This window comes from Pipistrellus hanaki (genome assembly GCF_964339955.1).
Source record: "Pipistrellus hanaki genome assembly, chromosome: 18".
In the NCBI taxonomy this organism is placed as follows: domain Eukaryota; kingdom Metazoa; phylum Chordata; class Mammalia; order Chiroptera; family Vespertilionidae; genus Pipistrellus; species Pipistrellus hanaki.
This window is the reverse complement of record NC_140520.1, coordinates 32,717,910-32,788,889: the sequence shown is the minus strand read 5'-3', so window position 1 is coordinate 32,788,889 and position 70,980 is coordinate 32,717,910. Positions and strand designations below refer to the sequence as shown.

Here is a 70,980-nt window from a genome sequence, read left to right as displayed (position 1 = left end):
GTTCCTAGCAAGCAGTACATTTCATCCTTAAAATAACCCTGTGAGCCAAGGGCAGTATTTCCCCCCATTTTACAGATATACAAACTGAGGCATAGACAGGTTCACAAGTTTTCCATGCTCATACAGGTAGGAAGTAAGTGGCACCAGGACTCAAAGCCAGGCCTCCTGACAGGGAACCCACATTAGCACGTCCAAGTTCACATTCTGGGAGCCAGAGGAGCCTAAAGCTTATGGCCAGTTACGAACCCCCACAGGGAACAGGGATCCCTCATTTTTCTCCCTCCTGGTCTGAACAGAGCTGTCCAGACTGAAGGACCATAGACACGAGACACCTGCAAACCACCAGAACCATGGAGTGGGAACCAAAGGCACACAGGCTAGGGCACCCCTAGGTCATGGCAAAGACCATGGTCAGTCCAGGCCACGGCCTCCTCAAAGGAGCAACAGAGAAAAAAGTCTGAGCCTTCCTCACCCCAGCACACCCTGCAGGCCTCCCTCACCCGAAGTTCCCAGGAAGCGGGAAACGGACAAGCTCCCTCTGGCTGGAGCTGGAGCTCGATCAGAAGCCGGCACACACATACACACACACACACACACACACACACCCATGCACACTCAGCAGGAAACCCAGAGCCAGGGAAATAAAACCTGGGCTCACCCAGACCGAAGGAGCAGCAGCCACCACCTCAGCTGCTGGCTGCCAGGCGGAGCTATAAAATGTGCCTCGACTTAATTTTTCCATGGACACCATCCCAGAGGGGACTGCCAGGCTCTGGAGGAGCTGCAATCCTGAAGTCTCAGAACCACTCGGTTCTGGGACCCACAGCTGGAGTGGGGGAGGGAGGTGTATGTGGGGGGTCGGAGTTGCCACACACCCCTCCCCCCTCCCCCATGTCTCTCCGATATCTTTCCAAGGTCCGGAGTGTGGCCATAGAGCGAGTCTTCATTCAGGGACTGGGATGGGGTTGGAATTCAGTGCAAATTGCTTACATCTGCTTGGCCATGCCCCAGTCAGGTAGTTTAGAGAGAGAGGAGGCGCCCTGTGGGCCCACTTTGGGGAGCAGGGGGAGCTGTGTGCTCAAGAATCTGGTGCCATGCCGGGACCCGCCAGCCCGGGGGACAAAACCCTCCAAAGGAACAGAGAAAAAAAACATCAGGGCAGCCGGAGACAATGGATTCCACCCCAAGCTGGTTGGACAGGGACAGGGCCGGGGAAGCCACAAAGAGACCCCACATGGGTGTGGAGATGCCAGCAGGAGAGGAGGTTGGCGTGAAGGAGCCAGAGCGATGGCAGAGACACACCATCACACACACCACACAGCCCTCAGCCAAGGAGGAGGGTGTGTGCACGCACTCCGCTCTTCCACGCAGGACCCTGGACCCTGCCAAGCCCCAGAGCTCCCCGCCCCACCCCACCCCACCCCAGCCCAGCTGGGCAGCCTCCCCGGGGGCTTCCCGCCGCTGCACGGCTGGCTCCCCAGCATCAAAGCCCCGCTGCTGGGAGCTGAGAATGATTGACAGGTCCAGGCCAGGAGAGGGCCCGGAACTGGGGCCTGGGGGACCCTCTCCCTCTCCCAGGATTTCTCCTTTGGCTGCAGGATCCTTATAAGGGAGAAGCCAAGTCCACCCTGCGTCTGGCTTTTTTAAAAAAGGGACATATTCCCCAGGCTAGAGGATGACTTTTCACCCACTGCCCGCGAAAGCGCCACCCCTTACCCTCCCCACCCCCCACTCCAGGGCAGCTTTGCTTTTATTTCTCATCTTAAACAAACACACCGTTGGCCGGTTCAGATCGCCCCGCAGCTGGGCGCTGGGAGAGTGTTTCCCAGGGACCCGGTGGGGAAGGCCCGGGAGGGAGCTCCGGGCGCCCCGAACGGGCGGAGCGGGGTGGGTCGGCGACCTGCTCGGGCTGCCAGCTGGAGCGGTCGCCCTCCCGCACCCCGGCTCAGCCCACGCGGCACCCTCGGCTCCTGCCATTGTGGCGCCTCCCTCGGCTGCAGCCCTGGACCTCCGCTCCCTCCACGCCGGGCACCGGCAGCCCCTGGGCGGGCGTGCGTCCTACCTGTGCTCCCCGCGGGCGCTCCTCGCCCCGCAGCGCCGGCCCCGCAGCTCCGGCCCCGCTCCGGCCGCGCACAGGCTCCGCGCCCCGGCACTCGGAGGCGAGAGGGGCGCCCGGACCGGCTCCGGGGAAAGAGGGTCCTCGGCCCCGAGCGTGCGCAGCCCGCGGTCAGGCCGCCCCGCCGGGGACAATGGCGGGGGCGGCGGGCGCGAGCACAGAGGCCATCTCCCGGGGGCCCGGCGCACTGCACGGCGAGCGAGCGGCCAGCGGCCCGGCGGACAGGGCAGCACCGCGCCGGCCCCCGGCCCGGCCCCGGCTCGCCGAATCCCAGCGGCTGGCGGGGCGGGCCCGCAGCTCCGACTGCCCTCCTCCCCGCCTCTCCTCCCCTCCCCTTTTCTCCCTTCCCTCCCCTTCTCTCTCCACCCCTCCCCTCTCCTCCCCACCCTCCCCTCCCCTCCACCTTACCTTCTCCACCTCTACTCCCCTCCCAGCCCCCTCTACCTCTCCCCCTCGCCTCCCCCTCTCCCCTTCCCCTTCTTCCCTCCTCTCCTCTCCCCTCCCTCCAGCCAGTGCGCTTGCCGGAGGGAGGAACGCGCAGGGGGCGAGTTTTGCTTGGAAAACCCTAGAAGAGCCAAGAATTCCACTCCCCACCCGGGTGAGGGCTTCTGCAGATGGCCGTTCCTCTTCCCTTTGCACTGTCAGTGAATGCCGGGCATTCTGCTGGAAATGACAGAGTGTGGGGGTCCCTTGCCAGTTTGAGGGATTCCCCCAATCCTTAGCAGAGCGATGCCTGAGAGAACCCCTACTTGAGGGCTGAAGGCCAGACAGGGGCCTGGGGGAGCCGTGTCGGTCACACTCAGCCTCCTTGTTTTTTCTGGGAGCCCAAGGGGGTCCTGGGACCTGAGCCTCAGAGTATGGCCTTCAACAACCGGAGGAGCGAGGGGAGGGCAGATGGCGGGTCCTCCAGCCCAACTGTGGGGGCTGGGGGGGGGGGGACCCTCTTTCATGCAGTATGTTATATTCAACAGTTTGACTCTTAAGCACCTTTCTTTTGAGCGGTGGTCTCAAGAAATTTCCAAAGGCTGCGCCCACAAGACACCAGGAAATGACCAGCTCCTCATTTGCATTTGGTTTGCATAATAACTATGAACTGTGACCTCGACATACATGTTTTCTCAAACCCTGAATCTTTGCACACACACACACACACACACACACACACACACCCGCCCAGGACTCTCCTTTCTTGCCAGACTATGAAGATCAGCACCTGGTTCTCAGCTCCCCCCTCTGCAATCCCCTCCAGGCATCCGGGTCTAAAGACTCCTGACCTCCTTCAGATGCCCGCCACTCCCCAGCCAGGGTCCCCGGGAAACACCTGCCAACCTTCCTGTCCCTGGTCTCAAGGAAATATTTGCTAAAGTGCCCCCATTGGTCTGTTTGGAATTCACCAGCGTAGGAAAAAAAAAAAAAAAAAAAAAAAGGTAGATGTCAGAGAGGCCTTTTAAAAATGTCCTCGCCGAAACCGGTTTGGCTCAGTGGATAGAGTTTTGGCCTGTGGACTGAAAGGTCCGGTCAAGGGCATGTACCTTGGTTGCTGGCACATCCCCAGTAGGGGGCGTGCAAGAGGCAGCTGATCGATGTTTCTAACTATCCCTCTCTCTTCCTCTCTGTAAAAAAAATCAATAAAATACATTTAAATATATATATATAAACATAAAAATAAAAATGTCCTCATTATTATGAAACTGCAGCAAACTCAACCCAATCCTTAGGTTCATAGAGTACGAGAACTAAACGACTCCAGAGCTCAGTAAGAGAATAAGTGTTGGAAAGGGAGTTGAATGCCCAAAGGAAGTCCCACAGAGGGGAGAAAGCAATTAAAACGTGAGCTCACCATTCGGAGGATTTATTGGGAACCGCTTTGTTCTCGTGTAAGACGAAATCTGGGCAAATGTGCTTGAGTGAACCCAGGGGAGGGGCAGAAGTTCCCCTGGAGCCTGCTTCTAGCTCGAAACAACCTGCACACACAGAGGCACCGTGACTCCGGGTGACTGGCTCTGGGCCTCCACAGGAGTGCAGGCTGGGAGCTCAGCAAGGGGCCGTGACAATGTTCCAAGTGCAAGATCAAAGCTGTGCCGGGAGTGTGAGAGCCAGGCTGAAAAAGGAGAGGGCAGATACAACAGATAGTCAGGAAGTCAAATCAGTAAGAGTTGATAATGTAGTGGATGCAGGGAATCAGGGAGGGGAGGGAATTTAGTACCACTCCCCTCTTGACCCCTTAGGAATTGGTGGCAGGTGATGCCATTCACTAAGCGAGGGACTGTAGTAAATCAGAGGCCAGGTGTTGGGGGAGCCATCGTGAGTTTAGTTTTGGACATGTGGGGTTTGTGGCATCCACAGATTGTTTAGGTGAGGGTGTCTGGTAGACAGTGGGTTTATGAAACTAAACTCTAAGTAGAAGTGTGGACAGGGGATATCAGTTTTGGACTCTTCACATTATGGGTGGTCAGCAAAGTTATGGACATGGGTGAGGTCACCCAGGTGGGCATATAGAGGAAGGAAGAGGCCTGCAAAAGAAGTCAAGAAAGCTAAGAACTATATGACTTGGCTCATGTCTATAAATATAAAAAGCCTAAGGGATCATTCGACCGGTAGCTATGATGCACACTGACCATCAGGGGGCAGATGCTCCAACCCATAGGTTAGCTTGCTGCTGGGGTCCGGCTAATTGGGACTGGGTGAGATAGGCCAGACATGCCCTGGAGCCCTCCTGCGGTCCCTCCCAGGTTTCAGTCTGATCCCGCAGGTCAGGCCGAGGGACCCCACTGGTGCACAAATCCGTGCACTGGGCCTCTAGTATGGTATATAAAACTGAAACTTGTGAACACAAACAGCATCGTGGTGATTGCCAGAGGGAAGGGGGTGGAGAGTAAAAGGGGGTCCTAATATATGGTAACAGGAGATGAATTGACTCTGGGTGGTGGGCCCTCAGGGCAATAGACAGATCTTGCAACATAGAAACCCACAGCTGAGACCTATATGTTCATGTTGGCCAATGTTACCCAATCAATTTAATGAACACATATTTTTATTTTTATTTTTATTTTTTTGAAGGTTTCAAATGTACTTTATTTCTCCAATCATGCCATATTTTAATGGGCACACATTTCTTTCACTTGGCATCAATTATGAGTTGGTTTTGAAATAATTCATTATCACACCAACTGGGATGATTACTAATCTCTCCATTCCTTTGGGGTGACTCTGCCAACAGGGGACAGGTTCCGTTCTATTCCAATTTGTGTTGCTGTATAGGTCCATGTAGCAACACAAAAAGTGGCTCCACTAGCTAAAATAGCATTGCCATCTTTGTCATGGAAATCAGGTGTCCTCTTCTGGTGAATCTGCCCTGACATTGTTTGCTGAATGCTTCGAACTGGGAGACGGCTTAGCGCGTTTTTGGCCAACGGAAACACCGTGAAGCTGAAGACTACACTGCAGCAACTGCAGCTGCCGGTTGTTGGAACTTGGAGTCAAGAACCCTTGCCAATAAACACATATTTAAAAAATAATAATAATAAACCAAGGATAATCACCGAAGTTGACAGAAAAACAGAGACCACAGAATGTCAGAAAGGAGGGGGGGGAGAAGGTCTCAGGAAAGAGATTGGAACAGAAGTGCAGCAGGAACGGTCAGGAGGACAGGCTGAAAATGGCCCTTTGGATTGGCAAGAAAATCACCAGTACCAGCCAGTGGTGGTGGGAGAACAGTCATGGTCAAACCAGGCTCCAGGGGATTAAGGAGCAAGAGACACACGAATATAGGCCACTCTTCCCAGAAACTGGGCAATCCATGGGAAGGAGAAGGGTAAAGCAGTGGAGGGGGGAATGCAGAATCAAAGGGAAGATTTTTGTTGTTTGTTGTTGTTATTTTCCAGAGGGGGAAGGGCTTACACATGCTCCTAGGCAACAAAGGGGGAAACAAAGGAGATGGAGAGAGGATTAATGAAAATGCCCCGGAGGAGATGGGATCTCGGCACGGGAGGGCGCGTGGCCTGGGCTGTCTTTGGGAGGAAGAATGCACAAGTCAGGGCTTTTGTGGTGGGCCTAGAGGTTAGAAGTTGAGAGAAGTGGTTGCCACCTGACAGCAGCTAAGTCATCTCCTGGGAGAGAAGGGGTCAAGATGGGACTGAGGCTTAAGGAGAGTGGTTAAGGTTAAAGTAGCCACTGAAAGGAAGGAATGGTAGCTTGTCATAGCAGTGGTTCTCAACCTTCCTAAGGCCGTGACCCTTTAATACAGCTCCTCGTGTGGTGGTGACCCCCAACCATAACATTATTTTCATTGCTACTTTTGTCATAACTGTAATTTTGCTACTGTTAATGAATTATAATGTAAATATCTGTGTCTTTCGGTGGTCTGTGGGTCTCGACAGGTTGAGAACTGCTAGCAGGGTCACTTAAGACCATTAGGAAAACACAGATATTTATATTACGATTCATAACAGTAGCAAAATTACAGTTATGAAGTAGCAAAGAAAATAATTTCATGGGTGTGGGTCAACCCCACAACATGAGGAGCTGTATTAGAGGGTCTCGGCATTAGGAAGGTTGAGAACCACTGTGTTAGAGAAATGGAATTGTGGGCAGAGCTGAGGAGATGGCTGGGGTCAGATACTCTAGCATGTAGTGGTTTCAATATGGATGCTTTTATCATTTTCTTCTGCAGATCTGGGAAGCCAAAAAGTGTGGAATGTTAAATCAGGGCTGGGGGTTGCAGAGCAGGCACAGTGGTAGGATAAAGGCGGGAAAGAGAGCTCCTGACAGAAGAGAAGGTGCCCCAGGAGGGACACGACGCTGAGGAAAAGCTGTTCAGCTCGAAGGGGGAGTTAGAAGCCCCGGGGCCACCACAAGTGTTGCTCCCGCCAACCTTTTCTCCGACACCCCAGCCAGAGCTATGTTCATAAAGCAAACACCTGCTTCCTTGCTGAACACCTGTTGGCATATTAGCTCCATAATGAAAGGGAATTTTGCCCTAATTGGTTTGGCTCAATGGATAGACGGTCCCAGGTTTGATTCTGGTCAAGAGCATGTACCTTGGTTGCGGGCACATTCCCAGTGGGAGGTGTGCAGGAGGCAGCTGATCGATGTTTCTGACTCTCTATCCCTCTCCCTTCCTCTCTGTAAAAAATCAATAAAATATATCTAAAAAAAGGGGGGGGTTTACTTTGGTTTTTAAACTTCTGTATTCCTGGAGCCTTGCACCGGGCCTGGCACATAGCACGTGCTCAATAAACTGTGTCCGAGGGGAGGCTTCATAGAGCTCTTAGCTGAAATGCAAACCTCTTTTTTTTTTTTTTTTTTTTTTTTTTAATATATTTTATTGATTTTTTACAGAGAGGAAGGGAGAGGGATAGAGAGCTAGAAACGTCGATGAGAGAGAAACATCGACCAGCTGCCTCTTGCACACCCCCTACCGGGGATGTGCCCGCAATCAAGGTACATGCCCTTACCGGAATCGAACCCCGGGACCTTTCAGTCCGCAGACCCACGCTCTACCACTGAGCCAAACCGGTTTCAGCTGAAATGCAAACCTCTTAAGAAAGGCAACAAGGCCTCTCACAATCTGCCCCTTGCTTCTCACTCTGGACTCAGAGGACGGGGACTTCTTGTTTGTCCTTTTATCCTCAGAACAGCACCTGCCATGTAGTAGGCATTCAGCAAATGTGGGTGAGTAAATAGCTCTCTCCTGCATCCCAATGCAAACTTCATGCTTGGTCCTGCTGATCTCCCTGCAGGTCTCCTCTCACCAAGGGGCTTCCCACAGACTTTTCCCACAGCCTGGAAAGGGCCTCCCACCCCCAATCGCCACCTCCGTCACCCTGCCCTGCTGTGTTTCTACACAGGCAGAATAATGGCCTCCCAAAGGAGGAAATGTCTGAAATGCCTGCCTCCCACTCCCTGGAACCCTGAATGTTATCTCAGGGAGCGGAGAAAGGGTTGTGCAGATGTGATTAAGATAAGGACCTTCAGATGGGGAGATTGTCCAGGATTACCCGGGTGAGCCCCATCTAATCACATGGGCCCTGAAAAGCAGAATACTACGGTAGTACCTCTGCCAGTTGAGGTCAAAGGGAGCTCTGATGCCCTGGCTGGGTGGCTCAGCTGGTTGGAGCATCTTCAAAGGGTGCACCAAAGGGTTGTGGGTTTGGTTATCTCTCAGGGCACATACCTAGGTTGTGGGTTCGATCCCCAGTCAGAATGTGTGCAGGAAGCAACTGGTTGACGTTTCTCTCTTTTTCTCTCTCTCCTCTCCCTATTTTTAAAAAAATCAATCAATAAAAACATATCCTCCAGTGAGGATTAAAAAAAAAGAGGGGACGCCCTAGCCAGTTTGGCTGAGTGGATAGAGTGTTGGCCTGCAGATTGAAAGGTCCTGGTTTGGTTCCAGTCAAAGGCTTGTACTTGGGTTGCAGGCTCCTCCCTGACTTGGGCCTTGGTGGTGGGGGCATACAGGAGGCAACCAATCGATGTTTCTCTCTGTCTTTCCCTCTCCCACTCTTTCTAAAAATCAATGGTAAAATATCCTCAGGTGAGAATAAAAAAAAAAAGGTGTGGGGGGATGTGATGATGGAAGAATAGTAAGAGAGATGCAGCATTACTGGCTTTAAAGTTGGAGAATTGAGGTCCTGAGCCAAGGAAAGTAGCTGTTTCTATAAAGTGGAAAAAGACAAGGGGTTAGATTCTCCCCCACAGTCTTCAGAAAGGATCACAGTCTACTGGCTCTTGATTTTGGTCCTGTGGGGGCCATGTTGGGCTTCTGAAGCTGTAAGGTAAGTTGTGTTGTTTTAATTTTTCAGTAAAATTCACTAAATTTTCAGTCATTTGTTACAGCGGCAGCAGCGAACTAATACACCCTACAACTAGTTTTCCAGGAAGCTTCCCCGAGTGCCTTCTAAAGATGCCTACCCACACCCACTAGCTGCCTGGACTGTAACATTAATCACAGTGTCTTAATGGTTTGCATTTGTCCGAATTGAGGAGGGCGTGGAGGAGGAGGGTAACTAGACTATAAGCTCCTTCAGGACTAGGCTACCTCTGTTGGGTTTACCTTTTAATTGCCAGGTCTACTTCGTCGCCTGAGCCAAAGCTGGTGCTCAAGGACTCGGTGAACAAGTGAATGAATGAAGATTTAACATTCTACACCCGAGACTGACTGACCGGCTAGATAATGGGGCACTTGAGCATTTATGACTCCAGGGGTAATAACAAGCCGTAGGTTATTAGGGAGCAAGTGGTTAAAATGAGAGGGAGGGGAAGGTGATTGAATTCATTTACTGCTGCTATGTTCTCTCACAGCTCTGCTATGGGCTAGGGCTGTGGTCGGCAAGAGCCACACGTGGCACTTGGGCCCCTTGAGTGTGGCTCTTCCACTAAAAACCACGGCCTGGGTGATTCTATTTTGAAGAAGTGGCATTAGAAGAAGTTTAAGTTTAAAAAATTTGGCTCTCCAAAGAAATTTCAATCATTGTACCGTGGATATTTGGCTCTGTTGACTAATGAGTTTGCCGACCACTGTCCGAAGGCAAGGGAACAAAGGAAAAAGTAAACAATGGTACTACATCAAACTGTAAAGCTTCTGCACAGCAGAAGAAACCATTAACAAAATTAAAAGGGAACCCCCTACCGTGAGGTATCACCTGCCAGAATGGCTACCATCAATAAGTCAACAATGCTGGCTTCGGCAGCACACATGCTAAAAATTGGAACGATACAGAGAAGATTATCATGGCCCCTGTGCAAAGGATGACATGCAAATTCGTGAAGCGTTCCATAGTTTAAAAATAAATAATTTAAGTCAACAAATAACATGTGCTAATGCGGATGTGGAGAAAAGGTGGGAATGCAGACTGGTGCAGCCACTGTGGAAAAGAGTATGGAGTTTCCGCAGAACTTAAAAATGGAACAGCCATTTGACCTAGGGATCCCACTTCTGGGAATGTATCCCTAGAATCCCAAAATACCAATCAGAAAGGATGTATGTACCCCTATGTTCATAGCAGCACAATTTACAATAGCTAAGACCTGGAAACAGCCCAAGTGCCCGTCAGTAGGTGAGTGGATAAAGGAGGCTGTGGTACATTTGCACAATGGAATACTATGGGGCTGTAAAAAAGAAGGATCTCTTACCCTGTGCACCAGCATGGATGGACCTGGAGCTTAATATGCTAAGCGAAATAAACCAGTCAGAGAAAGACAAATATCACATGATCTCATTTATACTTGGAATATAATGAACAAAATAGGTCCAGAGGTATGGGTACATAGAAAGACTGACAGACAGATCTCAGAGGGGAGAAGGGAGGGAGGGCTGAAAGGGAGTAAACAAAGACATGTATGTGTGTATGTATAGGACATGAACACAGATAATGATGTGGTTTAGGCTTGGGGTGGGGCAGGGGCTGGGTGGAGGGTGGGGAGGGAGGTAAAAGGGGCACCTATAATGATGTTAACAATAGGAAGGAAGGAAGGGAGAGAAGGAAGGTGGGTGGGCCTCAAATATAGAATCTGTCAGCTTAGACTGACCTCTACTGGGAGAATTAAGTTCAACAGTCTATGTGAAGTGAGAAACTTGAGGGAAACACTTATGATTTCACTAGCGACCTGGTGCACGAAATTCATGCATGGGGCTGAGGGTGGGGGCTCCCTTAGCCCAGCCTGCACCCTCTCCAATCTGGACATCCCTCTTGCAATCCAGGACCGCTGACTCCTAACCCCCGCCTGCCTGCCTGATCACCTCTAACCTCTTCTGCCTAACGGCCTGATGCCCTTAACTGCTCCCCTGCTGACCTGATCGCCCCTAACTGCCTCTGCCTCACCCCCGCCACTGTGGCTTTGTCCAGAAGGACATCCGAAAGATGTCCAGTCTAATCAGCATATTACCATTTTATTAATATAGATGCTACATAAGGTACACAGGATAGCACTCCTGGTGTGGTTTGTAATAGCAGCATAGGAAAAGCTGATTCGGTTCATGTGACCCAGATAGGACTGCAACGTTAACAAACCAAACTTTCAAATTTAACTGTTGCCCATTCGATAAAATTATTCCCCAGCCAGCTGTCTCCAACCTCGCACCTTTTTCCTCCCTCCTTTCCAGGCAGATTGATTTATTCATCCGCCCCCCAAAACAGAACTTGCACGCCTCACTTTCCTTCCAGAATTACCATTTCCCCTCCCACTGTGCCTAGCTCACTGCTGTGGAAATGGTAGGTGCTCAATAAGTAACTTGATGGATTAATCTCATTCAGTCTATTTGATTTTAAGCAGCCATTTTATTATCTGTTCAGAATGGAATTAGGCAGGAAAAAAACATGAAGGCTCCTTTAACTATCTGCCTTTAAAAAGGTAATATACAGCTAAGACTAATATAATATTGTATGTTAACTGTGATTGAAAAACAAAAGACAATTTAAATTTTTACAAAGTTAGCCCTAACCGGTTTGACTCAGTGGATGGAGTGCCGGCCTGCAGACTCAAGGGTCCCAGGCATGTGCCTTGGTTGCAGGCACATCCCCAGTGGGAGGTGTGCAGGAGGTAGCTGATTGATGTTTCTCTCTCATCAATGTTTCTAACTCTCTATCCCTCTCCCATCCTCTCTAAAAAAAATCAATTTATTTTTTAGGTATAATGCATCTTACTCAGAAAAAGAGAGCAAAAAATTTTCCTTATCTAATACAGTGGGTGCTTACAAAATGTCTGAATGAGTCAAGGAATATCTGCCTGGCTCATTACAATGTCTTTTGTACACATCTCTGGTCATGTGTTTTCTTTGCTGAAAACTCAAGGACCTCCACCCTCCTTATATAACCCCTGCCTTTCCGTCCATTCTCATCTCCTGCCACTTTTGTACTTGAATTCTTATGACTGCATCTATTACTTTATAAAAATTGTTTGCTTAAATGTCTGCCTTCTTTCCTAGACTGTGACTAGGATCTGTGCTACTTACCTCTGACTCTAGAGCTAGCCTGGAGCCTAAGCAGTAATAGATGATCAAGAAGTGTTTGTTCAAGTAAATCATCCCTTTGCATTTTGAGTCTTTTGCTTCTACTCTTATCCACAGTGGGAAGAGTAACAGAGTGGTAAATTGTTAGATTTAGAAGGCTTCTTATAGATCACCTAATCAATTTCCCTTATTTTATAAATTCGGAAACCCAGGCCCATTCAGGATCACACAATCTGTAGGTCCTTATTCTAAAAGAATCAGACAATTGTAGGAAAGAAATTCCTCCCACTGAGGCTGAGCTATTTTGTTCATTGTGTTTGGAAGCCTCAAGTTCCCAGAAACAAAAATGAATTCCCTTATCAGTCTTTGGAATTTCACAATCTTGTGTTCCACACCCTATGCGTCAGAGCTGATAAGTCTGATTGTAGGAAAAACTGGGCTAATCTGGAAATTATTATTCTTAATACTGTATATTGCTTCTTCCACGGGTGCACACTTATACTGCTTTAGAAGGATTCAGGGTGTGAGTCTGACTTGAAAACTATAACTTGTCTGGAAAAGAGGGAAAGGCAAAAACTAATCAAACTCTGAATTAAAAGTCTAAAGCTCCCTTTCTCTCCATGTAAATCCAGAAGCACAATTCCTCTATTCCTGAATCAAATGTAACTTCGTTTGTGCTAAGGGATGCTTATCTAACAGCTACATCATCTAGCAAAGGGAAATGTATTTTTTTTAAAGGGAAAAATACTGTAATCTGGCTCAGCGGAATAAAATTAAGAGGTAAAAAAAAAAAAAAAAAAAAAAAAAGAGGTCCTATCGGGAAAGCGATGTTCAGCGTGGTTGCCCATTTTTCTATAATTTTTAGAGAATCCAGTGGATATTGACAATTTATCAAATATGAAAGAGCTTGAAGAACATATGCCTTAAAAGTAGAAAAATTTTTTAAAAATCTTCAAAAAGATCATTTAAAACGAATTAATACTTAAATTCAAAATTTTGGAAAAGCAATGCATTAGAACTATAGCAAGTAAAGAGATGAACAGTGTTTCCTCAGGAGCGCCCGGATAGCTCAGTCGGTAGAGCATCAGACTTTTAATCTGAGGGTCCAGGGTTCAAGTCCCTGTTCGGGCGTGTTGTTTTAATGCCAACGCTGAAGTGTATTTACATTTTAAGTTGAATTTACTTTGTTTTTCATTGATTTCAGACTACGATAAATGTTCTCAGGAGAAAAATGACTATGCGCAATTGCATAATTTCTTGGTGAGTGAGAAGGTTTTGCGCAGTAGTTTCGCAGCGAAAAGGAATTTGTTTTTTCAGATTACTAGTAATCGAGAAAGCTATAATAAAATCTAACAAAGACGTTCGTTAACGCAATGCGCCCGCTCAAAACAAGAGAAAAAGGGAGGAAAAAAAAAGCCAAAAACATAGCGCCCGAACAGGGACTTGAACCCTGGACCCTCAGATTAAAAGTCTGATGCTCTACCGACTGAGCTATCCGGGCTCTCACGTGAAACTGGAGCCGTAGCAAACCCTTACAAAAATTCAGCACTCTTGTGCAATCAAGTTCTTCCGCCTGCGTTTTGTGACACTTTGAAACCCGCGAAAGCTCGGGATTCGCGCGCCAAAGAAAAACACAAGACCTAAATAAATCATGTACCTTTCTCCAGCATTACCAGCTAATGCAGAATTGCGAGATAGTTATGTACACAATAACCGTGATCCGGTAAGGCAGGCTTCTTTGATTTGTGATCTCTCGAATAGGTCCAGGATTAAGAGAACGGCGAGGTATACTACTTTTGAAGTAAATTTGTTATAGTTAATTTGTATCGCAGATGGAATGAAGGAACAGCTAACAAAAACTCAGTGATGTCTGCTCTGTTATACGATTGATAGTAGGGTGGATATAAGTTCTGAAGCCTCCAAGATAAACAGAAAACAAACAAACAAACAAACAAACAAAAAAACAACACAATGAGCCGAGGAGAATACAAATACGCTGTTCTGAAGCTATTGGGTCGAACGGTGTAATATAAAGTGGGAGAAAGGACACTCATCGTGAGACTGTATTGTAAGTAATTTTACGCGAAGAAAACCTCGGGGTCAGAAGCCTTATTAAGCCTGGGAGACTGGAAAGGAGGCTGTTCTCGTCCTCAGCCACAATAACCTGAGCGCTGCCCTCTGCAAAACGGCTGACGTTGAGAATGACCCACCGAGGGGCTTAGAGTGGGTCAAGAAAGGGTTGTTGTATTTTGTGTGTGTGTGTGTGGCATTTTTAATTTTTTAAATTAATTTTTTTAATTATAAGAAAGGGTTTTTGTTAGCTGTTCCTTGATTCCATCTGTGATACAAATTAACTACAGCCACCATTCTGTATATAAGGCTTAACTTATTTGGGATGGAGGGAGATGTAGAGAATTTAGATTTTAGAAAGGGTTTAGAATTTAGATTTTAGATATCGGGTTAATTCTGGGCAAAAGGAATAACGTTACCCCTAGATCTATTCCATTCGTGTACATGAAAACAACAAGGACTACCATATTAAGTATTCTCTATAAGAATCACCTCACCAGAGCTAATCGTCTACCCGGAGGTAATGGTAGAATGGGATTCTGAGGCATCGAATTAATAATATTAGACCCCCCCCCTCAAAACCCTTTGATTCTTCCCTATTATTTATTGAATAACAAGTGGAACATTTTATAGCAGCATTCAAAATCCTCTCCAATCTGGTCCCAGCCTGCATTCCACACCAGTGTCATTTTAACAGAAACAGGACGCAAACTACAGGTGTCATTTAAAATTTCCTAGTAGCTACATAAAAAAAAAAACAAAAACACAGGTGAAATTAAATATATTTTATTCAACCCAACAAGCATATCCAAAATATCGTTTTGATGTGTAATCAACATAAAACATCATTAATAATGAGATATTTCGCATTATTTTTTTTTCCTACCAAGACTCTCAATCTGGTGTGTATTTTACACGTACTGCACGTCTCAATTTGGGCTACCACGTTTCAGGCCACACGTCGCTGGGTGGTTATTCTATGGGACAGTGTGATTCATCACTACGTCAATCTTCTGCACAATATCCAACACAATGTCTTTTTTTTCATTTTTTTATTAAATTATTATCTGTGTACATATTTTAACATTGCCCCCCCTCCCAACAAACACAATGTCTTTTAATTCCACCTCCCGAGGAACGGAGGGAGAGCATTTTTCTGATAAGCTGGAGGCTGCCTCGGAGGCTGCCCTTACGTTTTTCCGCTCCCAGGTTTCTGATCTCCAAGGACGCGTCTGCAAGTGTCACAAGATCTCGCGATTTTCCGAAACGTTCGCTCCGGAGACCTCAGGCCTCGCCACTCTGTCTCCGGAAGGAGGTCTACTCTATGGTTGGGAGCGAGAACTCGTCCTCTCTAGCTGTCCAGCCCTCCAGTGGACCATCTATGGTCTCGCCGGAAGCTCCTGCGGGAGGCGGCTGGGAAACCGGAAATTGCGCTCTCATTGGTCACCACCCGGGTTTCAAATTGCGCCTGAGGCCTGCGGGCTTCTGACTGAAGTCCTCTGGGCTTCACGCGGGAGTAACGCGTGAGTGGCCCCCAGGTATGGTTCTGGGGTTCCGGCGACGCGGCGCCGGGGAGGCCGGGGCGGGGGGAGGGCAGAAGAGGAAGGGGGAGCGGCAGCTGCGCGGCGGGCGGGCTCCGCGGGTCCGGAGCCGGGAGACGGGCGGGAGGAGCTGGCGGCGTGGGCGGCCGGGGACGGGGCGCCGGGCGGCCGGGCTGTGGGGAAAGGGTTGTGAGAGGAGGACGGGGGAGACGAAAGCCGCGGTGCGGCTCGGCCATCAGTTACCACCCAGCCCGTGGTCGGGTTATGATGTGGAGCTGGACGCGGGGCGGGAGGGATGCGGAGGCACTCGGAGCGCGGAGGTGGGGAGAGGGCGGGAGGTGGGGAGAGGGCGGCGGGAGAGTAACTGGACGGTGCGTCCGGAGTTGAGGTACCACCGGTTTGGCTCAGTGGATAGAGCGTCGGCCTGCGGACTTAAGGGTCCCGGGTTCGATTCCGGTCAAGGGCATGTACCCTGGTTCCGGGCGCATCCCCTGTGGGACGGGTGCAGGAGGCATTCTTCTCCCTTCCTCTCTGTAAAACAACAACAATGAAATATATTTTAAAAAAAGAGTTTAGGGTAGCGATTTTCGGGGCTGCGGATCCAGTGTCTCAGAGGCCTGGGTGCTTGTTTGAAGAATGCTCACTTTAGGGCCACATCCAGACCTCCCAAACTATGTCAGGAGATGAGGCTCAGGAATATGTATTTTAATCAGCGCAGCCCCCAACCCCTCCCCACAACCTCACTCCCCGTTGATTCCTGGACACCCTACAGTTTGAAAACCACTGTTTTAAAGCGACGCCGTGAGAAAATGCTGCTGCTTCTGTGTTTTTTGTTTGTTTGTTTGTTTGTGTGTGTGTTTGTGTGTGTGTGTGTGTGTGTGTGTGTGTTTGTTTGTTGGGGTGGGGGTGGGGGCGCTAGAGGGAAGGGGGCCCCCGGCTGTGAAAGGATTCATCACGGAGAGAAGAGATCAATGCTGAGAGGAAGCTTAATTTACTTTCCTGGAAGGGAAGGAAGGGAAGGGCCGGTGCTTGGCTAATCAATACGAGGACCTCAGTGATAAGGAAGGGAGGGAGGAGGATTTGGGGGCTGACATTGAGCAGACCTGAGGGCTGGTAGTTTGTTAGTGCTTCTGGAGACAATGTAGGCAGATGTCCTATCCTAGGGAGGTGCCTTATCAGTCTTTTTCCAAAGCCTGTAAAACATGCTTAGAGCAGAAGTTAGGAAGAGTTCAAAAGAGGCTTGTTTGAAGGGGGGGAGGTAGGGAACTGCCTACAAACTAGAGACTTCTGAGCGCAGATTATCCCTGAGTTGTAAAAATAGCTAGGAGGAGGGGAATGCAGGAATGTAACCTTGAAAGTAGTTTATCTTGTCTTGCTGTTTGAATTAAGAGGCTGTTTGAATCTGAGAAACTAACCATTTTGGGATTAATTACCAGATTATCCGAGTTTTAAAAAAAAATAACAGGGAGGAGGGGTATTCAAGAATGTAATCTTGAAAGTAGCTTATCTTGTCTTGCTGTATGAATTGAGAGGCTGTTTGAATCAGAAGAACTAACCTTTTGGGAATTAATTACCAGGTGCTTCTCTTAAATTGTGGAAGGCCACAGCACGGAAGAAAGAGGCCTTTTTATGTCTCACACTCATCCTTTCCCCCTCCACTGCACAGGGCAGGATCACAGCTTTTTATAGTCCTTAAGCGGCCAGTTTAAAAAAAAAAAATGCGCACAAAACAGAAGTGTGTGAAGTTAACCTCTCATCCCTAACCCGTTTCCTCCTCAGGCTGACTACTGTTAACTGCCTGATGTTACAGCCTTCCTGACTCTTCTGCACATATTTAAACAATTGTGCGATCATTTTGTTTCTATCGTCTGCACCTTAAGTTTTCCAAACACTATAAGGGACAGCTTTACATAAAATATACATAGAATACTTTCTTTTAAAGATTTCGTGGGATTGTATTGTATTACAGGGTTGTACAGTTTCTTTCAACAGTTTGCCATTGATGGATTTTTAGGTTATTTCCTGGCACGTTGGTTTTGTTAACTCTAGTACACTATCTTTGTACATGTGTATCAGACCTAGTAAGAACTAAAAAGTCAGAATAGTCGTGTGTTTTTTTTTTCCTTATAAGAAATAAAGTTTTATTAATTTGTTAAAAAGACGAAATTATCCAAGTAAATTTGAAGAGCCAATTGGCTTTAAATACGGGCAACATCCCATCTAGCAATTAGAAGGGCGCTCTTGGGGTTGTACAAAATGGAAGATTTTTATGGGAAGAAGGATGGAGCAAGGGAAAGGAAGGATCACTTTTTTTTAGTCCTTACAGGAGGATATTTAGAGAGGGGGAGAGGAGTGGAGAGAGAGAAACACTGATGTGAGAGAGACATGGATTGGTTGCTTCCTACATATGCCCTGACCCAGGCCCAGGCTGGGGATTGAGCCTGCAACAGGGGTTAAGTACCCTTGACTGGCAATCGAACATGCAACTCTTCGGTGCAGGAGGTCAGTGTGCTAACCATTTAGCATACTGACCAGGGCAAGACGTTTTTATTTTTACTAGTCTTAAAATCACAGTTGTCTTCAAGGGTAGATATTTAAAAGAAATTTTATTGAATTTATTGGTGTAACCTTTGCTTAACAAAGGTAGGGATTTGAAGGTGAGGTGTAAAGTTTTTTGAACTAAATATAGGATAAAAACCACTCCTTTTTCATCATCATGATGAATAGAACTGTTCTTGCTCTATGATTTCAGTGTAGGAGGGGATAGACATAAAAACATAAATATAAGGTGGTAAGTGTTAGTAGATTTGCTTTGGTGTCATCAGCCTCCCTTGGGGAGTCAGAAAAGCCTTGACCAAGGAAGTGACTTTTGACCTAGATAGAAGAATGAGTGGGAATTTTGAGAGCAGAAAATGGAACATAGAAGAGGAGAAAGGACAAATGCTAAGGCCTGCCCTCCCCCAGTTGAAAAATCTGATACTTTAAAATATATATATATTTTATTGATTTTTTACAGAGAGGAAGGGAGAGGGATAGAGAGCTAGAAACATCGATGAGAGAGAAACATCGACCAGCTGCCTTCTGCACACCCCCTACTGGGGATGTGCCGCTGGGACCCTTCAGTCTGCAGGCTGATGCTCTATCCACTGAGCCAAACTGGCCAGAGTGGAAGTTAAAACTTTTAATTTAACAGTTGCATCCTATTGATTAGCTTACGTCACAGAGCCAGTTGGGAGATGTGCTTCATTGGGGACCATTTTTGGAAATCATCCACACCATTATTAATATTTGTGTCCATTATGTTGCTGTGTCATGTATGTAACAGTTACCTTAGGCACTGGGAATGTGTTAATGAATAAGTAAATACAAATCCTTCCCTACTTGTAGCTTATATTTTATATGATAAATAATTAAGATGTGTAGTGTGTTGGTTGATAACATGTCCTGTGAAGAAAATTTAAGCAAGAAGAGATAGGGAACTCTGGGGGTTGGGAGTTGCAGTTTGAAAACTGAGAACTGATGTTTGAGCAGAGACAGAAGGAAGGAGGCTGGGAGCTAAGGAGAAAGGTGGAATAGAAGAGGGGCATGAGCCGAAACCGATTTGGCTCAATGGATAGAGCGTCAGCTTGGGGACTGAAGGGTCCCGGGTTCGATTCCGGTCAAGGGCATGTACCTTCGTTGCGGGCACATCCCCAGTAAAGGGTGTGCAAGAGGAAGCTGATCGATGACTCTCTCTCATCGATGTTTCTAACTCTATTTCTCTCCCTTCCTCTCTGTAAAAAATCAATAAATTATATTAAAAAAAAAGAAAAAGAAAAAAAGAAGAGGGGCATGAGAATTATATAAGTTAAGTCAAAGTAAGTTAACCCTAGCCAGTTTGGCTAAGTGGATGAGTGTCAGCCTGCAGGTCCCAGGTTTGATTCCAGCCAAAGCCACAGGCCCAGTTGTGGGCTCGGTCCCCAGTAGGGGGTGTGCAGGAGGCATCTGATTAATGATTCTCATCATTGCTGTTTCTGTCTCTCCCTCTCTGAAATCAATAAAAAAAATTAAAATTATTTTTTTAAAAAGCTTAAAGTTAATCCCAATGTTTTTGCCCGCTCTCTATTTCCCCATACCATATATACTAGTTTCCATAGAAACAATAAACAGCTACAAGCTCAACTTCTAGAGACAGTTGGGACGTTTTCCTCCTCTTGTGAGGAGATGGCATTACTCGGTGAAGCAGCTTTTCTTGCTTATCCTCTCTGCTCAGTAAATTTGCTCTGGTTTTAGCCTCTTATCTGGCTTGTGCCTTGAAATCTTTTCTTCATGAAGTCAGAAACCTTCTTGGTTTGGGCTTAAGTCTCCCCTAGGGACTTACCCCTCCAGCATCAGAAGCAAGAAGACTTTAAAAAGGCTAATGCAGTTTGGAGATGGGTAGTTGGATTAGTACAGGGAGAAGTGCTTAGATTTTGAATACATTTTGAAGACAGCATCAGAATTTATTTATGGACTGGGTGTGGAGTCAGAGAAAAAGGAAGTTAAGGATGATTTAAAGTCATTAACCTGAACTACTGAAGGATGGAATTGCCATTCACTGAAATGAGCAGGACTACAGAGCTAGCACGTGTGGGGAGATCTGGATTGGTTTTGAAGGGGACCAAAATCTTGCCTACCTAAAGCTGCCTCTTGGGCTATTGTTTTTAATGTGGTTACTAAGAAACGAGACTCAGGAAGAAGCGGGGACCCTCTTCCCCTTTCTTGCCTGAGAGTTTCAGGTGGGACTCCACTTTAGCCCAATCTGAATTGAGTGTGGTGGGTAGGAGGGTGTCAAGCTGGGGCTCATTAGCTAGCCGCCCCTCACAGCATCTCATTGTTTTTTACCAAAAATTTATCTGGCATGTATGTTCTACTCTTCCTCAGTTATCTGTAAATGGCCCATTCTCATGTTCGAAATCTAAGACCCCATTCTCTCCTCTTCTCCTTTGTCTAAAATATCATATATGCCCAATGTTGCCTCACTGTCTTTGGAATTTTCATGCTTATGTGAATTCCTTCTGCAAATACTATATATTAAAATTTTGATTTTTCTGTTAATCTCTCAGTTAACCTGATGATTAGCCCAACTAGGAGAACTTAGAAAGTGGGAGGGAAGGTATTTTGTAGCCCCTATTTTATTTGTTAGGTTTGAAACGCCAATTAAAAGCTAGCTGTTTTAAAATGTAAGCTATGCCTGTCTCCTATTAGACTGCCCTTTTTTGTAGCAAGGGAGGCTTATAGGAGGGAGGGATTTATGCCTCTAATAGTGGAGTCTTCTAAGAGTGATTTTATTAGTCTTAAAATCACAGTTGTCTTCAAGGGTAGATATTTAAAAGAAATTTTATTGAATTTATTGGGGTAACGTTGGTTAACAAAGGTAGAGATTTGCCAGGACCGGTTTGGCTAAGTGGATAGAGCGTCGGCCTGCGGACTGAAAGGTCCCGGGTTCGATTCCGGTCAAGGGCATGTACCTTGGTTGCGGGCACATCCCCAGTGGGGGGTGTGCAAGAGGCAGCTGGTCGATGTTTCTCTCTCATCGACGTTTCTAACTCTCTGTCCCTCTCAATTCCTCTCTGTGTAAAATCAATAAAATATATTTAAAAAAAATATCCACGAAAAAACAAAAAAAAACAAAAAACAAAGGTAGAGATTTGAAGGTGAGATGTAGGGTAAAAACCACTCCCTTTTCATCATAATGAATAGAACTGTTCTTGCTCTATTCATCATAGTTTTAGGTAGACTATTGTCTTTTCTAGGCTCTTTTCACCCTTTTCCTGATGTGTCTTGTTCATAGATCTCACTGAGTGTCACCTTTTTAATAGATAAAAGCTTGAAGTAAACTGAAGCAAGTTTATTTATAATTGTCATTTTCCTTCCCTACAGTTTTTCTTTAAGGAGAAAAGGTAGAGGTGAGAATATGAAATTAAATCTTACTCTCTATTTCAGTTCATGCTGTATCTTTCCTTGATGATACATGTCCACCTTGATTTAACCCAATTTGTAAGAATTTAGTTGCCTTTGACCAGAGAACATTTCAGATGGTCTAAATATAGCTGTTTGAGAGTGAGAAGAAACAGGAATAATTAACGGTGAATAGCTGTGGGCTAATTAACAGAAGAGTGCTTACATTCCGGAATATGTATTGGAGCTTTGAATCAACCCTCAGGCATCCGAATCCAGCATTTGCGTGAACTTTGTGGACTGTTGCTTAACCAATCAAAAGTAGTGAACCTTTCTTTCTTACACACTGTGCTCGGGTCAAAGAACTGCCCATACTTGACCTTATTTTCTCCCCACTTATCTGGCGAGAAGAGCAAATATGTGATAAACAAATTCTTACTGGGCCCACACAAACAGTGGGACTAAAGGACACCAGCTTTGCTAGTTTTCGTCCTGACACATTTCGTTTATATTATTATGATATTAATGTCCCTTTTAAAAAATATATATTTTGTTGATTTTTTTTTTTTTACAAAGAGGGATAGAGAGTCAGAAACATCAATGAGAGAGAATCATCTATCAGCTGCCTCTTGCACACCCCCCACCGGGAATGTGCCCTCAACCAAGGTCTGTACGCTGACGCTCTATCCACTGAGCCAAACCGGTTTCGGCTAATGTCCCTTCTTTTAAGCAGGTTTTTCTATCTGAATTCTTTTAGGCAAGTAAAAGGGGAGATGCCAAAGTTCTTTGAGTCTTTTGTTTCCTAATAACCAGCTTAACTTGGGGTGGCAAAACTTTGGTCTCCTTAGTCCTATCTTTGAACTTTAAAAAGTGTCATGCTCCAGAAGCAAAGTTGGTAGTGTGCATAGATGGTTCTTACTCTTGATTAAGCTCTTCAGTTTTTTTGTTTGTTTGTTTGTTTTTTTGCAGTATCTGAACTAGAAAGTGATCAGAAGGGTATCAAGCATCTCAGCAAGGGTATATTACATTTGTGTAGGGCGTTCTGACCTGTCATTTCTGCTGGCTGCTTTTTTTTTTTAAAATTTTCTACTTTAGAAGAGATTTTGTAATTTTTTTCTCCTTTTGGATTTATCAACAGACTAATTTCTTCACTGCCAAAATGGCATCACTTTCTACCTCTGCCCAGTGTTCAGCCTCTGACGGTGCTTGCAGGAGCTCTCCAAGACAGATCAAGCAGGTAAGTGTTTCAGGCATTCTTCTTTCTCTTTAAGTTAAAGAAAAGTGGATAAATTGAATTGGGGATGTAACTGGCTTCACTGACTGTAGGATTTTATGGAGAGCAGAAGTATTATTTTAAAATGTCATAGTAGTCAACAGGATTAATGCTCATAAATTTGAATGGATCATTGATTCCATAAATGTATGGAAGTTACTGATTGCTCAGTGGTACATTTTGAAAACGAGTGTTTTAGGGTACAGGTAGCTAATGGGGAATTTGGGACCAAGTTATATAAGTTAGTTTTTGTCTCTTACTTCATTCTAATTTGTTTTCTTTAAATAAAATTTTAAATTATAAATATAGCAAATGTAATCTTAGAAAAGATTCAAACTTCATAATGTACTTATCTTTAAAGTATTTATAGTGGCTTTTAAAAAATGTATTTTTATTGATTTCAGAGAGGAAGGGAGAGGGAGAGAGAGAGAGAGAGAGATAGAAACATCAGTGATGAGAGAGAAACCTTGATTGGCTGCCTCCTGCACATCCCCTATTGGGGATTGAGCCTGCAACCTAGGCATGTGCCCTGATTGGAATTGAACCATGGTCTGATGCTCAACTACTGAGCCACACTGGTTGGGCAGTATAGAGACTTTTTTGACCCATGCCTTTCTCCAAAGTCCCTTTCCCCTAACACAGTAGTCAGCACACTGCTGCTTGTGAGCCACATGCGGCTCTTTGGCCCCTTGAGTGTGGCTCTTCCACAAAATACCATGTGCAGGCGCGCATGTACAGTGCGATTGAAACTTTGTGGCCCATGCTCAGAAGTTGGTTTTCAGCTTTCAAAAGAAATTTCAATCGTTATACTGTTGATATTTGGCTCTGTTGACTTATGCGTTTGCTGACCACTGGTTGATACCTATGAATGGAACTGCTGGGTAATGTCCAGATTCTATGTTTAACTTTTTGAAGAACTGTCAAACTGTTTTCCACTGTAGCCGCACCATTTCATGTTCCCACCAGAGGTGCACAAGGGTTCTGATTACTCCACATTCTCACCAACACATCTTTTCTTTTTTCCTCTTATAGCCATTTAGTAGAGTGAATGTGCTATCTTTTGAAAGTATGATTTTTCAGTAATTAGTCTGTTCATCTGTAGTTACTCTATGCTTTGAAAGATTGTATATTAATAGAGGCCCTGTGTACGAAGTTTGTGCACTGGGCGGGTTCCTCAGCCAACCTGTGCCCTCTCCCAGTCCGGGAGCCCTCGGGGAATGTCTGACTGACAGCTTAGGCCTGATTCCAGTGGGGAGCGGGCCTGAGCTGGCAGTTGGACATCCTTAGCACTGCTGTGGAGATGAGAGAGACTCCACCACTGCCGCTGCACTAGCCAGCCTTGAGCCCAGCCAGGGGGCAGCTCCTGCATTGAGCGTCTACCCCCTGGTGGTCAGTGTGTATCATAGTGACCAGTCTTACCACAGTTCCTCTGATTTAAATATTAGCCTTTTGTTATATAGGATTAGATAAGTATCTATCAGTGTTTAAAGAGTTGAGGAAGTTCTCGTTCCCTAGGGTATCAGAAATCAATCTAATTGAAATGTAAATGTCAGGTATATTTTATGTTTTTATTAGGTACGACCAAAACTGCCACTTCTGAAGATTTTGCAGGCAGCAGGTGCCCAAGGTGAAATCTTCACTGTTACCCAGGTAAGCTAGCGAAGAAAATTGTTTTAAGAACAGCTCAGAAGTACAAGCTGATGAGCCTGTAGTTCTGAACTCAGCTGTAAGGAGGCAAGTCCTCCTGAGGTACTGGGAAGGCAACTTTTGCTCTGTTTCAAAGACCATGGAGCTAAGTTGAATTTCATATTTCCCTTTTGAAATTTGTTGTCAGCTAAACAAAACTAACCATGAATTTATTGATCTCAGAATTAAAATGCAAAGCATGTATAAGATTTAAAAAAATGAGGTTGTCTGTGATTTATAGAATATACTACCAGGCAGGAAATAAATGCTGTAGCTTTGCATTATAAATGTGTCAGATAATTTTTTGAACACTGTGAGTTATTTTAAACACTTACATAACTTATTTAGTTTCTAAAGTTTTTTTTTTTAAAGCAAAAACAAGCTGAATTCTCTATGTGGAAAGGGTATTAAAATGTTTATCTCTTTGTACTGTGCTTGCTTTTAGTAAGGTAAATGCTTCCTAAACAGAAGAAACAAAGTTATCAAGCTTTCTTTGAGTTTTTAGAAAGCTTAACACCTGTCTGTAATACCCCACTCCTGAGCCTTTAAAAACCCTTAAGGAAACAAATCTGGAGACATTTCAGATTTTTAGAATGCTCACATTTCCTTTATCATTTTAAATTATGTATAGACCATAATTTTGGATATCTCTAAAATTCTGCTAAATAATTACTTTTTTCAAACTTATTAAAGTGTGGATTGTTATTATTTTTTATTTTTATTTTTAAAATATATTTTATTGAGTTTTTACAGAGAGGAAGAGAGTTATAGAGAGTTAGAAACATCAATGAGAGAGAAACATCGACCCGCTGTCTCTTGCACATTCCCTATTGGGGTGCGCCCCACAACCAAGGTACATGGCCTTGACTGGAATTGAACCTGGGACTTTTCAGTCCGCAGGCCAACACTCATCCACTGAGCCAAACCAGTTTTGGCAATTTATTTTTAAAATACATTTTTATTGCTTTCAGAGAGGACGGAAGAGGGAGAGAGACACAGAAACATCCAGGATGAGAGAGAATCATTGAGTGAGCCCACAACTGGGGCATGCGCCCTGATCGGAAATCAAACTGTGACCTCCTGGTTCATAGGTTGACACTCAACAACTGAGCCATGCCAAAGTGTGGATTTTTATATCAAAATGATTAGTTATGCTAGCTTCAATAGCATGGCATAGTTTACTGGGGGGAAAGTTGGATAGAGACAGTTTATATGATAAGCTCTGTTATGAATTGACCCTACCAGGTGCATAAAGAGGAATTCCCTAAATATTTTTAAATATTAGTTGTTAGTATGGTATTAAGTCAGTATGGTATAATGAGAATAGAGCAAAATTCTTACTGTCATTAAGTGAACTTAATTATTAAGCAATTAAAAAAAAATCTGTTACCTAAAGAAAACATTAGGATAAAATTAGGTCATTTGTAAGTTTTGAATCATGGACTTGTCTGTTTCCTTCCATGTTGTGAACTTGTGAGAAAAGCCAGATAAATTAAAATTTTAATAAACACTTAAAGGGTGTTTTATGCACTTACAGTTTATTAACCATTGTATTTCATTTGTCAAAAATAATTATGTGAACATACACTAAGTCTGTCGTAGTTATGTACCCCTGGGCAAAATGTTATGACCCAGGCAAATTTAATGTTTATTCCTTTGAGTAATAGACCCCTTTATTTGGATTGGTGAGAAAATTTTAAAGGTGATACTAGGTAAATTCACTTTCTCTCATTTTCAGACCAATACATTTCTTTCTTTTTTTTTTTTTATTAAAATATATTTTATTGATATTTTACAGAGAGGAAGAGAGAGGAATAGAGAGTCAGAAACATCAGTGAGAGAGAATCATTGATCAGCTGCCTCTTGCACACCCCCTACTGGGGATGTGCCCGCAACTAAGGTACATGTCCTTGACTAGAATCGAACCCGGGATCTTTCAGTCTGCAGGCCGACGCTCTATCCATTGAACCAAACTGATTTCGGCCAGACCAATACATTTCTATTATAAAACATAAGGCTCTGGCCGAAACCAGTTTGGCTCAATGGATAGAGCGTCGGCTTGGGGACTGAAGGGACCCAGGTTCAATTCCGGTCAAGGGCATGTACCTTGGTTGCGGGCACATCCCCAGTAGGGGGTGTGCAAGAGGCAGCTGATGGATGACTCTCTCTCATCGATGTTTCTAACTCTCTATCTCTCCCTTCCTCTCTGTACAAAATCAATAAAATATATTAAAAAACAACAAAACAAACAGAAAACAAACATAAGGCTCTGTTAATGTCCAGAATGATAATAAGTGGATGAACCTAGTATGTGGGTTCAGTTATCCTGTTGTAGGACCCCAGACCGTTATATGTTACCTCTTCCTCTAATAAACCTAATTTATCTCCTTATGATTAACCAAAGGCCTGGTACTTGATTGGGCCTGGGAGGGTCGCAGGAGGTTGGTCAGCCTGGGCGAGACTGTGGGAGGGCTCCGGGGCATGTCTGGCTCATCTTGCTCAGTCTTGATCAGCCTGACCTCAGCAGCAAGCTAACCTACTGGTTGGAGGATCTGTCCCCTGGTGGTCAGTGCACGTCATAGTGAGTGGTGGAAGGGCCTTAGCATGTCATTAGCATATTATGCTCTGATTGGTTGAATGGCTAACTGGTCCACTGGACACTTGGCATATTAGGCTTTTATTATATAGGATTTGTGTGTTTTTAAAAGTATTTTATTGACTTCAGAGAAGGGATAGAGAGAGAAACGTAAGTGATGAGAGATAATCATTGATTGGCTGCCTCCTGCACACCCCACACTGGGGATTGAGCCCACAGCCTGGGCATGTGCCTGAATGGGAATCAAACTAGGACTTCCTGGCACATAGGTTGATGCTCAACCATGAACCATGCCAGCTGGGCAATTTGTATGTTTTTGACAGCAGCTGGACAGAACTCTTAATGATAATTTATTTCTGTGCAGGTCATGCACTTTCTAGGCCAATATATAACAATGAAGCAGCTTTATGATCCTCGGGAGCAGCATATGGTATATTGTAGTGGAGATCTTTTGGGAGAACTCCTAGGATGTCAGAGCTTCTCTGTGAAAGATCCCAGGTAAAAAGAGTGCTTATACCTAACTACTTAATCTCCATAAGTTATTAGTGGTTATCTATTCCTTTAGTCAACAAATATTTAAGGACCTACGTATGTCAGGTGGCCTATGATACACCGAGAACATAGTAAGGAGCCAGTCTCTGATTTTATGGGGCTTAATTAAAGTGTAGTGAGACTGGTGCTCTTCCCCTTTCTAGTGGCCCAGTGCACAAAATTCGTGCATGGTGGTGGTGAGGGGTGTCCCTCAGCCTGGCCTGTACCCTCTCCAATCTGGGACCCCTCCGGGGATGTCCAACTGCTGGTTTAGGCCCAATTCCACAGGGGGTATCCCTCTCACAATCCGGGACTGCTGGCTCCTAACTGCTCTCTTGTCTGCCTGCCTGATTGCCCCTAACTACTTCTGCCTGCCAGGCTGATTACACCCTAACCACTCTTCTGCCAGCCTGCTCTGATTGGTTGAACGGCCAACTGGTCCACCAGACACTTGGCATATTAGGCTTTTATTATATATGCCTACAAATGATGCCTAATTGTTCCCCTGCTGGGCTGATCACCCCCAACTGCTCCCCCCACCCCCAATCAGCCTGTTTGCCCCTATCTGCCCCCCCCCCCCCCCCCCAGTCTGCTCGCCCTCAACTGCCTCCCCTTTCTGGCCTGATCTCGCCCCAACTGGCCCCTCCCTTCCCCCCTCTTCCCTTCCCCTCACCGTCCTGATCACCCCCAACTGCCCTCTCCTGGCCTCATTGCTCCTAAACGCCTCTGCCTCTGCTCTGCCACCATGGCTTTGTCCAGAAGGATATCCGGGGTTCTCCTGGTCTAATTAGCATATTACCCTTTTATTAGTATAGATAAGGTAAAATTATACTATGGGTGGGGTTTACGGTCTTAAGGATCACGGAAAGGTTCCTAGAGAAATTGATATTTGAGCTGAGAGCCGAAGGATAATATAGGAGTCAGGATTCAAGTAGAAGAGGCCGGTTGAAAGAGGGCTTAGTGCCAGTTGAGAGCATCATGCATGAAGGATCGGATATTAGGGAGCTTGATGTGACTAGGTTAGAATTTTGTGAGGAAGAGTGAGATGATGAGCAATGTAGAATTGCGGGGCAGTTTGAGATTGATGAGGGGCTCCTGTGATTTTTATGACTTGTGGTTATTTATACAATCAAAGGCTAATTAGCAATCGAGAAGCAGCGTTGACTTATCTATAGCTTCATTTTGTCTTTCTTTGGTAAGACTCCCACCAGCACTCCCTAACGAACTCCTAGAAGAAAAGAGGAGTTGCAAAGGAATCTCCCCACTTCGGTTACTCTTAGCTAAATTAATAAAATGTAAATTAATTAGTTTTTTAAAATAATATAGTTTTTATTGATTTCAGAGAGGAAGGGAGAGGGAGAGAGATAGAAACCTCAATGATGAGAGAGAATCACTGATTGACTGCCTCTACTAGGTATCAAGCCTGCAGCCTGGGCATGTGCCCTGACTGGGAATTGAACTGTGATCCCCCGGTTCATAGGTCAATGCTCAGCCACTGAGAACATCTTGATATTTTAATAATTAAAATATCTGCCTGGCTAGTGTGGCTCAGTTGGTTGGAGCCCCCTCCCATCCCGTACACCCAGTCAGGACACATGCCCAGGGTGAGGGTTTGATCCTCAGTGGGGACATGTGCAGGAGGCAACCTATTGATGTTTCTCTTCCTTCCTCTCTCAAATCAGTTTTAGAAAACAAAAGATTTATTCTGGGGAAAATACTCTCTCCACATGTTAAGAAGTTCAGAGATAGTGTTTGAGAAACACACTTAACATTTTAATTGGAAACTTCATTATTAATTTTTTATTTTATCTTTTTTATTTTTTATTTTTTATTTTAAATTATTTTTGATTTGTTTTTTATTTTTATTTATTTTTTATTTTTTACTTTTTTTTTTTTTATCTTCTTGACAGCCCTCTCTATGCTATGCTAAGAAAGAATCTTGTCGCTTTAACCACTGCTACTGCAGGTATGTCTCATCATATTTTTTCAGTCTATATCATAGCTTTAAGTTCAAGGGGGCAAATGATGGGAGGAAAAACAAGATCAAGGTGGAGATGGAATGCTTTCTTGGAATGACTGGGAGGGATACCATCATACAGAATGATTACTATGCCGCTTAATTTTTACTTGTGAAAACTTTCCAATATACTAAAGATAGGTTGGTATAATGTGTGCGCCTCTTAGACTTAGCAGTTGTTAACATTTGACCATATTTGCTTTATGTGGGCATACTTTTAAAATTGCTAACAGATCACATCTTTTTTCCTTTAAACATAACTATAGTGCCATTATTACACCAAACAAAATGATAAACTAAATAACTTCATAATAGTATCCATTAGCCAGTTTATGTAGTTACCCTCAGTTATCACAGAAATATCTTTCATACTTGGCTTATTCAAAGTCCACATTTGGTTCAGAGCTCCCACACTACATTTGGTTGCTAACATTCCTTGTGTTTTTATTTCATTTAGTTGGTGAAGAAATGAGTCATTTGTCCAATAGCATGACATTCTAGAGTTTGTTGATTGTGATGCTGTCTAACGTGTTTTTCTGTTCGATCTTTGATAAATTATAATAGTAGTGCTTGAATAGATTCAAGTTTAAGTTTTTTTCTGGGAAGATTTCATAGGGGGTGCATTACATCAGAGTCATGTAAGGTCTTTGTGTCCTTCTTTCAGTGATAAGAGTCTGTGGGCTTACATGGGGTCAACTTGATCCATCTATTATAAAGGTCCCCCAAGAACCTTTCACCTAATAGTTTTAGCTTTCTGTTTTTTATTTATTAAAAAAAAAAACCCTTAATATGTCGTGAATATTCACCCATTTCATTCTTAGAAAATATTGTGTGTTTTTTTTTTTAACACTTTTGTCTTTTTTTATTTTTTTAAATATATTTTATTGAATTTTTACAGAGAGGAAGTGAGAGAGATAGAGAGCTAGAAATGTCGATGAGAGAGAAACATCGACCAGCTGCCTCTTGCACACCCCCTACCGGGGATGTGCCCACAACCAAGGTACATGCCCTTAACTGAAAGGTTCCGGGAATCGAACCGGGACCTTTCAGTCCACAGACCGACGCTCTACCACTGAGCCAAACCGGTTTCGGCCGCTTTTGTCTTTTTCTTTAAAATATATTTTTATTGATTTCAGAGAGGAAGGAAAGGGAGAGAACATCAATGATGAGAGAGAATCATTGATTGGCTGCCTCCTGCACACCCTCAATTGGGGATCAAGCCTGCAACCCAGGCATGTGCCCTTGACTGGAATCGAGCCCGGAACCCCTCAATCCCCAGGCTGACGTTCTGTTCACAGACCCAAACCAACTAGGGCACTTTCTGTTATTTGAAGGCCGGTTTGTCTAAACCCGTGGTTGGCAAACTGCTGCTCGAGAGCCACGTGTGGCTCTCCCACAAAATACCACAGCCTGGGCGAGTCTATTGTATTGTTGACAAACGATTTGCCGACCACTGGTCTAACCCTTTGCTTAATTGCATACCTCTTAATCCTGCACTTTGAGTTTAATTTATTAGGCGTGTGCAGGAAACTGGCCGCTTTGGATCTGAAGTGTGGTGTGCTAGAGATAAGTGAATTAATAAACTGGAGACAACGGAAATGCAACCCTGTCTCATTTCCAGATAATGAAACTTTTCCACTTAAGAGAGCACTTTTGATTGACTACCTTTCAGTAGGTTATTGAAACAAATAAGGTTGAGAAAAATGTATTCCTAATAAAGATTTACACTTTAAATGAGAAGTTGCTCTCATTGAAATGTGATTTTGAACTTACATTGAATTTTGAAGCCTTGTTGGTTTCATTGAGACTTTGCCCACTTCACCCAGCTGTAAATTTCTATTTGATAGGGAAGGCTTTGGGAATGGTATGGCGCTTTATTGAAATTCAGTCACTTGAAAAATAGTGTGGCTGTTCTGGGATACTCACTATAGTCTTGAAATAGAGGATTCTATATTTGCTCCTTTACAGTAAAATTTTTCTCATCTTTCTCTGAATATCTAGAGAAGGTATAATTCTCACCTTCTCATTTCCTTTCATTTCCTTTCTTGCACTTCCTTTGCAGAATTTAACATGCCATGTGTTAAAATGAACATTTCTATAGCAAACATTTCAGTTGATTCTCACAACAACCCTGTGGGGAAGGTTTGGAGATGAAGAAACTAAGATTTTAAAAAATAGAATGAGTGACTAGTCCAATTTCAGATGCCACTGATTAAGTGGTACAGGAGATGTTTCTGATTAGCCAGCAAACCCACCTCCCTTTTTCCCCGTTGTGCCACACATTGTTGCCTCCTTAATCCTTGCTTATAATAGAATTTGCTCCAATCCATTTTTTTAAACACATTTTTTTCTCTGAACATTAAATCTGTAAAATGCCTTATTTTTTATTTTGTCACTTTGGAATAATTTCACCTGCAAAAATATTGTTTGCTATAATCTTTATCCAGACCTTATATAACCATAGTACAAGTAACTTTGTCTTTCTGATTTGCACTTGGATTAGTACCTGTGGTTGATCTTTGTAAAATGGGTCACCTGTGCTATTTTATATGAAAGGACGAATGAGACAAGTACTTTCCGTATACCTATTTTACACCTTTGCTAATGAGCTAAATACTTAATTTTGATGGCTGAGGAAAATATTATTTAAAATGATGGTGGTTCTTAATAAACCATTTCTCCAAATTTCTACATGCCTCCTAATAAAATGAATTTTATATGATAAACTTTGCATTTAAGAATTCCTTTGTACATTGTAGTTTTCTCAGATAACTTGTTTTTCACTACTAATTGTTATAATCGAATAAGGCTTTAGAATATAAATGATAGTAATCGAATGGCAGTAAAGAAGTGCTTTATCTGTGTTGTATGCTAACTGTACTTTGAGGACCACTGTGGTCAGAAAATGCTGTCTTTTAAACTTCTCAGTATCTCTGTTTATAACAGTACTTCTAGAAATAATGTTCTTTATAATTACAATTTTGAAAATGTTTTGTGCAAAACAACTGAATTGTGAGACGAGTTGTAGGATCTGTATTCTCTGCCAGCCTATTTAGAGAAGGATTATTTTCCGTAAGATCTCTGAACATGATAGTAGCCGATGAACCCAATCCATGATAGGCCTACATATAAGCAAGGCAGTTATGCATAGCCTCTGCGTGGTCCAGATTATTAAATGGTTTGAAGCTAAGCTTTCACCTTTTGTTCTGTTTAAAATGTCCAAGTCCTTGAAATACATTTCTTTCAGAATAAGAATTTCTCTTAGGTTATTGTTTCCTTTGTTTCTTTTTATTGGTATTGAGAAAAACTTTCTCTGCTTCCTTGTCCTTCTTAGGAAATGTTTATAGTAACTGGGAAAAATGAGACTTGTTGATTTAGAAAACCTAATCTATGTTCAGTTGTTGGGAAATCATTGACATTTAGAATGTGTGTTTACATGAAGATGCTATTGTGTTATAAAGCAAGTGAGAAATTCCAGATTTTCAGATTTTATTACCCTTTATAACTTTTTAACATTTGAAAATAAAAATTAAATGAAAAAGCCAGTCCTTTTCTTTTTCTAATATATTTTATTGATTTTATTTATTTATTATTATTTTTTTTTACGGAGAAGAGAGAGGGATAGAGAGTTAGAACATTGATGAGAGAGAAACATCTATCAGCTGCCCCTGCACACCCCCTTCTGGGGATGTGCCTGCAACCTAGGTACATGCCCTTGACCGGAATTGAACCTGGGACCCTTCAGTCCTCAGGCCGGCACTCTATCCACTGAGCCAAACCGGTTAGAGCCAGACCTTTTCTTTTTGTTGTTTAGAACTTAGAGGCAGATTTGGTAATAAAATACCTATAGGAAGAGATGATAAAAATGTGCACCATTATTTCCTCTTGAAATCACTTTTTATATTAAAATTTGAAAGCTTGCTATGGAAGAACATTTTTTTGTTGTTGTTATTTTTCATTTCCCCCAGATTACATTTTGGTAACATATTTTGAATATAGTCTGTTTTGGCTTTTGTGATTTTTACCAGTTTTGATTTTTCCATTTCTTTTGGACGAGAGCCTTGTTAAACCAGCATGGAGAGGTACATCTGTAGGGACCAACCTGGCTCCAGGGCTGTTTGCTGAGGTCCTTTCTGTGTGGAAAGAATGGCTATTACCAGGGAAGGTTTTCCTTTTGTTTTACTTGCTATCCAGATGCTGCTCAGACTCTCGCTATCGCACAGGATCAAAATCTGGATATTCCAAGTCAAGACCACCTGAAGGTAAAATCACCACATGGTGACTTCTTTTGTTGTACAGAGTGGCCCCTTCTCTGTACCTATGGATCTTGGACTCCCAAGGCCTCTTGATGAATGTGGTAAGAATTTCATAAGAAAGGTTCTTGGGAGTTCACAGACCAGGGACAGAGTGAACATTCTCTGTTCTGTCCATAACAGAGTTCCAGTCTCTGAATTTTTCTTTGGGATGTAGCACTTCTGATCTTCAGTTCTTCCAGTTGCATCCTCTTTGTGTGTGCGCTTGTGTGTGTGTGACAATGTATAATCATAGGTGTTGGAGGCAACTGCTTTTATTAGATTTTAACAGGCTTGTTGCAATTCAATTCATGTCAGGCCAATTCTTAAAGCTTCCCCAAACCTGGGAAAACCTTATGTTCATCTTGGTATACGGTGAGGATTTCACATGTTTTCTGAATTATGCCTAAGTGTGTAATAGGCTAAAGGGTTTATATTGATAGCTTATTTTTAACAGTACATTTTGGTTGTTTGTGCAGAGATTTTTTCTCCCCCCAGGTTTGCGATTCTCTTAGCTCTGCTCACAAAGGGTTGAGATGTTGCCTCTGTTTGATGACTGGGGTGAATGCGAGCTCTCTCTCTGTGTGTAACCCATTGTGTGGCACACTAACTGGTGAGCCAGAAAGGAACTGCTGCATCCCTGGTCTCAGTCACTTCCACTGCACTGATAGGCGCCTTTCCCTTCTTTCCAGCAAAGCGCAGAGGAAAGTCCCGGTTCCAGGAAAAGTACCGAAGAAGGCAATATGCCCACACTGCCTACCTCACAGGATAAGTGCACACCTTCCAGGGAAGGTGGGTTTTGCATTGAAGCTATGTGGACTTTTCTGTTGATAACTTCTAGGAATGACATCTATCCAAATTAAGCTCTAGCTATAATTAATACGGTTATATAGAAAAATAAAAAATATAATGCTGTCTCTTCCAGGTGAAGTAGGAGGTGCATATGTCATACTTCTTCCTCATTCTTTTCTGAAAATCTTTTTTTTTAAAAATCCTGTCACTGCTGTTAACTTTGAAGATGATGGCAGTGCTCTTTTAGCAACCCAGGTCACTGGAGTGGAGCAGACCCTTTAGCTGGTAAGCTAAGAGAAGATGGATACCCACTTACCAGTTTGCCACCTGGTCACTTAGCTGCCTTGGTCTTTTAAATATTGGTGCCCCTGTACATATTTGATTTGGTTAGAATTTTTATTTTGATTTGTTTGCTTGATGCAAATTTTCATAGATTTTTTGAAGTTTACAAAAATGATAAAATATATAATACTATCTCAGAGCAAAGAATGAGACATAGAAGCCTGGTAATTCCTTTGCCCTTAGGTGGTAGTAATCAGATCTTTGCCATACATGCAGATGTGGTATGGTTAAGTTAAATTAGTGATATATTTATTGGAAGTTTTCTCAAGCCCTATTTATGAAATATCCCCTAAATTATTTTCTGCAAAAATGTATAAAATAGAAAATTCCTCAAAGGCACTTTGTCATGATGGTTTCTAGTCTAGGCTCACATTTGGAGCAGTGGCAGGAATGTTAGACTGTTGAAATTGTTTTAAATGTTTACATTAAAACTGAATCAATTTCTGTATTTGTTTTCCTCAAATTTCATTTGAGTGTAAATGGAATATTGAGCTACCTAATTACCTTGGAGCTTATTCCAGTCTGTGGCATTAATGTAGGATTTTGTTTCTTTAAATGCAAGTCTTGGCTTATTTTCTACTTAGAAGGTTGTTTAAAACATAAGAACAGCCAATTCAAGAGACTATATGTAGTTTGTGATGTAAGTTTTGAGAATAAATAGCTTAGTATTTTTAGGGAGAGGTATAGGTAGAGAGGACAAAATTTTTATATGTGGAAAGAATGGCCTATTTTCATTCCCTGCATAAGAAGTTACAGAGCTTGACTAGGTGAAGATAATTAATATTCGTCTTAGGAGTTTGGTTTCTGGTAACTTCAGCAAGGAGTAAGTAAAAAGATAGTTGAAGTTTCCCTGAGACAGATATACCTTTTGATAGACAGGATCAACATACTCTATAAGTAGATAGGATAAATTTATTCTAGCAAGGACCCATTATTGCAGAAATCTTTTAAACCATATGTATGTACCTCAGCACATTTAAACACCTGTGGTTGCCACTGGTATGTCTAGTCCATTGGAAGAAGAGAGAGGAAGAAAGTAGGAAACAAGTAAAGCACAAAAAAAGATTGCTTGACTGCAAAGAATTTCAAGTGCTAACAACAAACTATGTTAGTAACTGCCTTGAGTGTCATTTAGATGTAGGACACGGGATCTTTTACTTGAAATATGTGGGGCCTTAATGTATTTTGGATTTGCAGTATTTGTAAATTTTAGATATCTTAACTCTGAAATAGCTAATGAAGTCTAAACAGGAGAGTAGATGTGAGCTTGGCAACTGAGCAGGTATTTGGTTTCTGATTCTTTTTTACTGGGAGCAGGAGTGACTTTTTACTTATAAAGAGATTGTAATTATTGTAAAGAGTCTTGCTTCTTAAGGCTTGTATACATAGTTCTGCTTTTCATTTGACTTCTGTAGATGAGACCTCTAGGCTGGACCTCGGGCTGGAGGAGTGGGATGTAGCTGGCTTGCCATGGTGGTTTTTAGGAAATTTGGGAAACAGTTACACACCTAGAAGTAATGGCTCAACTGATTTACAGACAAATCAGGTAAATTTCATGTTTGAAGAGAAACTTCTATTTTTCTTTTGGAAAGAGTAGCGTTTGGTTGATTTCTTTCTCTGTCATATGTCACATTCACGTTATCCAAAACCTAGCCAACCACTTACTACTTCCACTGCCATGCCATAATTTAAGCCACTGTCATTCTGCTCCTTTATCTTACATTCTCCATTGCACTTCTCACTTTGTCAAATGATTATTTTATTGTGTTTGTGTGTATTGACTGTTTATCCCCACTGAAATGTAAGACCAGGGCTTTAATAATATTAACCACTCTCTTCTATTGCCTAAGCTGACAAATCATAGTCGTTCAGTGAGTATTTCTTCAGTAAATGAATGCAAAAATAATGGCAAAATAATAAGTTGTTTCATAGGAATATTATAGAAAAGCATGTCATAAATGACCATAGTTGAATGCAGAAAGTTATATTTAAAGTTGTTTAAGAAAGTGGAGAGAAGGTTTGAGTTACTGTCAGTATTTCTCATTTTTTGTTCAGTAAACATTGACTATTAAAGGAGGGCTATCTTACAATTAATAGGATGTTTTCTAGGCTCTCACAGTGCCACTTGAGCGAAGGAGTGCAGAGAATGGATTCTATTTACTTGAGCAGCTATGAGTCTTTAGCTTTTAGGCTCTTCAGTACTGTTTCTCAGATTTTGTATGTGATCTACTGTTAAAATACAAAATTCTGACTGTCCTGAGCTTTAATAAGCATACTCTCAAAATAAAAAAAATAAAAAAATTCCTTACCAGGCATCTGGACATCCATTAGCTTTTACATAGTAGGTATTTGTTGAATGAATAGATGTCCATTGGAGAAAGACTGGGTGTTTGGAGATATATGAGGACATTGAGTTTTGGGTTAATTTATGTTGGTTCAATGTCTCTGATAAGCCTCTGACTACTGTTTGTTTTTTCTGTTAGGATATAGGTACTGTCATTGCTTCAGATACGACAGATGACGTGTGGTTTTTGAATGAGTCAGTATCAGAGCAGTTTGGTGCTGGAATAAAAGTTGAAGCTGCTGATATTGAACAAACAAGTGAGGAAGTAGGAAAAGTAAGCTACAAAATGATATGTTGAAATATTTCACATTGGTTGTATTATATTTATGTGTGTGTAGTATAATCTATTCATATCTGGTGACATGACCTATACTATCGCTTTTTACAACAAATGACTCCATAATCACCCCACCCCCTTTCTTTCTTAGTATTTTTCTATGTCTAATTTTAGGATTCACATTCAGTTAACCAACACTACCTTAACACATTAAGCGCCAGCCTGTTTTGTCTTCTGGATGGAAAGATAGTGTCAGTCACTGGTGACTGACTGGGTGCTTAATGTGTTAAAAATAGACTAGGACTCCATGGGTAAAGCTCCTCCTCTGTTAGAAGCAATATTCTATCCTTTTCCTGCTTGCCTAGTTTCTCATTGTATAGTTTTCTTCTTCTGGAGACTTTTGTTGCTAACAATGCAAAGTTCTAAATGGCCACAACAGCCTGTAGAGAGAGAAAAAAATCCGTATTTCTTGGACATGTCAATAGATTCCATAATCATTTTATACCCAAAAGGAAATAGATGAGTTTTTTTATTATAGATTTTAAATAGGGGGAAAAAGGGAGCTAGAATTCTGAGTACATAGTGGGAATACATCAAGGTGAAGAGTCATACAAACATGTGTTCAAGTGTCAAAATAAATTGGGAAGCAGGTCCCAGTGCCTGACATAGTCAAGAATCTCAGTAAATATCCACCGACTAAATAGAGCAGAAAACAGAACTATAGTGGGTCATTCTTTTAATTGAAGACATTTTCATAGTAATTTGGGTTCCTGAAAGGGATGTCCTGTGTGTGTGGTGGGCAGATAAGACGGTTGGGTTCTCGTAGTCTAGTTATATGGGTAGAATTAGAAGGGAATGCAGGTGGCTAGAATGAAGACAAAGCTGACATTTGGAAACTTCTATAGAGAGCTGGGACTTAAAATACTTAAACTACTGTGACAAAGTTGCTATACAGAGGGTCATAATTGTATATAATTGGTTTTGTTCCACATACTGTATCATAAAACTAAGGTTTTCATTTTTAGAAATTTAAATTCTAAATTATAAAATTTAGAAGACACTTTCCACATTTCTTGTTGTTTCCTGGTCTGTAGGCATGTTTTTATAGGACAGCCAGAGTATTACATAACTAGTTGTACTTTTGAATATGACGAATAACATTTTAAAATACTTTGTTTTCATTTTTCACATCTAAATTTCTTATTTTATACACTGCTTTTACAATGTCTACCTAGATTCCCAAGATAAATTTCTACATTTAATAATTTGTGACTTTTCTACTCTAATACTTCGTTGTTTAAGATTTATTTATTTATTTATTTTTTTTTGGGGGGGGGGGAGGGAAGAAGGGAGGGAGGGAGAGGGAGAAATGATTGATTGACTTGATAGTTTGATTAGCTGCCTCCTGCATGCCTCCTGCCGGGGATGGAATCCACAGCCCCAGCCTGTGCCTTGACTTGGAGTCAGATCAGCAACCTTTCAGTGCACAGGATGATGCCCAAGTAGCTGAGGCATCCCAGGGAGGGTTTTTTTTGTTTTTGTTTTTTTTGTTTTTGTCATAATTTAGGGCACCCTCTCTCTTCTGGGTGCTAGGTGTGTACAGAATCATTTTTGGACTCATATGTAAGCTATCTCCTTTTAAAGTGTTAATGATGGCCAAGACCGGTTTGGCTCAATGGATAGAGCGTCTGCTTGGGGACTGAAGGGTCCCGGGTTCGATTCCGGTCAAGGGCATGTGCCTTGGTTGCGGGCATATCCCCGGTAGGGGGTGTGCAAGAGGCAGCTGATCGATGACTCTCTCTCATTGATGTTTCTGGCCCTCTATCTCTCTCCCTTCCTCTCTGTAAAAAATCAATAAAATATATTAAAAAAAAAAAAAGTGTTAATGATGGAGGCAGGATATGAGCTTTAAATTGAAGCCCTTTCTCTCTTGTTCTTGGGTAATAAACTATGTGAAATAGGTAATCCCTACTAATGAGATATCTTTGCTGTCACAGGTGCCTGAAGTGGGAAAAAGTGATGACCTTGAGGACTCTAAGTCCATATGTGATGACACTGATGTAGAGGTTGCCTCAGAGGTACGCTTCTCTAGACTGAGATGGTAATGTTCCAACAGTTCACTGTGAAGAATGCTATTCCCCCCAACCCCACTTTTGTTTACTTTTCCTGGGTGTTAAGAGATGTTGGCTTCTTTACATTTGTTAAAGGTTTTTATTAGAATTTGAGAAGAGATGAGTAGAAAGCATTGACTTTAATGCCTCTTTGTGCCTTTCTCCTGCTATAAAAACTGTTTGGACACGGTGCAGTGGGTACAGTTATTCAGAATAGTACTGCACTGCTTTTCCCACCAGCACCTCTGCAGTGCCAAAGATAGACTTATAAGCTATCTAAAATTTTTTGTTGGTATAAAAATTATATTTTAATGTTTTCTTAAAAGAAATGGAAAGGCTGTTTCCACCCAGGTTTATATTAATTGAGGGCTAATTTATTTTTAAGCTTTTAGTTAATAGTTATGGATTTGTCACCAATTGACAACTAATGTTTAGACTCAAATGTGTTCATTACTTTTCTATTTTCATTCTAGGTCCCCATTTTCCATTTAGTGTTCCTCTCAGCTAACTCACTAGAAAAAAAAGGGGGAGTAAGAGGAGGATAAGGAGGTTGATTTTATTTTTTGCTGCTTGGGGATAGGAAAAATTTTAGGTTGTCTCTGGTGTTGATTCCTCCCCCACCCCACCACTATTGACCATTATAGTAATTCATTGCAAATTATCTGTGCATAGCTAGGTAATAAAATGGAATATATTGATCCATTAAGTGTTCTTGACCGTAAGACAGGTAGCTGGGTTTTAAGTGTTTCTATCTTCATCAGACTTCTATGGCTATTTGGACCAAGGAAACCTATTAAGCAAATAGACCGTATTTTATCAAATCAAAGATGACATTGACTTTAACAAACCCTATTATTTTATGTACTACTAGAAAAGAAAAGTCGATGCCAATTAGACTATGACACACCATCATTTATGAATGCCATGTCTTTATGAAGGTCCTTTGAGTATTTGTGAGAGCTGAGGATCTTCAGCTGGCATGAGAATGTTTTGAGACTCTCTAGGGAACATCCCAGTTTAACAAATGGTTGTGTCTCTGCTTTTTGGTCTAGAGGCAATTGAGTTATAACTTCTAAACTTGAAGTGCTTGATTGATCTTCATTCTGAAAACAGTCAAGTCAGTCAAAGCATTGATCCTGTGAAAGCCAGGCTATGATCACATTAAATACTCTGGATTTGTTCCAGGTAGCTACCTTTGAATTAAGCAAGCCATATAAAATTTTTTGAGCTCTAGTAACTCTTAATTTTAATATGGAGAACTAGGAAAAACTTACTTGGCATTCAAGGATAAGAACATTATTTTTTTTAGAACATTCATTTTTTGAGGGTGTGATTTAGGCATACAATTAGCTACCTAAGATCCTAAGAGCAGTGAGAAAACATGAATAAATAAGTTAGTAATTTCTAAATCTCATAATTGTAGCTCTTTTGTTAGATTTTATAACATTTCTTAGTAGAAAAGAATGACAGTAGTATCTCTTCATTCTTTAGTCTCAACGTGTTAGTTGTAAAAAGAAAGCAGAAAAGCAAACAATGTAAATTCCATTTACATTAGAAAGCCAAAATAATTAATGTAACTTTTAAAGAAGATTGCTATATTAAATTTTGGCTTGAATTGGCAGTTGTGTCACTATCCAAGTGGGTATAGTGCATTTTAATTCTAGACTAGACTTGTGGTGTGGACTGTCTGGGCTCTCGGTAGCTTAGGGAGATGATGAGAGTTTGGTCCACCTTCCCTTTTTCTCAGCGTCATGTTCCCCACTGAGTACTAATTGGCTGCACTTCCCTTTGTAGGATGAGTGGCAGTGTACTGAGTGCAAGAAATTTAACTCTCCAAGCAAGAGGTACTGTTTTCGGTGCTGGGCCCTGAGGAAGGATTGGTATTCAGATTGTCCTAAGTTAACCCATTCTCTCTCCACGTCTGATATCACTGCCATACCGGAAGAGAAGGAAAATGAAGGAATTGATATCCCTGATTGCCGCAGAACCATATCAGCTCCAGTTGTTATACCTAAAGATACATGTAAAAAAGAAGAAAACCCCAAACTCTTTGATCCTTGCAACTCTGTGGAGTTCTTGGATTTGGCACACAGTTCTGAAAGCCAAGAGACTGTGTCAAGCATGGGAGAACAATCGGCTGACCTTTTCCAGCAGAGAGCAGAGACGGGCAGCACGGAGGATTGCCGGAATCTTCTGAAGCCATGTAGTGTATGTGAGAAAAGACCGCGCGACGGGAACATTATTCATGGAAGGACGAGCCATCTTGTCACTTGTTTTCAGTGTGCCAGGAGACTAAAGAAGACCGGGGCTTTATGCCCTGCGTGCAAGAAAGAGATTCATTTGGTTATTAGGGTTTTTATAGCGTAGCTGTGAATCTGAACTTAAAAAATACTAACAGAAATATAGCAAAGCTAACAATGGGAAAAAAGAATATAATTAGTCAAGTTATATGGTGCTGTATATAGGTCAAGTATTCAAAACGTAGGTCTTAAGCATCTTCATCCAGTCTGATCCATTGTTTGTTTATTCATGTAAACGTCGTGTTTCAGACCACTTTTGTTTGTAAATGTATGAAAATTGAGAATGAGTTCTTTTATCCTCCCTTCAGAGCTGAGGATCTGGGCCCTGGTTAGTGTGGCTCAGTTGATTGGGTGCCATCCTGTGCACCAAAGGATCATGGGTTCAATTCCTGATCAGGGCACATACCCAGGTGGCGAGTTCAATTGTTTCTCTCCCCCATCCTTTCTCTATAATCAATAATTTAAAAAAAAAAAACAAGTCCTCACCCAGCCGGTGTTGCTCAGTGGTTGAGCATCAACCCATGTACCAGGAGGTCACAAATCGATTCCTGATAGGACACATGCGTGGGTTGTGGGCTCAATCCTTCTCATTATTGATATTTCTTTTTCTCCCTCTCCCTTCTCTCTGAAATTGATTAAAAAATTAAAAAAAAATTTAAAAAATTTCTTGGGTGAGGATAAAAAAAATTAGGATCCAACTATCAGTAAAAACAAAAATATGTTCATTTACTAAATTACTTGAAGATTAACATTTCTTTAGTTAATTTTATTTTCTTTTATTTTCTGTTTGGAATGTTCAGTTTTCAATTACAGTTGACATTCAATATTAGCTTCAGGTGTATGGCATAGTGGTTACATAAATAATTTACGAAGTGATCCATCCTCCTGTAAGTCTAGTACCCTCACCTGACGTCATGTATACGTAATACAATATTATTGACTCTGTTCCTTATGCTGTTAAGGAATGTTCTTAGGCCTCTAAACCCAGGTGGCTATTAGAAATATAGCAAAGCTAACAATGGGAAAAAAGAATATAATTAGTCAAGTTATATAGTGCTGTATCACTATATGTTGGCAATCAGGCTGCATGGTTCAGAGAAGCCAAAAGAAAAGTTTTAGAAAACAAATTTCTTCCATGTGTGCTGAGAATAATGCTAACATTTTTTTGCTAACAGACTCCTGAAGTAATTTTGAAAGTATATGAATCTTTTGCACATTTTGAAAATTGAGGTACAGTTAGCAAACAATGTGCTCCCTTCTGTAGATATGTAAGTGCCCAAACCAAGCTCTAGAAGAACACTGTCACCTTACAATCTCCCTGTGCCCCTCTCCAGGCAGTCCTACCATTTCACGGCTCTCACCCTACTTAGTCTTCCTTTTTTTGGCACATGTTTAATCTGACATCTGAATTTTAAGAATAAATTTTTGCCCTAGCTGATTAGGCTCTGGATAGAGAATCGGCCTCGGACTGAAAGGTTCCGGGTTCGATTCTAGTCAAGGGCCACATGCCTGGGTTGTGGGCTCAATCTCCACAAGGGTTAACCTTGCAGGAGGCAGCCAGTCAATGATTGATTCATCATTGATAACTTCAATCTCTTCCTCCTCCTCTGAAATCTAAAGTATATTTAAAAAATGATTAATTACATTCAGAGGATATACTATCCAGTACGTTGTGTATGTGCTTTAAAGATATTTTTATCAAAGACTTGGAGCTGCAGATTGAGCTGATGGAATTTGTAGAAAATGTTCTGTCATGTAAATGGGCAAAGCCTGTTCTCAAAGTTAATGAGCCAAATCAGACTTAACTTTCAGTCAAAAATGTTGACCTTTTTAATTAAATGTATTAACCTACACTTCTGGCACAACCATCTCAATTACAGTTCCGAGATAGAAAGATAAGGTTAGAATTCTTAATAGCTCTCTTTACTGCACTCAGTCCTCCTCTGAGAGTTCTGAGTTTTTTGGTATGTGTTTTGTCCTTGTGTATGAGGCAGTGCCCCATAGGAAAATCCTAGTTGTGTGAGAGGGAGGCAGTCTTGAAAATAGGGAGTGGTGATTGTGCAAAGGAAAGTATTAAAGAGAAGTGTTAGATCTGAAAAGTCTTATCTGAGCATATAAATCTTTGGGTTATACATATGGTAATTAAAAATCTTTAACTTGATTTCCTTATAGATAACAGAGCCGGAACTAGAATCCAAATCTAAACTAGCTTAAACCAACTTGCAGTAAATCTTTAAGCCATTACTGCTCCTCATTATTTATTAAATATTTAAATGGTGGTGCTTTGTTGAATTTGGAACGCCCAATAACGTTAAAGTACTACAGGATATGACTTGGCAGCCAAAATTGGACTTTACAGAGAATCGTGATTTCAACACTTTTTCCCAGAAGAGAAGGCCCAGGAAACGCCAAGCTTTCTTATATAATCAGATAAATTATTCCTCCCATGGGGAGGACAAGCAAAGGTGTCAGGGGAACCTAAAGCCTTTTCCCCAGAATTGTTCCTTCTGGGTGAATGCTGCTCAAAAGCCTGCCTCGGCGTTAGGGACAAGGGGTCGTCCTCCTCTCCCCCCAATAAGTGGAACCAATCCTCTGAGTTTAATATTTTGTTAGGCTATGGTAAATGTTCTAAAACTTGAGAGATAAATTATTTTCCTCCCTATTTCCCCCCCAATACTCCTCTCTGCATTTTAGTTTAACAGCCCTCAGTTCCGGTCGAGTGTTTTTGCAAGTGATAATTTAGGCAGGGAGGGTTGGGGATCCACACTAGTATCCTGTTATTCTCCTTATGTTAAGTTGTATTTTAGAAAACTTAAAAAAAGTTTAAAAAATATTATTTGTGTTTGTAGGTAGTCAGATGCTAATTTTGGTTCACCCTTGCACAGAATCCCCCAGTGAGACTCGGTTTTCCTCCCCTTCCCCTTTGTTCACCTGGGTTTGTCACTGTTCCCGTTAGTGCTGAGCACTTTGCGCCTTAGACGATCCTCGAGCTGAAAATGGAATATACCTGCCCTTGGGCTTACTGTGCCATTTATGGAGCCTCTTAAGTGACTGAAGGTGCTACAGAGAAGTGTATCTGCAGTATTTCTTGGTACCTTATCTGAAATCCAAGATGCTGCTTCTGCAAATGGATATGGTTTTTTTTTGTTTGTTTGTTTGTTTGTTTTTGTTTTAAGTCTTTATTAATTTGAGAGGGGGTGAGGAAGGAGAGGGGAGAGAGAGAAAGAGAAACATTAATATGAGAGAGAAACATCGATCAGTTGTTTCCCACATACACCCCGACTGGGGGTTGAACCCAGGATCCTTACCCTTTACCCAGGATCCTTACTCTTGGGAGTATATGCCACAAGAAGCAGAATTCCTTATTTCTTGAGGGTAGAATGAGCCAGGAACCTTAAAAGGGCCAAATAGTGCCATCAGCAATTCCTCACGTGCCGAAACTAGACCAGCTTCCTCTGTTTCCAATATGTTCTTTTTCAGTGCCACTGTGTTAAGATACATTTTACTGCCACTGCGAGCATTTGTAGGTGAAGTCTTTGCTGTTTACTACTGTGAGATAAATTCTGGACTTCCAAACACTACCATTTGTACTTAGAGGGGTCATATGCTTTGATTTGTTGGATACAGTGCCAGTTTACTCCCATTTTTGAGCATGCTGTCTTCATCTCTTCCCTTTCACTCAGATGTCTTCACTGGGATGTTAAATTATGTGGCTCCGTATAAGCCATGCTTGAGTTGAAATCCGGATTGAGAGGAAAGAGCCTGTTAAAGTAGGTGTCAGTGGAGTTTATGGTGTCTGTTGTATTGCAGCTTAGACTTGTGATTAATGAAATCAACCCACATTAGTAGCACATTTCTTGTTTTTGTTATTTAAATTAATATTTATGATCATGTTGTCCTGGACATGATAAATCCTTACAAAAGCCACGCAAATTTCTAGATTATAGTTAAAAATGTCTCCCATCCTTTCATATTAACTCATTATACTCGAACTGTACTTATATTTGATATGCTCCTGTACTTGATACTTAAGTCAGTCTTTATTAAAAGATCAGATCAAGCCTTTAACATAACATAACCATTTCTCCACAGTCTGTCTATGGAATAGCATGGGTTCCCAATCCAAACTTGAATAATGGGTTGGCGTCCAGCCACTCAAGCCTGCAACCCACCATGAACTCTGCTAATGTAAAACGGAATCACTGCCAACCATTTGAAATATGTAGTTGGGTTAATAATGTATATGTATTTAGATGTGTATAATGCTTTATGGGACATTATTTTGTTTGAAAGAATTTATTTTTAAAGACTGATCATTTGTAGCTTTTAAAATGCCAGTTCAATGCACTGTTGGCTCCTTTGAGAAGTCATTAATGAGAGTTGGTGACTGGTAGAGCTTGGGTTCTACAATGTTGTAGTGTTACCTCTTGGTTCTCTTTGGAAAGGAGGAGTCTTGTTAACCAGTTCTCTGGTTTTTATTATGCAGATTTATGTAAACAAAGTCTCTGTGGCTTTAGATACTGTGAATCTTGTTTCTGTTTAATCGGTATCAGCTTCAGTTGTTCAGACCCATGTTCTGAAGAATGGTTCTCCCATTCATGGGTGTCCATGCGTGTGCAAACAATGTCAAGATTGTTGATACTTCTGCTAAAAATGGGACTATATTAGAACTAGCTGTGATTAAAATCTGCAGGTCAAAAGGTAAGGGACCCTGCGTGCTCTTTCCTGTGCCCAGAGTGAAGCGTACACTGTTTGCAAATGTCCGGGATTTTGCACTGCCATAGGCGTGTGGAGGTTACGTTGCTGGAATTGCCCAGATTTGTGATTAGCGGAGTGTGGTTTCGCATAGGAGGAGAAATATTGAGGACCCTAACCTGAAAATGGGTGTCTGAGGTAGTTGTTTTCCAGATTGCTTTGATGTGTCAGTCCTCTGTCAGCTTAACTTGTTTGCCATTGCTACAGCCCACCAGATCTCTTTCCTTCTGTGGGAGGATGTCCCATGAGCATTTTAAGATCTTTTGATGGAATGAGCATGCAGTCCTAACTAATGTTATTGGTGAATGTAGCATTGTTAAAATATAATAAACCTGTACTTTGATTTACTGTACCTCTATCAAGAGCTTTTCGAATGGCTAAAAAGGTTACAGAGAGAGAGTTGTATTGCAGAAAAGCTAGTCAGTATTTCTTGGTAGCTTATCTGAAATTCCAGGTGCTACTTCTGCAGATGGTTTTCCTCATCCCGGAGCGGAGCACAGGGAGTAGAATTCCTCTCTCCTGGAGGCAGAGCGGGTCAGGGACCTAAAAAAGCCAAATAGCGCTATCAGCAATTCCTTCCTCAGAACAGTTGCTGGAATTTGGCAAATGCTTTATTGAAAATTGATATGATAGCACCAAGAGTTTGTCAGGGCATCTGATTTCTTGTTGTAGGCGTTTTTAGTTCTTTGTTGACTTAGTGGTTAGCGTGGTGTCAGAGAGTTCCCCTTCCTTCCTCCCTTACTACTTTCCCCTTGGAGCTCAAAGTTACTCTCTACTCCCGGGTATTGCTTTTACACCAAAGGCCTTCTGTGTGCCACGTCTTTGGCTAAGATTCTCCTTTCCCACTCAGTTCCCCGGATGTTTCTGTTGCAGTTAGTTGGTGGATTCTAGCAATAGGAAGGGAAGCTGTGACATCCGAGTTACTGGCGTTGCACAGTTTGTGACCGCAGTTCCCTTGGTGTGTGCCATGGGGGAACAGGGCAGCCCGCTCCCCCGTGTCTCAGCGCTGAGAAATTGAGGTCAGCCTTCCCTCTTCCAGGGGACTGTTGTATTTTCCTCCTCTAGATGGCATTGTTTTTTCATTTTCTCTTAAGAATCAAGCTGTCGCCTTTGGTTTTCCTTCCCCTCATAAAGTGGAGGATGTGTTCAAAGGGGAATGAAACGTTTCTGGCCCCTTGGCACTTGGCGAGGTAGGGGTCTTAGCAGCCTGCGAACGGGACTCCCCTGAGTCGTAGCCGGACACTGAAATACCCCTCAGAGAGGAGGAGTAAGATTATCCCCCACCGGGAGTCCCCTCTCGACCTTTCTACACCAGTTTTTCTCTGTACCTCATAGTTTGTTGGGATTAACCGTGGGGAGCAACGTAATCTAGTGTAACTGCCTTGAGTAAGATACTAGAAGTTGTTATGCCCTTGTAGACCAAGCTCTGTGTCCGCCTGGTCTTTGTAAGTCCACTGAGTTAATAGCCCTGTTCGCTTGTATTTGCACTATGTAATCCTTTTAATACCTGCTCTGTTGTGCTTTGTGTAATAAATACTTTTCATTTTGCCATTTTGTGCCGTCATTATTGGGGAAATAGGGAGTTTTGTTTGTATACGGCAAAAATCTCATTTTCTGTTTTGACATACCATCTTTGGTCTGGTTTGGGGACGAAGAGAAGAGCTTTTGCCATAGAAGTTATAGTCAAACAATTTTTGATATTTCCCCCCAGTTAGCTATAGTCATTATATTTCATTTTTAGGTTCCCCATTCTGAAGGAAACTTCAAACGTTTGCAGAGTATTTTTTAACTGAATTGTGGAGGTTTCCCTCCCTAGAGACCTTGAGAACTAGAGAATGTAGAGTGCCTGCGTGTCCGGAGTGGTGTGAGCAGGCCCCAGGCACACGTGTGTGCAGAACTCTTCGGAGCCCATGATTATAGCAGCTTGTTCACGTGCTTTCCTATACAAGAGGTTTCACGTGGTGAGGATGGGTTTGTCTCGAGTTTACAAAGAGGTGCCAGGTGAGTTGTGTCAAGTGCAAAGGAACTGAGGGTTTTCACAAAGTACTCAGTCACTTGCTTAGCATCTGCTAGGGACCATAGCCGTGGTCCTTAAACTTTCGGGATTATAGCCCTCTTTGAAAAGGGGATGAAATTTAAGAAATCTCATAAAACAACATTTTGTGTTCCCTTTCAGGAGCTACATAGAGGTTCTGCCTGGAGGGATTCCAGGAAGGTGAGTCCGCCCGCAGAGAGCCTGCTGGCCCAGTGCTTTCCAAGGCCTGTTCCCTCAGCACAGGCCATTGCGATGAGTGAGGTCTGGCCAGCTGTCCTGCGCTTACGGCCAGCACAGTGGTTGCAGGTTGGTGCCCGCTGCACGCTGTAGGAGGCCCCCTTTCCAGGCTGCAATGGGAATGGCACCACCTGAGCTCCTGGTGCTGCTGGTGAGCTCATTCCGTGCAGACCTGGTGCCTCTGGTGAAGCCGCAGCTGGGGAGGTGCTGGCGCCCGGAAAGCCCAGGATCATATTAATTTGAAGGTTGGGGGGCAGGATGGGTCGATGGTGCAGTTTAAGAGGCACAGCCTTAGTCGGTTTGCTCAGTGGATAGAGAATTGGCCCATGGACTGAAGAGTCCTGGGTTCAATTTCAGTCAAGGGCACATGCCTTAGTTGCAGGCTTGATCTCTGGCCCCCACTGGGATGTCTGGTGGAGGCAACCATCCATGTGTTGCTCTCATATCAATGTTTCTCTGTCTCTCCTCCCTTCCACACAAAAAAAAAGCCTGGCCAGCATGGCTCAGTGGTTGAGCATTGACCCAGGAACCAAGAGGTCACCGGTTCAATTCCTGGTCAGGGCACACGTCTGGGTTGCCGGTTGCAGACTCAATCCTCAGTAGGAGGTATGTAGGAGGCGACCAATCAATGTTTTCTCATCAGTGTTTCTATCCCTCTCCCTTTCTCTAAAAAATCAATAAAAATGTAAAAAAGATTAAGAGGCACACACCACATAGTAGTTAGCTAATGAAAGCCTATTGTGGATGAGGCAGGTGGGATTCTGACCTGATAGGCAATCAATGAAGCAGACAGTGCACGGCTGACGTGGAGGGTGAAGGTCCAGGTGCTCCAGCAGCAGACGAGGTGTCTGCTGAGAACAGGGAACGGCTCCTTACTCAGAGCTCCGTTCCTCCGGACAAGAAGATGCCAATTAGAAAACTGCCGTCTGTTCTGCCACTTCCTGACCACAACCGCGTAGTGTGCTTTCATCCTCTTGCCCTTCCCTTTATTGCACATGAAGTGGCTGATGTGTGCACCTTTTAAACTAAATGGCCAGCCGAAACCAGTTTAGCTCAGTGGATAGAGCATCAGCCTACGGACTGAAAGGTCCCAGGTTCGATTCCGGTCAAGGGCATGTACCTTGGTTGTGGGCACATCCCCCGTAGGGGATGTGCAAGAGGCAGCTGATTGATGATTCTCTCTCATCGATGTTTCTAACTCTCTCTCCCTCTCCCTTCCTCTCTGTAAAAACTCAATAAAATATATTAAAAAAATAAATGGCCAATTAAAAAATTTAGTTTTTAAACTAAATGGCCAATGGCATGTTTTGATCACCATGAAATGGAGATGGGATGGGGCAAAATACTGAAATAATTGTTCTATGAAAATATTCCTCCCCCTCCCCCCATCTAGTGACATGCTTGTTCAGCTCTTTATACCCCCTAAGTTGTTTTGCTAAAAAAAGGAGCAACAGCAGAAACCAGTTTGGCTCACTGGATAGAGCTTTGGCCTGTGGACTGAAGGGTCCCAGGTTCCATTCTGGTCAAGGGCATGTACCTTGGTTGCGAGCACATCCCCAGTAGGGGGTGTGCAGGAGGCAACTGATGGATGTTTCTCATCGATGTTTCTAACTCCCTCTCAATTCCTCTCTGTAAAAAATCAATAATAATAATAATAATAATAATAATAATATATTGTATATGGCAACATAAAAATCCTTGGACACCTGTTCAATTGGAGAATTTTAATGTTTGTTTTTTTTTTGTGTTGGTCCCACATTACCAGCCCCCACCCCCCTGCAAGAGCACTGGACAATGAGAGAATACAGGGGACCTGCATGATGTCGGCAGTGATTTAAGGCGAGCCCTCTCTAAGCCAAGTCTCCGTAACTCATCATTGTAGAACCAAGGACAGTTTTGTAACAAACTGTACAAAGCTGCTACATGTAGGGCAGTCTATCTTCAGGGATAAATTACCCTAAAAGAAATGGATCCTAGATAGTTTTCCCTTCAAGTCAAGCTTCTTGAGTAGATACATTGCTTGTTTAAAATGAAAACAGAAAGAAATATGTAGTCTATTCCTGTGTGAGGAGGCCCTGGGGGTGTGGTGGGGATGTGATACTGGAAATAGCAGGGGTAGCATTTTAAAAACGAAGAGCAGGAGGCGCATTAGAGACAAGGATGAGGCCAGCTTCCTTGTCACAGCTCTGCCCACATGTCTGACCTCTGTAAGGCACTTAACGATTCCAACTGCATAACAAGTTTCCACATTCTCCTCCGCTTGGGGCTGCGGATTTAGCATCTTTGTTGAAGGTAGTCCTCAGGCCAGAAAGGCGAGCTAAAACTAGTGACAGCAGACAAATTGCCTAGTAAGTATTTGCTAGAACTTGCATAAATCCAACCTCTAAAGGTGTAAAAAGAATTAGTGCTACTGGAAAGGTTTCAGGTCATTACAGGCCTGGGGATCCAGAGGAGTGTCTTGCTACATACATCCCCAACCTTGAAATTGTCTAAGTTTTCCTTTTGCTTTCTTGCCTCAAAATAACGGACAGTAATGAAATATACTAGGAGCTAGAGCTTGCTGGGTACTGGCAGGGAGTACGGAAGCTCCTCAGGTTGCCTATGGTCAGCAATGGAGCTAGGGCCAGAGACTTTCCACGTGGACTGAGGACGCAGCAGAGGAGGGGACCGGCTGCAGGAGAGAGGCTTGATGGGAGAAGGTAAGTTGGTGTCATGGAGGTAAGGACGAGGTTGGAGAAGTGACCAGAGGTGGGGCTGGCGGTGAAGGAGTGGCTTGCCAAGCTAATTAATTCGAACCTTCTCCTGAAGGCAGTGGAGAGCCACAGAAACCACGGAAGGATTTTAAGCAGGGGTGAGACGTGGCCTCCTTTGCATTTTGAAAGATCATTCTGGTTGTACTGAGAATAGACTGGAGTGCTGGCCAGGACTCTGAGGCTGTGCAGCTCTCTGAGCTGTAAATGATAGTCCTAAGGCCATGCCCATGGGCCTGGAAAGCATAGTAATAGATACCATTTACTGAATTCGTAGGTGCTGATCGAACACTTAGTAGGTGCTGACTTGCCATCTATTATTCCCTGAGGTATTGAAGGCTTAGAGAAATGAATAACTTGTCCAAGGTCACTAAGAAGCAATCAGTCCATGGTTCAAACCATTGTGTCTAAGTCAGAGATCCCAAAGAAGCGGGGTGTTGACCATGAAACAATCAGCAGAGCAGTGGTTCATTACTTGTGTGGGGTCCAGAGGCAGCTGCTCTGCTTCCTTTCTCCAAGGTAAGGAAGGGTATGCACATGTACCTGTACCATGTCATATGCAAACCCCAAAAGCCTCTCTACCCCTGAAACCCTCTGAGGACCCAGGTGAAGCTCCCTGGTACAGAGCCGCAGCTCTCAACCCTCAGCAAGCATCAGAATCCCTGCAGGGGCCCCATTTCCACCGGCCGCAGCCAGTAGGTCTGGGTGGGCCCGAGCATCGGCATTCCTGCTGGGTCCTCAGGTGACTCAGGCTGGTGTTGCTGGTGGAGGAGCCACACTCAGCACCACCTGTAGCCACACTGTGATGGGAAGCGTGGGGAGGGCGAGGAGCAGTAAGACATTGCTAGAGACAAGGTCTTGGGGTTAGGGCTGGGCAGTTTGGATCTGCTGGACTCTGAGGTGTCAGCTAGGCAAAGACTCACATGGTTCTGCCCCCCACAGAAAACCTTTCAGTGTGGAGAAAGGGAAGAGAGGAGTGAGCACCCATTCCAGGCAAAGCGTACAAAAAATACCGTTATGTTCAATTGTCCTTACAGATCTTCTTCAGCACCCTCACCTGACAAAGAGGGATGAGCATTGCTGGGCTTAGGGACCATCGTGCCTCTTCTCACACCGCGGCTCTTTCCCCTCCATCGGGAACCTTTTAAAGAATCACTAGCAAGCTGGCCAGTGTGGCTCAGTAGTTAAGCATCGACCCATGAACCAGGAGGTTAGGGTTCGATTCCTGGTCCGGGCACACGCCCAGGTTGCAGGCTTAATCCCCAGTGATGATTCTCTCTCATCATTGATGTTTCTCTCCCTCCCTCTCTTTTCCTCTCTGGGGAAGGAAAAAAATCACTAGCGGGAAGTAAGCCTGCATTTGAATCAAATTAAAAACATGGGACACTTCTGACCCACTCAATCTTAACTCAAACTCCAGCAAAGTACACTGCTCAAAACTGGGTAAAGCTGCTATCTGAGTATGGGACACATTTGGAGATAATTGAATCTCTTCCCCCTCCCCCTCCCCCTCCCCCTCCTCCCCCCCCCCTCCTCCTCCTCCTCCTCTTCCTCCTCCTCCTCCCTTTCCTTCCTCTCCCCCCCACACCCCCACCCCGCCTCCCTCCACCCCTTTCTCTCTCTAATGCTTGTAACCAGGACTTTTGGAATCTTGGCACTGAATTGCGGTTACTAGTTAGCTACTTGCTGGGTGACCCTAATGTCACTTAATGTCTCAGCCTCAGCTCCCTGACCTGGGAAACAGAGCGTGGTGGACAAATGAGGTAAAGCATGTGCGAGGGATCAATCACATTTCCAGCCTCTGACCAGCAGGTGTACCCTTTACCTTCCACCAGAGGGCGCCAGGAACCTGGACAATCTTAGAGGAAGGTCCCTTTGCTTCTAAAACAGCAGTTGAATCTGCCTGAGGATAACACCCCAGATCAGCTTCTGCCAACATTGTTTTATCGCACGGCACTCACAAACTAATTGCTAAAATCCTGCGGCACACATAAAAATATATTTCACTTTTTGCCCATCTGACAAAAAGAAAAAGGTGTGCTTTTGATTCATTCACACCGGACAGCTGTTGTATTGGCTGCTGTCATTGCTTTATGTGACAATCCGAGGGAAAAGAGGTCAGTGCCCCTGACTAAAAGCCAGGGATTGCATGTTTTAAAAACTCGTGTGGCACACTGGCTGACAATCGCTGCCCTACGTTCAAGTATTTAATTTAAACATTCTTCCCGCGGCGCGTGGATGAATCATTTGTAAGATTCCTCTAAAACCCGGGAGGGAAATCTGAAGGAAGAAGGTTAGCGTCAATAGCACTGCAACTCCACACCAGCCGCCAAGGCCATGGCATTAGTGGTTTGGATTCTGGTCATTTCTACCACCTGTGCTCCGTCTCTTCGGTCGTCCTGTAACCTGGTTTCCAGTGATCCCCTCTATAATAAGCGAGTGCAGTCCCTTTCTTCCTGGTTTATTCAGATGAGCAGAACTGCTGGTGTTTCCTTGGATGCACAGCCTCCTTCTTTGGGGCCCTGATGGGGAGTCCAACTTGTTGACACCCAAAGCTGTGGAGCATGTGCCCTTCCACTCGCTGGGCAGGCAGCACTGTGCCTTTAAAAGCTGTGTCTCTGTTGGTTTCTAACTCTCATCAGATGGATGGTCAGATGGGAGAGGCAGCGGGCCTTTGCCAACCCAACTCTTTAAAAAAAAAAAAAAAAAAAATATATATATATATATATATATATATATATATATATATATATAAATAATATATATATATATTATTGATACAGAGAGGAAGGGAGAAAGATAGAGCGTTAGAAACATTGATGAGAGAGAGACAACAATCAGCTGCCTCCTGCACACCTTCTACTGGGGATGTGCCCGCAACCAAGGGGCATGCCCTTGACCGGAATCGAACCTGGGACCTTCCAGTCTGCAGGCTGATGCTCTATCCACTGAGCCAAACCGGTTTCGGCTGCCAACCCAACTCTTGGTGTGGAAGCCATAGCAAACGTGCAATGAAAATAATATTAGAAACAGGTTCATCGGAGCCAGGAACAGGTTTTGACGCCAGGGTTAGGGCGCGGCCAGAGAGGAGTGGGAGGAGGTGGGAGCCGGGGCTCTGAGCTCAGCGGACGGACGGAGGGGTGAGAGGAGATTTGACAGGAGCAGGAAGAAGCTGGGAGGGCAGATGAGTAAATGCGGGGAGAGGGGTGAGCCCCTAAGGCCTCTGTCCTTGGACCCCGAGTAAGCAGGGAAGGTGCAGGCACAGAGGAGTTTGCAGGCCTCACAGAATGAAGGTCCACCAGCCAAAGCCACGCCCTCCTCTGCACCGTCTGGGCCAGTGAGACAGGCCTGTGGATGCTGGGATGGCCTGGAGGCCAGGACAACGAGCCAGGCCGGTACAGCATTCTGCCAGCCGGAGTTCAGGGGGTGCGGGCACATGGAGGTTGGGTAAGGGGGTGTCTTGGTGATGGATGGGAGCGTGACATTCCCGCCTTTGAGTCGGCTGGATAGATCCAGTGGCTCAGGGCCTCTTGTCATCCATCGGTTGCATGTGAGGAATACACAAGCCACCCATTCCCACCCCTGTCCCTGCTCCCTGTGTTCCCTTCTGCACTCAGGTGATTTACTCAGAAACCACCGTCCCTGGAATCTCTGGGCTGCAGGTAGTGACGAGGGTCTGCGTGTGACTCCCCTGCAGAAATCCAACCACGGACAGACGGATGAGTCGTGCATTAGGGAGAGAGTAAACATGGGGAGTGGGTTACAGGGGCCCAGCAGAGGCCAGGGTCTGTCCTGCGGGAGTCTCCCCGTCTTTCCTGCACAAACAGCATGGTCCCTCGTCAGAGTTCCACGCAGGACGGGCCGCCTAACCCTGCTTTGTCGAACCAGGAACTGCTTTTGGAGAAAGGTGTGGCCATTTGCCAGTCCCCAGCAGGGGGCCAGATAGCCCTGCCCCTCCCCAATACAGAAAACAAGTGGTCCCAAATGGACACTAAATATATATATATATATATATATATATATATATATATATATATATATATATATATATATATTACAGAGAGGAAGAGAGAGGGATAGAGAGTTAGAAACATCGATGAGAGAGAATCATCCATCAGCTGCCTCCTGCACATCCCCCCACTGGGGATGCGCCAACAACCAAGGTACATGCCCTTGATCGGAATCGAACCTAGGACCCTTCAGTCCACAGGCCAATGCTCTATCCACTGAGCCAAACCGGTCTCGGTAACACTTTTTTTTTTTTTTTTTTAAATAAATTTTTATTGTTCATATTATTACAAGTGTTCCTTTTCCGCCCCCTTCCCACCCCACCCTCTGCCCTTTCCCCAACCCCCATTGTCCTCATCCATAGGTGCACAGTTTATGTTCAGTCTCTTCCCACATTCCCCTGTCCCCTTTTCCCCAAGAATCATCAGTTCACTCCCCTTCCATACCTCTGATTCTATTATATTCAACAGTTAATATTGTTCATCAGATTTTTTTTTTTAATTTCCTTGGTTTTTAGATTCACTTGTTGATAGTTACGTATTTGTTGTTCATATTTTTATCTTTATTTACTTTCTCTTCTGAAAGAACCCCCTTCAGCAATTCATATAATTCTGGTTTGGTGGTGATGAACTCCTTTAGCTTTTTTTTATTAGTGAAGCTCTTTATCTGACCTTCGATTCTGAGTGATAGCTTTGCTGGGTAGAGTATTTTTGGCTGTAGGTTCTTGCTATTCATCACCTTGAATATTTCTTGCCATTCCCGTCTGGCCTGCATGGTTTCTGTTGAGAAATCAGCTGACAATCGTATAGGTGCTCCTTTATAGGTAACCACCTGCTTAGCTCTTGCTGCTTTTAATATTCTCTCTTTGTCCTTTGCTCTTGGAATCTTAATTATGATTTGTCTTGGTGTGGTCCTCTTTGGATTCCTCTTATTTGGAGTTCTGTGTGCTTCCTGGACTTGTAAGTCCAATTCTTTCCCCAGGTGGGGGAAGTTTTCTGTCACTATTTCTTTCAGTATGTTTTCGATATCTTGCTCTCTCTCATCTTCTGGGACCCCCATGATTCTGATGTTGGATCGTTTGAAGTTGTCCCAGAGGTTTCTTACATTATCTTCAATTTTCTGGATTCTCTTGCCTTCTAGCTTCTGTGGAGGAGTGTCTTCTGGCTCTTTATGTTCCAAATCTTTGACTTGATTCTTGCGATCTTCCCTTCTGTTTTTAGGACTCTGTAGAATATTTTTTATTTCAGACAATGTATTCTTTATTTCTTGTTGATCCCTTAGCATTTCTTGTTGATCCCTTTTCATATCCTCATAGGTCTCATTTATTTTATCGGCCTTTTCTAGGAGTCTCTTGAAAAACCCTATAAGTGTGGTTTTGAACTCTATATCCAGTCGCTTTTTGTCCTCCATTTCTTTCCTTTGTGATCTATTTGGTTTAGGCATTTTCGCAGGCAGCTTTCCTGATGGGGCGGCGTTTCAGGGTGGAGCCTACAGCCTCGGCTTCCGTCAGCCCCGCCCTATGCGACTCCTGAGACTCAGGGTCCTTCAGTACTTGTTGCAAGCGCCTCTGAGAGAAAGGTGCCCTCGATTTTCGCCTGCTGCCAAACAGTCTATGCTCTCCCACAATGAGCCCGGTATTGGGGTTCAGTTCAGTTGGAAGTGGAGTTGGAGGTGGCGTTCACAGCAGTCTGGAGCCCCAGTCTCCTTCCCGTCAGGGCAATCCCGCGGCACAGCCGGCCGTCCCTTCTCTGCGCGCTGTGTGCGTGCCTCCGGGACCTCCTTTCTCCGCTACCCCGGGGTTCCGACTTACAGCCCAGCTCCCTATGGCTGAGCCTGAGTCCCCGGGGTCTGGCCCAGAACTGGGGTTCAGAGCAGTCGGGGGCCCAGCACAGTCGGAGTTTTATCTCCTTTCCGCTAGGGAACGCCCCCCAGGCACTCGGCCTCCCTCCTCTCCGGCTCCGTCCTCTCCGCGTGCGCCGCGTGTCTCCGTACCTTAGGCTTTTACAGCTCCTCCGTGCTTCCTTCTGGTTTTCTCCTTGCTTCTTGTTGTAGGATTTCCAGTCAGTCGACTTTCCTGTAGTTCTGGGTAATGTCCATTTTATATTTTAGTTGTATTTATTAAAATTGTTGTGTGCGGCTGCGGCTAGTTGCCTACCCGAGCAGCCATCTTGGATTCTCCCTAACACTTTTTTTTTTTAACAAATAATTTTTCTCACCTGGGCCTGAGATTCCAAACAAAGACTGTATACCAGTATGAGCTAGACTTCATCTGATTTGGCCGCGTGGACTTTATGCCTTTTCGGAGCAGGAAAGACAGAATTGCATGCTGTTACCACTCATTCATCCTACAAATATTTACTGAGAGCCAGACGGCAGAGCGGGTTGTTTGTGTTCATTCATTGGGAAGAGCATCACATTAATAATGCTTTATGCTCTTCCTTCTTTCACGCTGAAGCAGAGTCTACTTACCCCCTCCTCTCCCCACCCCCTGCCTTCCTCTCAGGGGCAGATGAAATGGTTTTGCTCCATCTGAGGGAGGCTTGTACCGTGAAGGATGAGGGACAAATGTTCTATTTGCGATGTAAGGCCGGGATTCTGAGTCCTCGGGAGACAATGTTGTGATGTTGGAGGAATGCGAATTTCTCCGCAGACCAAATGGGAGCTTCTAGTAGAAATGATTCTTCCGGTGGCAGAAGGTGCACTTGAAGAAGTACCCCTGCTGTGCGGGAGGAAGCCAGCCCCTGTGAGGAAGCCTGCATCCGGAGGCCAGAGGCCCCTCCTGCAGACAGCAGGGGACCAGAGCCCAGCCCCGCCCCCTGCAGAGGCAGCAGGGTCTCTACCCTGGGGTCCTAGGATGTCCTAGGTGCCTGCTCCCTCACCCCCAACTCTCCGCTCTCTCCTCCCCACTCCTCCCCCACGCGGCCCCTCCCCTGTTCACGGTCCAGTCCTCCCAGAGGACCACGCACAGGGGGTGCTCCCAGGATGCAGAACCAGGGGCGCTGCCTGGCTGCAGTGGGATTCCCACCGCCACTGTGGGCAGGAGGCCTGGCCGGCTGGGCCGTGGTCCCAGCGGAGGCAACAGCCTGCCCTTACACAGCGCAGTCTTCTCATCAGGTATTTGCAGATATCGGCTCATTAACAGCCCTGGGAGCTAGGCATGGTCACGGCCCCGATTTTTTTTTAATTTTTATTTTTTATCCTTACCTGAGGATATTTTTCTACTGTTTCTTAGAGAGAATGAAAGAGAGGGAAAGACAGAGAAAAAAATCCAGGTGAGAGAAACACATCGATTGGTTGCCTCCTGCAGGAGGAGGGAGGATCCTGCAACGGAGACACGTGCCTTTGACCAGAATCGAACCTGGGACCTTTCAGTCCGCAGGCTGACGCTCTATCCACGGAGCCAAACCAGCTGGGGCGGAATTCAAATCATTTCATTAAAGGTCCAATGGAAAGGGGTGCTGGGCCAAGCACTGGGGGCTGGATCACAGCCTCCTTCAGGGGGTGTGGTCTCTGGTTTATCTTTTCCCCCCTGGCCACTCCTCACTCCCACCCCTGCCGGGTTTGAAGTCTGAGTTCTCCCTGAATGCACACAGTGAATGGGCTTAGAAGACAGACCCCTGTCCCCCACATTTACCCGATCCCTGTCCTGGGTGTGGCTGGGGGCAAGGGCGGCCTGGTGACCTGGCCAAGCACCTGTCAGGCACGGGCGAGCGGCTGTCCCCTCCTGCTCCTGGTGTGAACTTGAGCAAGCCAGTGAGCCTTGCTGGGTGTCTGCATCATCCCCCCCCCCTTAAAAAAATACATTTTTATTGATTTCAAAGAGGAAGGGAGAGAGAGAGAGAAACATCAATGATGAGAGAGAATCCTTGATTGGCTGCCTCCTGCACGCCCCACACTGGGGATCGAGCCCACAGTCCCCATGCTGGCGCGCTATCCACTGAGCCAAACTAGCCAGGGCATGCATCATCCTTGGTGTGTCAGTCAGGGACTTGTGACTGTTCCTCCCACCCTTGTGTGCAGGGAGCAGCTAAAGGGCAAAGGGAACAAGGAGACCTGGTAAGCAGAGGCCCGGCTGTCTTCCCCCTGAGATGCCAGGCCAGGCCAGGCCCAGCAGCTCCCATTCCCCAGCAGAGGGTTAAGTGGCATTCCCTTGGGATCCATGGGGCTCCTGCAGGTGGGGCAGGGGATGCAGGAGGAGGGACCAGAGATGACCCAGTGGCAGCGGAGTGGAGTGGGTGGGGTGAAGGCTGTGGGTTGACACTCTTGGCAGAGATGGGCAAGGCTTGTCCTCCCCTCCCCTCCCCTCCAGCCAGCGGCAGTGCTGACACCCCGGGAGGGTGGAGAGGGGACAGGTGCCTCTTAGGAACGAGGAAGCACAGTGGTGGGGGCGGTGTAGGGAGGAGCATGGCCAGCCCAATACTCCTGGGGCCTGTGTCCCATGAAAGACAATGAGGTCCTGGATGGAGATTTGTCCTTCCAGCCCCGCTGCTGACGGCCTGGGAGTCCTCAGCATCAGGGGGACAGCCGCTTCACTCCCCGGGTGAGGAGGGGACACTGGGCGAGGGGAGGGACGTGCTCGAGATCTCAGTCGTGTAAGTCGCAGAGCTAAGAACTAGATCTACTTGCTGAGGGTGTCAGACATTCTGAACATCCCTCCGAAGTATCCCCCCGAAACCTGACCACCCCCTGAATTAACTAGGGTGGCTCTAGGTGTGACTTCTGGCCACTGTGCTTTTGACCCTGGCATCAACACTACACGGCACTGGCCACAGCCCCCTGTTCAGCCTCGGCCAGATCTTTCTTCTTCAGCCTGCTTTCCTCATCTGGGTCCTTCATCACACCTGCCCTCCCGGGCTTCACGGCTCCGAGGCTAACATGGGTCCATCCTCTCTTTTCAGGTGTCTGCGATTAAATAACAGGCTAATTTTAAAAAAATATATATATATATTTTATTGATTTTTTACAGAGTGGAAGGGAGAGAGATAGAGAACCAGAAACATCGATGAGAAACATCAACCAGTTGCCTCTTGCACACCTCCTACCGGAGATGTGCCCACAACCAAGGTACATGACCCTGATCGGAATCGAACCTGGGACCTTTCAGTCCGCAGACCGACGCTCTACCACTGAGCCAAACCGGTTTCGGCCAGACTAATTCTTGACCCAGCCCGATGGGAGAGATTCTTGAATGTACCTGTAAACTTCAGGGGGCCGGCACTTCACTGAGCCATATCATTTTTTTTCTGGGGTCCCAGGAAAGACCTGATGGCCAGAGGGCGGGCAGGGCCTTCGCGATGTCTGAGGGACACACCCATGGGGCCTAGCATACATACCTACACCTCCTGCAGCTTGATGAATCTTAGGGGTAAAAAGAGTTTACTTTGCCGACACCGGGTTGGCTCAGTGGATAGAGCGTCAGCCTGCGGACTGAAAGGTCCCAGGTTCGATTTTGGTCAAGGGCATGTACCTTGTTGCGGGCACATTCCCAGTAGTGTTCAGGAGACAGCTGATTGATGTTTCTCTCTCATCGATGTTTCTAACTCTCTATCCCTCTCCCTCTCTGTAAAAAAATCAATGGAAAAAAAAAAAATATATATATATATATATATATATATATATATATATATACACATATATATATATATATAATGAATAAACCTACATTGTCCTCAATTCTGATTCGAGGACTATTTTTTAGTATGAATTCTTCCTAGTTATAAGAGCAGTACGTTTTATTGTAGAAAAATTGGAAAATACTTTTAAAAACAAGGAAAACAAAACTAGCTGCGATCCTACTCCCTGGAGACAGCCCCCATTAAAGGTTTGATGTATTTCCCTGCAGACTTTTTTTTTTCTGTGCTCGTACATATTTCAAAAAATTTAGACGCCGGTCTTTCAGTTAACAAAACGAGCATTTCCCTGTGTGATTAAATAATCTTCAGAAACATAATTTTAAGTGCTACATATATTATCCTATGATATGAATATCATACTTTATGTAACCGCTTGACGATGAGTGGTTGGATATTTAAGTTGTTTCCATTTTTCACCATTACAAATAAAGCTGTGATGAACAATGTGCATATCTCTGAATTAAGATGTTCTACCAGGAATAAATTGTACAAAGCCAATTACTGGATCTAAGAGAGGGCATCTTAAGGCCCCGGTTATTGTTAAACGGCTCTTCGGAGAGGCTGGATTAATCGCCTCTCCTCCCACTACCGGAGTATAAGAATTCTCACCGCCAGAATAATCACTGACTGGAAAAGTCACCTTTGCTGGCTGAGGCCACAGAACCGGCTGCTCTGTGAGGTGTTCCTGCTGTGGACACACACATGGTACACTCAGCTACGCTGGGGTTTGTCTCGGGGGGGGGGGGGGGGTCAGTTTCTTTCTTTTAAAAAAAAAATTTTATTAATTTTTACAGAGAGGAAGGGAGATGGACAGATAGCCAGAAACATGGATGAGAGAGAAACATCGACCAGCTGCCTCCTGCACATCCCCCACTGGGGATGCAGCCGCAACCAATGTACATGCCCTTGACCGGAATCGAACCTGGGACCCTTTAGTCCGCAGGCCGAAGCTCTATCCACTGAGCCAAACCGGTTTCGGCAGGGGGTCAGTTTCTTTTCCAGAAATAAGAACGATGCTTGCCCTAAAAAGGTATTTGCTATTATAGAAAAGTGCTTTCAAACGTTTATGTAAAAGCAGTGCAAGTCCCATGGTAATAAAAGCATTTATGATCCTTATTTCACCTGGGCAGCGGGGGTGGGGGAGGGCCGGAGAATGGGACTCTACTTCCTTTGACGGCCCTATTGCTCAGCAGAGCAGGGCCAGGGGCAGGGATTCCTCGGAGTCATCCCTCCCAGACATGGCCAGCTCTCCGGGGCTACGTGAACATGTCAGGGATGTTTCATCCTCAGAGAAACCCAGGAGCCTGAAAACAAGTCGAATCTCTCTTACCGGTGTGACGGTGGCAGGTTGATGCTCCGCTCTGGGCTGCAGGCTCAGCGCCTGTGCGATGGGAGCACTTGTGTCATTGGCCTCTTAGGCTGTTAGTACGCGGAAGGCACTGGGCCTGGCAGAGAGCAAGTGCTCCCTCAGGGTCTGCTCTGCTCATCCCCACCACTGCGTGCCAGGTGCCATGCCAAGTGCTGGGTGGAGAGAGGCAATGAGAACAGGATCCAGCCCTTAGGATACTTGGGAGTGACCAGGGGTAGGGGCGGTTCCAAGGCAGGTTAGAAGCAATGTGGCAAATCCAATGTCAGTGACCCATCTGCCCTGGCATTGGGACCCCCCCCCCCCCCATGCTTCCCTGGGGCTGTGGGGAGATGGGGCAGGTAAGCCAGGACCCTGGTAAACACCATGGTCCCAGAGCTTCTGCAGAGCAGGCAGTTCAGCACTTACCTGCCCAAGGATCTGGAGGCATGCCCTCCTCAGGCTCACAGGGAACACTTCCGGTGTGTGTGGGGGAGATCCCCTTATACTTTATTTATTTACTGGTGGCCCGGTGCACAAAATTTACGCAGGGGGGTGTCCCTCAGCCTGACCTGCACCCTCTCCAATCTGGGACCCCTCAGGGGATGTCTGACTGCTGATTTAGCCCCAATCCCACAGGGACATCCTTCTCGAAATCCAGGACAACTGGTTCCTAACTGCTCACCTGCCTGCCTGCCTGATTGCTCCTACACTCTGCCTGCCGGCCTGATCAATCCCAACTGCCCCCTCCCCCGCCCTTTCTGGTCTGATTACTCCTAACTGCCTGCCTCTGCCGAATTGATTGCCCCCAACTACCCCCCCTCCCACTGGCCTGCTCACCCCCAACTGCCTCCTCCACCGGCCTGCTTGCCCCCAACTGTCTCCCCCCCCCCCCCCCCCCCCCCGCCAGCCTGCTCATCCCCAATTGCCCTTCCCTGCCAGCCTAATCACCCCTAACCATCTCTGCCTCGCCCCGCCACTATGGCTTTGTCCAGAAGGTCTACTGGAAGGTTTACCCTTCTATTAGTATAGATGCTTTAAATAATATTTTATTTGTGTTGTTGACATTGTTACATATGTTCCCCATTTCACCCCAAAAGCACTCGCCTTTTTAAAGTAATTGCCCAACAGTTTCAACCCTGGCGATGGTTAGGCAGAGGGCACCTTGTAGACGGCATACGATGCAGTGAGTCACACTGATCTCACACAGACGTGGAAAGCACTATGGGGTACACACCCCACTCTCCCAGCCCCTCAGATCGGGGTACAGGAGGCAGTGCCCAGGAACTGTTAACTGTGTGAAGACCTTATAATTTCTTATTTCTTTACCAGAAATAAGAATGATACTTGCCCTAAAAAGGTATTTGCTGCTGAAACCGGTTTGGCTCAGTGGTAGAGCGTCGGTCTGTGGACTGAAAGGTCCCGGGTTCGATTCCGGTTAAGGGCATGTACCTTGGTTGCGGGCACATCCCCAGTGGGGGGTGTGCAAGAGGCAGCTGGTAGATGCTTCTCTCTCATCGACGTTTCTAGCTCTCTATCACTCTCTCCTACTCTCTGTAAAAAAATCAATAAAATATATATTACAAAAAAAAAAGGTATTTGCTAGGAAAGTGCTTTCAAACGTTTATGTAAAAGCAGTGCAAGTCCCATGGTAATAAAGGCAGTTATGATCCTTATTTCACCTGGGCGGGGGTGGGGGTCGGGGAATGGGATTCTACAGCCTTTGAGGGCCCTATTGCTCAGCAGAGCAGGGCCAGGGGCAGGGATTCCTCGGACTCGTCCCTCCCAGACCTGGCCAGCTCCCTGGGGCTACGTGAACATGTTAGGGATGTTCACCTCGGACCCAGTGACTGGGAGGAGCCACTTCTCAGAGAAAGCAGGGATGCCGTGGTCCTGGAGGAGGCTGCGCCCAGAACCAGACCAGAGAGGGACAGTGAGGTCCTTGGAGGAACAGGATGGGGAAACATGTTTTACTCCCCCTGCCCCTCCCCCAACCCTAATCCTATCCCCCCCACCCCCGGCCCCCCTACCTCCTACCCTTGGCAACCACTGATACTTTTCCCGTGTCCACAGCGCGACCTTTCCCAGAATGTCATGCAGTAGGTAGCCTTTTCAGTTTGGCTTCTTTCACTTAGCAATGTGCACTTAATATTCCTCCATGCCTTTCGATGAGTTGACAGCTCATTTCCTTTTAGCGCCGAACATACTATTCTGCTATCCTGTCGCGCTACCGTTACCCATTTACCGACTGAAGGGCATCTTGTGTGTTTTCAAGTTTTGGCAAATCTGAGTAAAGCTGCTGTAAACATGCACGTGCAGGTTTTTGTGTAAATGTAGGTTTTTAGCTCCTTCGAGTTCCTATCAAGTGGCGGGACTGATCGCATGGTGGAGTATGCTAATTTTTGCAAAGGCCACCGACTGTCTTCCAAAGTGGCATTTCACATTCCCACCAGCGATGAATGCGCGTTCCGATGGGTTCACATCCTTGCCTGCACTTGGTGTTGTCAGGGTCTGCACTCCGGCCTTTCTGAGAGGTGGCTAGCGGTAGCTCTTGTTTTAATTTACATTTCCCTGACAGAGATAGCGTGGAACCACTCTTCGTATGCTTGTCTGCCATCTGTATTTCTTCTTTGGTGAGCTGTTTGTTCCGATCATTTTTAAATCGGGTCGCTTGCTTTCTTATTGTGAATTATAAGAGTTCTTTGTATGTTCTCGATATCGGTGCTCTATCACATGCGTCTTTTGCAAAGATTTCCTCCCAGCCCGTGGCTTGTCTTCTCATTCTCTTGACATTGTCTATCCCAGAGCAGGCGTTTCTGTGAAGTCCAGCTGATCAGTTCTTTATTTCCTGTTGTGCCTTTGGTGTTGTATCTAGTGGCTTCTTTTAAAAAAAAATTTTTTTTTTTTTTAAATTTCAGAGAGGATGGGAGAGGGAGAGAGAGTCATTGATCAGCTGCCTCCTGCACGCCCCACTCTGGGGACTGAGTGTGGGCATGTGCCCTTGGCTGGAATCAAACCCGGGATCCTTCAGTCCACAGGCCAACACTCTATCCACTGAGCCAAGCCAGCCAGGGCACAACTACTATTTTGATAGCAAATACATCATCTACAGTGCCGTGTGCCAGAAACCCTCCAAAGCTGGTGACATGTTTAACTCTTCCGCTTTCCACAATAATGCCATGAGCACTTGGTTTGTGCAGTTCACAGCTGAGGTGTCCAGGGAGAAGTCTGCCGAGATCACGGAGCTGGTCAGTGGGAGAGCTGGGGTTCAAACCCAGCAAACCGGGCTCCCGAGTCTGTTCCTTGTCAAACTGAATTGCCTCTCAAGTTCCTTACATCCTCGTGGAAAGAGTGACTGCCTTAGAGAGGCAGACAGAGATGGAGACAATTAGGAAATAGCCTGGGAGAGCAGGTGGTTAAAGATCAGGGTAAATCAAATAGGCATTAATGGTTGTTGAGTGACTGATGGACGGGTTCTGGGACAGGGACGCCATCCTGTGCCAGCCCCTCCTTCCCTCTGGGAGGAGCAGCCTGGGTGGATAATTGGTGGGAAAGAGCCCAAGTTCATTTTGAGGGGCATGTTAGAAGGATGCCCAGGGCACATTAGTACTGAGCCGCCTCGGGTAGAGACAGCCTGAGCCGTGGATAATTACTGCTGAGATGTCCTGGACATCAATTTAGAAGATTCAGCCAGTCATCCCCTGCAGCTCTGGCTCAGCCACAGCCCTCTTTAGAGGGGGACTTGGAATATCCAGAGCATCCCAAGGTCATGGCTCCATTCCTGCAGTTGACCCCGTCCCAGGCCACATCAGGGATCTCGGTTGCTACAGATTCAGGACATTTTGCCTCCCAGGTTTCGTGTATAAAAGTGCTTTTCCAAGAGGGGGAAACTCACTGAGCAGCATCGGGGAATGTGCTGCTCCTCCTGGGAAACGCTGGAGGCCACAGCCTCCGCCGGCAGGCCTGGTGCCCTGAGCCAGTCTGTTGATTCTGGGGGTCGAGCCCTTTCTGTGGTGCCTGCTCCTTACCAGAGAAGAGAGGCACTCTGCACGCAGAGGGGCTGGTGGGCCTCCGGGAAGGGAGATGGCCTTGACAGAGACAAGGGGTGTGCAGCAGGTGCTGACTCACAGGGAACCAACATGAAGCCAGGAAAGAATGCAGCCAGAAAAGAAGCTTCTGGAAAACCAGAACCAAGACTGAGGCCCAGGATCTTGAGGTGGGTGGGGGGCAGGGCGAGAGCCTCCTTGAACAGTCTTCCTGCTTTCTGGAGACACGAGAGAGGTGTGCCAGGCAATACAGCATGGCAGGGGGCATCCTGAGGCCAGGAAGGAGTGAGGCTTCCTTACCCAGGAGGCTGGGGTGACTTCTGGGTGACTTCACAGCCCAAGTCCACCCCGGGTGCTCACACTGTGGGAAGAGGTGAGGAGGGGACAGGCTCAGGAGGGCCAAAGGCTCCCCAGTCCCAGAATGTTGGGGGGCCGACCCCTGAGCCTCTGTGGTTGACACCCACCCCCTAGAGGTTTGTGACAAGCAGTGCAACTTAGGGACGTGGGTGCCCTGGGCAGTGCCAGCCCATCTACTCTTGTCTGTGGTTCAGGCAGAACTTGTGATACGTCACTTCGTCATGTTAGGGATTTCTGAAGGACTGCCCTTAGCATCCTTCTTAAACCTGCTCTTACCACTTTAAGGGGAAGAAGCCATTTATACATGTAAATCCATTTACATGAAGTTCACGAACTGGCACCACCAACTATGGTGTTAGGAATTCAAACAGTGGTGGCCTCTGGGGAAACTGTCTGGGGGATGGGATTTTCTATATCTTGATTTGGATGTTGGCTGCACGGGTGCATACATTTGTCTAAACTTATCGAACTATACACCTAAGATCTGTGCATTTTTTTAAAATATGTATTTTATTGATTTTTTACAGAGAGGAAGGGAGAGGGATAGAGAATTAGAAACATTGATGAGAGAGAAACATCTATCAGCTGCCTCCTGTACACCACCTCCCGGGGATGTGCCTGCAACCAAGGTACATGCCCTTGACAGGAATCGAACCTGGGACCCTTCAGTCTGCAGAACGACACTCTATTCACTGAGCCAAATCGGTTTCGGCAGATCTGTGCATTTTACTGAATGTAAATTATATCCCACATAAACCAGATGACCTTGTCTTGCTGTTCTTGGGGGAAGATGGTTTCCTGCTCTTCACTGTGTAGAGGCAGCTGGCTGGGTCCCCAGGAAGCAGCGAGTGGCGTTGGAATCAGCCTTTGGTTCTAATCCTGTTCTGCCAGTATCATCCTGACCCTGGACAGGCTGATCTCTGATTTTCTAATCTTAAAGTGGGCCTGGCAAATGAGATATACAGCAAATTGCCCGGTAAATAGATGGTGCTCAGACATTACCTCCTACAGGAAGCCTTCCCTGCTTTCTCCAGACAGTGTCCAATCCCCTCTTCATTCCAACACACCAGCAGGTGAAATTCAAATCTGTGTCTCGCCGAAACCAGTTTGGCTCAGTGGATAGAGCGTCAGTCTGCAGACTGAAGGGTCCCAGGTTCGATTCCGGTCAAGGGCATGTACATTGATTGCGGGCACATCCCCAGTAAGGGGTGTGCAGGAGGCAGCTGATGGATGATTCTCTCTCATCGATGTTTCTAACTCTCTATCCCTCTCTCTTCCTCTCTGTGAAAAATCAATAAAATATATTTTAAAAAAAAGAAGGCATCAAGTAGGAATGTGGGTGAGCAGAGAATAGAATGGAGGAAGGAGGGCTGGCTTCCTTCCTTCCCAAAGCCCGTGTGGTGGTAGCAACTCCAAGTCCCAGTCACGGAGCCCTGGGAAGAGTCAGGGGTGGGCAGCTTGAGGGACAGCCCCGAGGGAGACTTCAACTGCCAGAGCCTCCAAATACAGCCATTCTGGAGCCTTCTCTCTCCTGCCTTCGGCCACATTTCCCACCTCTCCTCTCCTAGAGCGGCTGAGGGAGTGTGAGGCAGGGCAGCCCCAGGAGGCAGACAGCTAAGCCCACGGAGGTCCTGGCCCCTGGCTTCCCTGCCACAGGCCGCAGGGCCGCTCCCTCCCCCGCTGCCATGTCCCAGGCAGATGTCTCCCTGTCTTGTCAACAGCAGAGCGGCTGTCAGGATTTGCATTATTTATCTGCTCTGTAACATTTACTGGGATTTAGTGTTTAATAACTGTCATGCCAATATATCTTTTCTTAATCCCTTCAGATCTGCTGCTGAAGCAATTTTAAATATTTATCAACAGTGTTCGTGTGTTTGCTGGTCGGGTTGCAATTCTTTTGTAATTAAAGATTTACAAGACACCGCCTAAGATTTAGGGAGGGCCCTGCAGAGATCAAAGTGGGAGGAGAGGGAGGATCTGGGCCTGGACAGCCTTGCTGGGAATCCAAAGCTGGAGTGGGCCTGCCCCTGGGGAGGGCAGACACTCACCACTGGCCCCCAGGCTCACCCCTTCCCCAGTCACACAGCTCCCCGTGTGTGAGGGGGACACAGGAGGCGCGGGCCTGCCTCCTGCTGGAGCCTGCCGCCTGCAGGCCTTGGCCTGGGCGCTGGGGGACGCCAGGATGGGGAGCGAGACACAAAGTCCCTGCTGACACGAAGCTCACATTGTAGCGGTGGAGATGGACAATAGACATGCGAACACATTTCAAAAAATCAATTTGAATTTTGAAAAATGCTATCAAGGGAGTAAACAGACAATGACTAAAGCTGGGATATTAGCATCAGAGCCTTTATTATGTATTTATTTACATATTTAAATATATTTTATTGATTTCAGAGAGGAAGGGAGAGGGAGAGAGGTACAGAAACATCAATGATGAGAATCATTGATTGGCTGCCTCTTGCACGCCCCCTACTGGGAATCAAGCCCGCAACCCAGGCATGTGCCCTTGGCCGGAATCGAACCTGGGACTTTTCAGTCCCGCACACAGATGCTCTATCCATTGAGCCAAACCAGCTAGGGCTATTATTTTTTTATTTTTAAATTCTTCATTGTTTAAGATATTACCTATGTCTCCTTTTCCCCTCATTGACCGCTCCCTGCCTGCTCCTACCCTCCAGCACAGGCCCTCACCCCCTGCTGTCTGTGTCCATTGGTCATGCTGATATGCATGCATACAAGTCCTTCGGTTGACCTCTAACCCATGGGGGCCCTGCATCCTGTTCTTTATCGCAAGCAATAGAAACCAACTCAGGAAAACTTAACCAAAAAGAAATTTCTGGAAGGTTAAGGGAAGTTCATAGATCAAAGAAAAGAATAAAAGAGAAAAAGAGTAAGAAGGCACAGAGCAGGGTTGTTTTGTGGCCCACACCAACATTCTCTTCAGAGGGGGTGGCCTTGGCGACCCATGTCTCACGACAGTCGTCTGTTCTGGGGACACTCTGCCCAGGAGTCACAATCCGGGGACAGGTGGTTCTCACTCTTTGGCCGGGGGAGGCAGGGCATCTGGACTGACAGTTTTACCAGAAGGGAATCCACTGGGGGAGGGGAAGTTCTCCAAAGCAAACACCGAGTGAGGAGCCCAGGAGATGGGCTCTGGGCCAGGGGCAGGCTGAGCCAGTGGGGGAGCGTTACCCAGAAGGCCTTTCTGAGGATGTCTGACCTGAAACCAGCCGCTGAGAAGGAGCCGGACGCGTGAAGAGCTGTGTGAGGAGGGAACAGCGGTGCAAACGCTCAGGGGCTGGTTCCGGATCCTCTCACAGATTGGACTTGGGAGTGGGTCCGGCTCCAGTCCCCAGTGTCTCCAGGGGCCATGCAACGAGCCTAGGTTTTTGTTGATTCCAAACGGAATAAAATAGAAGGCCAGGCCTAGAGGGCATTCTCCTAGCTCCTGGGACGGGGAAGCCAGAGAGGGCGGAATTCGGGTCAGAGAAGTCGTGTTTCTGGAGGCCTGGGGTGGACCTGGCGTTGTGTTGTGTTTGGTAGACAGAGGCTGGGAGGGTGGTGGGGAGATGCGAACAGAGCATCACCTCAGGGCAGTGACAGAGTGAGCTCTCTGACTGATGACTTGAACCTTTCTCCTCTTCTAGGTGTTGTT

General features: G+C 45.0%; 3 protein-coding genes across 8 annotated transcripts in view; 1 reads left to right on the top strand and 2 right to left on the bottom strand.

Moving 5' to 3' along the window:
• Positions 1 to 2,412, bottom strand: part of PIK3C2B (phosphatidylinositol-4-phosphate 3-kinase catalytic subunit type 2 beta) — an 85,380-nt gene extending 82,968 nt beyond the window's left edge. The window contains exon 1 of the mRNA XM_084865793.1: positions 2,063 to 2,412. The gene's annotated coding sequence lies outside the window, so the exon portion shown is untranslated. The remainder of the gene's footprint in view (positions 1 to 2,062) is intronic.
• A 2,836-nt stretch (positions 2,413 to 5,248) lies between these two features.
• LOC311613012 (cytochrome c oxidase subunit 7B, mitochondrial-like) lies at positions 5,249 to 5,837 on the bottom strand (the record flags this gene model as incomplete). The annotated part of the gene is made up of 2 exons (XM_084866500.1): positions 5,249 to 5,588; positions 5,810 to 5,837. The coding sequence occupies 2 exons, from the start codon at positions 5,835 to 5,837 to the stop codon at positions 5,299 to 5,301; spliced, it is 318 nt and encodes a 105-aa protein (XP_084722626.1). The 3' UTR covers positions 5,249 to 5,298.
• Positions 5,838 to 15,572: 9,735 nt separating this feature from the next.
• MDM4 (MDM4 regulator of p53) lies at positions 15,573 to 48,462 on the top strand. 6 transcript variants are annotated; one of them, XM_084865888.1, is made up of 11 exons: positions 15,573 to 15,673; positions 22,734 to 22,832; positions 24,444 to 24,518; positions 27,515 to 27,648; positions 29,592 to 29,647; positions 33,893 to 33,960; positions 34,683 to 34,782; positions 36,540 to 36,670; positions 37,608 to 37,742; positions 39,743 to 39,823; positions 41,651 to 48,462. In XM_084865888.1, the coding sequence occupies exons 2-11, from the start codon at positions 22,755 to 22,757 to the stop codon at positions 42,221 to 42,223; spliced, it is 1,431 nt and encodes a 476-aa protein (XP_084722014.1). In that variant the 5' UTR covers positions 15,573 to 15,673; positions 22,734 to 22,754; the 3' UTR covers positions 42,224 to 48,462. The 6 variants fall into 6 exon arrangements, 3 of the variants coding, with proteins under 3 accessions (XP_084722014.1, XP_084722015.1, XP_084722016.1); XR_014793334.1 differs by lacking the exon at positions 33,893 to 33,960; XR_014793335.1 differs by lacking the exons at positions 36,540 to 36,670; positions 37,608 to 37,742.
• Positions 48,463 to 70,980: the final 22,518 nt, after the last annotated feature.

Excerpts from the sequence above, each read along its gene's own strand:
- MDM4 (XM_084865888.1), top strand. The coding sequence starts at position 22,755 with ATGGCATCACTTTCTACCTCTGCCCAGTGTTCAGCCTCTGACGGTGCT. Across the intron at positions 34,783-36,539 it reads GTGCACACCTTCCAGGGAAG|ATGAGACCTCTAGGCTGGAC; the intron begins GTGGGTTTTGCA and ends TGACTTCTGTAG. Across the intron at positions 36,671-37,607 it reads CTGATTTACAGACAAATCAG|GATATAGGTACTGTCATTGC; the intron begins GTAAATTTCATG and ends TTTTTCTGTTAG.